Source organism: Lactuca virosa, chromosome 3 (assembly GCF_052849685.1).
Source record: "Lactuca virosa cultivar CGN04683 chromosome 3, Lactuca_virosa_CGN04683_v6, whole genome shotgun sequence".
Classification (NCBI taxonomy): Eukaryota; Viridiplantae; Streptophyta; class Magnoliopsida; order Asterales; family Asteraceae; genus Lactuca; species Lactuca virosa.
The window spans coordinates 85,137,026-85,209,114 of NC_136428.1; the positions used below are offsets into that span (position 1 = coordinate 85,137,026).

At 35.8% G+C, this 72,089-nt stretch overlaps 1 protein-coding gene across 1 annotated transcript; it reads right to left on the minus strand.

Annotated features, from left to right (window-relative positions):
- Nucleotides 1-41,916: 41,916 nt before the first annotated feature.
- On the minus strand, nt 41,917-43,685 carry LOC145162442 (transcription factor MYB41-like). The gene is made up of 3 exons (XM_079081587.1): nt 43,415-43,685; nt 43,162-43,291; nt 41,917-42,820 (listed from the first exon to the last, which is right to left on the minus strand). The coding sequence occupies exons 1-3, from the start codon at nt 43,545-43,547 to the stop codon at nt 42,076-42,078; spliced, it is 1,008 nt and encodes a 335-aa protein (XP_078937713.1). The 5' UTR covers nt 43,548-43,685; the 3' UTR covers nt 41,917-42,075.
- Nucleotides 43,686-72,089: the final 28,404 nt, after the last annotated feature.

Sequence of the window (72,089 nt, forward strand, 5' to 3'; positions counted from 1 at the left end):
TGTAAAAAAAATTAATTATATATTTTTATTCATAAGTGAATAACGAATGTACTGTAACAAAAATCTGATGCATTTTTATTCACTTATGAATAACGATAGCTGAATATATAAAAAAAATAATTTTTTTATTTTATCTAAAAAGCATATCAATATCGATGTCTATTTGTAGAGAATAAAAAATCATGAATTTTGGTAAAGTTAGAATCATTTTTCGATAAAAATAGTTTCTTAAAAATTAAAAAAAAAACTATGTTTTTGTATATATTAAGGTAATGATTAACATAGTTTAAGGAAACATGTTTTGTTGGAAACACATGTGTATTCCTTATCCATTTATGCTGGTACAACGGAGACTTTTGCGGCAAAAATAAATGAGTGGCTGAGAATGATTCCCCCATTCTCAACCTTTTTTATTTTCTTAATTGAACTTACCTCCATATATATATATATATATATATATATATATATATATATATATATATATATATATATATACTCCCTCCGTCCCAAAATTATAGTACATCTTTCGTTTTTGGTTTGTCCCAAAATAATAGTATTCTTTTAAAAATAAATAACATTTTTACCAAAATACCCCTCATTATTACTTAACCAATTAAACATTTAATAGAACATTAAATATAAAGTAAGGACAAAACTGTCATTTTATTGTATAAAGTTATTGGTAATTAATGTTTCCTTAATCTGTGTGTTTTTTTTGTCTGTAGACAATAATTTTGGGACGGAGGGAGTATATATATATATATATATATATATATATATATATATATATATATATATATATATATATATATATATATATATATATATATATATATATATATATATAAAGCGTTCAATCGAGAACATTTTTATTACGAAAACACTTGAGAACAAATTTGGACTACACAATTCTTAAATTAAAATAATCAAATAATATTAATATAAATATAAAAAAATTAAAAAACTCATTAACCAACATGATTCACCACTCAAACAAAACCACCCACCTCTACCACCCATCACTACCACCCCCACCCACCACCCAACACCATCATCACCGCCAACCACCACCAACTACGACCACCACCTATCACCACCGACCACCCCCCCCCCTCGCCCACCACCCACCAAAGCCACCATGCGCCGCCACCACCAACCATCACCACCCACCTCCACCACCCATCACTACCACCCACCCACCACCTACCATTATGACCACCAATCAGCACTACCACCAACCACCACCCGCCACCATAACCCTTCACTACTACCAGCCTCCACCACCCACCACCACCACCCCACCCACCCACCACTACTACCACCACCCTCCTCCCGCCCACAACCCATTAAAGCCACCACCCGCCACCACCACCCCCACCCCCACCACCCACCACCCATTACTCACCCATCACCACCACCCGCTTCCACCACCCATCACAACCACCACCCCCGCCCGCCCACCACTACTACCCGCCTCCACCACCTATCACCACCACCTTCCACAACCACCCCCACCCACTACCTACCAAGACCACCAGCACCATCACTACCGACCATCACCACCACCAACCATCACCCATGACCACCACCACCACCACCACCCACCTCCATTATCACCACCACCCACTACCACCACCACCAATCACCACCCATCACCCACCTACCACCACTCATCACCATCACCCGCCTCCACCACCCGCCACCACCACCCCTACCACCACCCATCATCACCACCACCGAGTACCACAAACACCCACCTACCACCACCATCCCTACCACGACCCACTAACATCATCACCACCTACCACCATCACCACCAACATTACCACATGCAACCACCATCCATCACCACCATCCTATATCACACACCCATCAACACTACCACCAACAACCCACCCACCACTTGTGAAACGTCCCAAAAATACAACCCAAAAATTTTTGTTCGAAAACATTACTAAAACCATAATATCAATTATCATATAATGAAATCATGAGTCGTGTATCTCAAATGTCATAATAAATGTATCAAATCAAAACCGATGTCAATATCATGTCAAAAATATCAGAGTCTACCTCCCAGGCTAAAACTGTGGTGTGTGCCATGCTATCATCCCGAGCCCTTCCCTTTGCTAGCTGAAGTACCTGAAACCAAAACTGAAACTGTAAGCACGAAGCTTAGTGAGCTCCCCCAAACTACCACATACCATACAATAACATATAAAGCAACTACTGGGCCTTGCCCACTGCATCGGACCGAAGTCCAAAAACTGCATCGGAACGAAGTCCGGAACTAACCAGGGCCTTGCCCACTGCATCGAACCGAAGTCCGGAACTAACCAGGGCCTTGCCCACTGCATCGGACCGAAGTCTTGAAACTGCATCGGACCGAAGTCCGGAACTAACTGAACATAGCATGGCATAATCATAACTACTAGCATAAACACGTATACTGCATACTGCATCGGACCGAAGTCCGGAACACATAACACATAGACAGGCTTGAATCACAAAGACATCAAGCACACTGAACTATTGCATCGGACCGAAGTCTGGAACTACTGCTAACTAAACGGGCCGGCATTGTGGCCGTAGACCCGTTCCTACTGGAAGGAAACTCACCTCGAAACGCTGGCTGCTGAGATGCTAAATCTGAAACTGTCTACTGCTGCTCCGAAACTCCCCGGCTACAAATCCCATAAACACTAAATCAAATACTGATAGCTACTCTCAGGGTAAAATGACCATTTTACCCTTCTGATAAGAGTCAACGCTAAGGTCAAAGTCAACTCTCAGTCAACCCAACTCGCCGAGTCCCTCTACCGACTCGTCGAGTTCAAACGGTCATAACATCGGGACATCTCGATTCTACTCGTCGAGTCTCACCTTGGACTCGTCGAGCTCTTTTGTTTCTGAGTCTCACTCCTGTCCAACTCGCTGAGTCATCTCCTTAACTCAGTGGTATCACTCATAATCGAAGAAGGGTTTGGGGACATCGATCCGACTCGTCGAGTCCCAAGAACAACTCGGCGAGTCCATTGCATGTTCAGACTATACAGTTGTTCCTAGGTGATTCCACTGCCTCCAATTCATAGATATGGACTCCTTAGGCTAGAATAACACGTAAAGTTGCTAACTTTACGTGCATGCATGATGCAATGAAGCTAAATCACCCAAAACAAGCTAGAAATGAGAGTCTAGGGCATAGAACGGGATCTTGGCTGAATAAAGGTGGTAACTTTGAGCTTCTGGAACTCAAGAGTGCCTAGATCTAAAGTCCTTATAGTCCCAAAAGCTCTCTACACGAAATTATCTTGGAAGGGACCCCAAAAGTGGCAACAACAAGCTTTCAAGAAGATCTAAGTGAAAATAAGTCAAGGTACAAACTTTATACCTTCAAGAGCTCTGAAATGCAACTAAAAATCTGGATCTTCTGCCTCTTCTTGAAACACCAATGGATCTCTTCCTTCTCCTAACTTCAAATCACACAAAAATGGCAAGAAAGGCTTTAAGACACTCAATGGTTGCTAGGGTTTCGAGAATGGACTGTGGATGTGATGGAGGCTGGGGTGAGGACTCATAATGATGCTTAAATAGGGTGCAAACCCTAAGGATTAGGGTTTCCTCCTGATGGACCTACTCGCCGAGTCCATTTCCGACTCGTCGAGTAGTCCACTTAAACCGCGGTCCAGCTCGCACCTACTCGACGAGTTAGGGCTACCAACTCGTCGAGTAACTCTTATAAAATGAACATTTAGAGAATTACTTTCGTACCAGGAATGGGGCGTTATAATTCTCCCCCACTTGTCTTAGACTTCGTCCTCGAAGTCTGCTGAATCTGAAAACAACTCCGGGTAGTGCTCCCTCATCTCCTCCTCGGGCTCCCATGTCCACTATGAACCCTTCCGGTGCTGCCACTGCACCTTCACTAACTGAACCACCTTGTTCCTCAAGGTCTTCGTCTTCCGATCTAAGATCGCAACTGGTCTCTTGATATAATTCAGGCTGTTATCAACCTGAATATCCTCCAATGGTACCATTGCTGACTCATCCACCAAACACTTCCGTAACTGAGAAACATGGAAAGTATTGTGGATCTGGCTAAGCTCTGCTGGAAGATCCAAACGGTAAGCAACCCGACCCACCCGGGCCAAAACCCTAAAGGGACCAATGAACATGGGGCCCAACTTGCCCCTCTTCTGGAACCTGATGACACCCTTCCAAGGTGACACTTTTAGGAGGACCATGTCGCCCACCTGAAACTCCAAGTCTGAACGCCTCCTGTCGGCGTAATTCTTCTGCCGACTCTGCGCAGTCTGCAGTCTGCTACGGACCTGCTGGATCAACTCTATGGTCTTGAGCACCACCTCAGTGCTCCCGATGACCCTCTGACCGACCTCTCCCCAACAAATCGGGGTCCTACACTTCCTCCCGTAAGGCATCTCGAACGGAGGGCGGTCAATACTGGCGTGGTAACTGTTGTTATACGAAAATTCTGCTAATGGAAGATACGTATCCCAACTACCACCAAAATCTAGAACACATGCCCGCAGCATGTCCTCGAGGGTCTGAATCGTCCTCTCGCTTTGCCCGTCCGTCTGAGGGTGGAAAGCGGTGCTGAAGTGAAGACCAGTCCCCATCTCGTCATGAAACCGCTTCCAAAACCTGGAAGTGAACCGGACGTCTCGATCGGATACTACTGATACATGCACTCCATGCCGTGCCATTACCTCGCGCACATAAATATCGGCTAGCTTTTTGTCCGATATGCTCTCCTGAATCGGTATGAAATGCGCGCTTTTGGTCAGCCGATCCACTATGACCCAAATCGAATCAACTCCACGTGCGGTCCTGGGAAGCTTAGTGATGAAATCCATAGTGATATCCTCCCATTTCCATACGGGAATGTCTAATGGCTGCATCTTGCCGTGGGGTCTCTGGTGTTCCGCCTTGACCTTCCTGCAGGTCAGGCATCTCTCCACATACCAAGCTACGTCCCGCTTCATGCATGGCCACCAATAATCGGGTCAAAGATCTCTATACATCTTCGTCGCCCCTGGGTGGATGGAGAACCGAGACTTGTGGGCCTCATCCATCAGCACCTTCCGTACTCCTCCCCAGTACGGTACCTAAACTCTCCCATGAAGGGTCAACAATCCTCGACTGTCATAGTCAAAGGAAGCTACTCGGCCAACAATCCTCTCACACTTCTGCCTCTCCTCTTTCATGCCCTCAACCCGTGCCTCTCTAATCTGCTCCAACAATGGAGTAATCACTATCATTCTCAGACATATATCCCTGATCGGGGCTGCTACCGCCTTGCGGCTCAGGGCATCGGCCACTACGTTGGCTTTGCCCGGATGATAAAGGATCTCACAGTCATAATCCTTTACCACGTCTAACCATCGGCGCTGCCTCATGTTCAGATTCGGCTGATCCATGAGGTACCTCAAACTCTTGTGATCCGTGTAAATGGTACAACGGACCCCATAGAGGTAATGTCGCCAAATCTTGAGGGCAAACACTACTGCCCCCAACTCCAAGTCGTGTGTAGGATAGTTAGCCTCGTGAGGCTTCAACTGTCTAGAGGCGTAAGCTATCACATGGCCTCGCTGCATCAAAACCGCTCCCATACCTGTGATCGAAGCGTCACAGTAGACTACAAAATCCTCTACTCCCTCTGGCAGGGTAAGAATCGGCGCCTCGCACAATCTCTGTCTGAGGGTCTCAAATGCCGCCTGCTGCTCAGGCCCCCAGCGAAACACCACCGACTTCTTGGTCAGTCGGGTGAGCGGAACTGCTATCTTGGAGAAATCCTGGATGAATCTCCTGTAGTACCCTGCCAGTCCTAGGAAGCTCTGAATCTCAGTTGGACACCTCGGGACCTCCCACTGCATCACGGCCTCTATCTTGGCAGGATCTACTAGTATACCCTTCTGGTTGATGAGGTGTCCAAGGAACTGCACCTCGCGCAACCAGAACTCGCACTTGGAGAACTTCGTGAAAAGTCTCTCCCTCCTCAGCGTCTCTAGCACCTCTCTCAGGTGCTCCTCGTGCTGCTCCTGAGTCTTGGAATAAACCAAGATGTCATCAATGAACACTATCACAGACCGATCCAGCATCGGTCTGCATACGCGGTTCATGAGATCCATGAACGCGGCTGGAGCGTTGGTGAGCCCGAACGGCATCACCACAAACTCATAATGACCATAGTGGGTCCTAAAAGCGGTCTTCTGCACATCCTCATCCCTGACCCGCATCTGGTGATATCCTGACCGTAGATCAATCTTGGAGAACCAAGATGCTCCCTGAAGCTGGTCAAACAAGTCGTCTATCCTCGGGAGTGGGTAACGGTTCTTCACCGTTACCTTGTTCAGCTCCCGGTAATCTATGCACATACGGTGCGACCCATCCTTCTTCCTCACGAACAGGACCGGGGATCCCCATGGTGAACTACTCGGCCTGATGAAACCCTTGTCTAGCAGCTCTTGCAGCTGCGTAGACAACTCCTGCATCTCTGGAGGAGCCAACCGATACGGTGCTTTGGCTATCGGAGCCGCACCCGGAACCAGGTCAATCCGAAACTCAACCTGTCTTTCCGGAGGTATCCCAGGTAAGTCCTCTGGGAATACGTCCAGATACTCTCGCATTACTGGTACATCGTCAACTGTCGCCTTACCCTTCTCCCGGGCATCTATAACATAGGCGATGTACCCCGCACAACCCTGCTGAACGTAGCGCCTCGCTCTCGCTGCTGAACAAAGAACTGGTCCGTGTTGTGGCCTCTCGCCCTGAATCACTAACTCTCCCCCACTGGGAGTGCGAACCCTCACTAACTATAGCTCACAATCAATCACTGCCCCATTGGGGCTCAGCCAATCCATACCCACTATAACCTTATTCCCTCTCAGGGGAATAGGAACCAAGTCCACTGAAAACTGCTCATCAAATAACTGCAGCGAACACCCCCTATGCACTCTCGCGACCCTGACGGTCCTGTCATCAGCTATCTCAACCTCGAGTGGACAATCCAGCTTCCCCTGAGCTCCACTAAACCTCTTGCTAAGCGCAAGTGAAACAAATGATCGGGTGGCCCCCGAATCAAACAATATTGTAGCTGAAATGCCGTTCACTAAGAACGACCCTATACGAAACATATAACTATGAGAAACAAATAATATCAAATAAGAAACAAGAGGAAAATACGTACTCGTCACCACATCAGGAGTCACTCGCACCTCCTCTGCTGTCATCTGGAAAGCTCTACTCTTCGCCACTGGCGCCTCACCCCGACCCTGACGGCCATCTGTAATCCTCAATGTAGCAGGGGCAGGTGCTGCCACCTTCCCTGCTGCTGCTAAAATCGGACACTGGGACTTTTTATGTCCCCTCTGATTGCAATGGAAGCAAATCATATCAGCTGCTGTGGTGGTGGTGGTGGCTGTACAATCTCTACTCATATGCCCGGTCCGACCGCACTTATAGCAGCCGGAGATCCCTGCCTTGCATGCCCCATCGTGCAATCTCCCACACTTGCCACACCTACTGTGGCCCTGCTGTCCTCTGGATCTGTGATCCGATACCTTGGGCTTTTTGCTCGAACTCCCTGTGCCAGATGCCGCCTCTGCCTTCCTCTTCTTCTCCATCTCCAAATCTATCTCTCTCTCTCTCGAGCCCTGGCAATCATATCATCCAGCGTTTTACAGCTGGAACGGCTCACAAACTGGCGGATATCACTCCGCAACATCTCATGATAACGGGCCTTCTTCATTTCCTCATCAGCTGCGTACTGAGAAACGAGAAGAGCCCTCTCCCTGAACTTGGCGGTAATCTCCGCCACTGTCTCTGTAGTCTGGGTGAGATCCTGAAATTCCCTAGCTAACTACTGCACCTCAATAACCGGTGCAAACTCGGCTCTGAACCTGGTAGTAAAATCAGCCCAGGTCATCGCATCAAGAGCTGCGTCATCTCCGATAACATGCCCGATCTCCTCCCACCAATCTCGTGCCCGGTCCTTCAGAAGACAGGATGCCAGTCTGACCTTGTCCCCCTCGGGACATCTGCTGGTACGGAACGCATTGGCGACATCCGCCAACCACCTGGTACTCGCTATGGGATCCCGTGCCCCATGGTATTCTGGACCTCCACAAGCTCGGAACTCCCTGAAGGTGAGTGTGCGTGACCCCATCATGGCCGCCACCTCAGCACGGAATGTGCTCAACCTCTCGTCCATCAGCTCTAAAATACCCTCCTTAATCGAACCGAAGATCACAGGAGTCTTCTCAAGTATGGTGCGAGTAACCTCTGAAGAGAGGAACTCCCTGGTCTGCTCATCTAGATGCTCGACCCCTGAGCCTAATCCTGATCCCTCACCGGCTCCTGAACTGCCGACTGCTGGCCTAGGGCGTAAAACCACCATTCTGAAATCACATCATGATAAACGTCAGAAACACTGATATATCTCGAGGGATCGCTACTACTTACAAGTTCCCTGGTCTCATCTCAGCCTTCCTTGGTTCAAGTACGGATCCTCTGCTTTCAGTAGTACGGGCCCATACTACCTTCCACATCTATCCGTACTTTCCTCAAGGACTGCCTTGACTCCACCAAGTCACTTCTACTGCTACTGATCTCTGCTACTCTCATCCTAGGCTTGCCCTAGGGAAATCTCTGACTCCACCCCACCCAGTCCTCAGCTGCTGAAGGCCTCCTTGTAATTCCACTTAGCCATCACCTGAATACCATCACATGTGACGAGGCTCAGATAATCCTTCGAGTAAAAGACTCGTCCCTACAACGGTTAGACTCAGACAAGAGCTGCGCAATAGGGCCAAATCCAGCACTCTGAGATTATTCAACCCTGATCACATGTGATGTGATGTATTCACCTAATGGCTAACTCCCATCACTCAGAGTCCCACAAAGCACAAAGCAAGCAGCATTCAGACACAGGAAACTACTCAAGCAAATCTATCCTCATAACAAGAAACTGTACTAGCATACAATGCTAAGCTCATACTATCAGGCATAACCCTAACAGGCTATCCTACTATTGTCTACTCAATACTAGCATGCAATTCTCATAAAGCTGAAGCACATATAGCAGGCACATAAGGCATCCTCCTAGATCCTTAGTCCTATTCTAGCATGCTGTTCTACTGAAACTGAAACTGATAATCATAACATAAACTTGTATGGGTAATTTGGGAGTACTTACTTGAGCTCGGCTGATTGCATGCACCACATCCTTTTTCTTTTTTAAAGTTCTTTTCTTTCTAAAAATTCTTTCCGATTTTTCTAAAACTCTTTTCTTTTCTCAAAACTCCTTTTTACAAAAATTGATTTTCCTTTTGAAAATTTCTATACCAATTCCTTAGTTTGAGTTCAGACACACCCGAAACTGCGTCCGAATCCCTCAAACCAAGGCTCTGATACCAACTTGAAACGTCCCAAAAATACAACCCAAAAATTTTTGTTCGAAAACATTACTAAAACCATAATATCAATTATCATATAATGAAATCATGAGTCGTGTATCTCAAATGTCATAATAAATGTATCAAATCAAAACCGATCTCAATATCATGTCAAAAATATCAGAGTCTAACTCCCAGGCTAAAACTGTGGTGTATGCCATGCCATCATCCCGAGCCCTTCCCTTTGCTAGCTGAAGTACCTGAAACCAAAACTGAAACTGTAAGCACGAAGCTTAGTGAGCTCCCCCAAACTACCACATACCATACAATAACATATAAAGCAACTACTGGGCCTTGCCCACTGCATCGGACCGAAGTCCGGAAACTGCATTGGACCGAAGTCCGGAACTAACCAGGGCCTTGCTCACTGCATCGGACCGAAGTCCGGAACTAACCAGGGCCTTGCCCACTGCATCGGACCGAAGTTCGGAAACTGCATTGGACCGAAGTCCGGAACTAACCAGGGCCTTGCCCTCTGCATCGGACCGAAGTCCGGAACTAACTGAACATAGCATGGCATAATCATAACTACTAGCATAAACACGTATACTGCATACTGCATCGGACCGAAGTCCGGAACACATAACACAGAGACAGGCTTGAATCACAAAGACATCAAGCACACTGAACTACTACATCAGACCGAAGTCCGAAACTACTGCTAACTAAATGGGACGGCATTGTGGTCGTAGACCCGTTCCTACTGGAAGGAAACTCACCTCGAAACGCTGGCTGCTGAGATGCTAAATCTGAAACTGTCTGACTGTTGCTCCGAAACTCCCCGGCTACAAATCCCATAAACACTAAATCAAATACTGATAACTACTCTCAGGGTAAAATGACCATTTTACCCTTCTGACCAGAGTCAATGCTAAGGTCAAAGTCAACTCTCAGTCAACCCAACTCGCCGAGTCCCTCTACCGACTCGTCGAGTTCAAACGGTCATAACATCGGGACATCTCGATTCTACTCGTCGAGTCGCACCTTGGACTCGTCGAGCTCTTTTGTTTCCGAGTCTCACTCCTGTCCAACTCGTTGAGTCATCTCCTTAACTCAGTGGTATCACTCATAATCGAAGAAGGGTTTGGGGACATCGATCCGACTTGTCGAGTCCCAAGAACAACTCGGCGAGTCCATTGCATGTTCAGACTATACAGTTGTTCCTAGGTGATTCCACTGCCTCCAATTCATAGATCTGGACTCCTTAGGCTAGAATAACACGTAAAGTTGCTAACTTTACGTGCATGCATGATGCAATGAAGCTAAATCACCCAAAACAAGCTAGAAATGAGAGTCTAGGGCATAGAACGGGATCTTGGCTGAATAAAGGTGGTAATTTTGAGCTTCTGGAGCTCAAGAGTGCCTAGATCTAAAGTTCTTATAGTCCCAAAAGCTCTCTACACGAAATTATCTTGGAAGGGACCCCAAAAGTGGCAACAACAAGCTTTCAAGAAGATCTAAGTGAAAATAAGTCAAGGTACAAACTTTATACCTTCAAGAGCTCTGAAATGCAACTAAAACTCTGGATCTTCTGCCTCTTCTTGAATCACCAATGGATCTCTTCCTTCTCCTAACTTCAAATCACACAAAAATGGCAAGAAAGGATTTAAGACACTCAATGGTTGCTAGGGTTTCGAGAATAGACTGTGGAGGTGATGGAGGCTGGGGTGAGGACTCATAATGATGCTTAAATAGGGTGCAAACCCTAAGGATTAGGGTTTCCTCCTGATGGACCTACTCGCCGAGTCCATTTCCGACTCGTCGAGTAGTCCACTTAAACCGCGGTCCAGCTCGCACCTACTCGACGAGTTAGGGCTACCAACTCGTCGAGTAGCTCTTATAAAATGAACATTTAGAGAATTACTTTCGTACCAGGAATGGGGCGTAACAACTTGTCACCATCACCAACCTTCACTACCACCACCACCCACCATCCATAATGACCATAAACCAACTATCAGCCATGACCCTCATCACCCACCACCCACGACCACTACCTACTACCACCACCCCCACCATCCTGCCCCACCTTTACTGCCACCCACTAGTACCCATCTCCACCATACCACCACCACATACTATCTGCAACTAAATGTGATTGAATGCATATAATCACATAAATCATGTTTGATTATATGTATTTAGTCACATAAATTACATGTGATTAAATACATATAATCATATATGATTATATGTATCTAATCACATATAATTTATATAGACAAGATTCAATTTCATGTTTTCCATTCAATAATTTTTCTCATGTTTTTAATCAAATATGATTATATAATATTTAATCACATATGATTATTGTGGAAAAAGATTTATTTTTGCGTTTTTGATTGAATAGTTGTTCTCGTGTATATAATTACATGTGATTATATATATCTAATCACATATGATTTATATTGGCAAGATTCTTTTTTGTCCATGAAAATCATATGTGATTAGATACATATAATCACATGTGATTAGATGTATTTAATAACATATGATTAAAGTTGACAAAGAAAATTTATTATATCGACAACGTTATAATGAATCTTGTCCCACATAAATCATATGTGACTGGATAAATCTGGTGGCCTTCAACTTCAAATCCAGATCCGAGGAAACTAGATATGACAGGTAGTTCAGATGAGACGAGAAGGTGAAGCAGATTCGTAGAGAGCGAAGAAATGGCGTTTTCGGCAGTTGTCCGACAGTTAGACGGCCGACGACGGCAATATGGCGGTTTCGGCGGCTATCCGGTGCTTTTAATGGTGGTCCGGTGAAATGAAAGGGACATACTAACATGTATACTTTTGGAGTGGGTGGGGGTGGAGTTGGGGGTAGGTAGGCTAGGTAGCTTTTATTTGTTTATTAATAAATTATAAAATCATAATAAATAATTAACAAAAAACAAATAACAAATTTTTTATAATAATACTCAAATTAGTGGTTCAAAATTGTTCTCACAATAAAAAAAATGTTATCGATTAAACAAATTTTTTATAATATATATATATATATATATATATATATATATATATATATATATATATATATATATAGAGAGAGAGAGAGAGAGAGAGAGTCAAGATCAAATAAGAATGAAATTTTTGGTAGGAAGGTAAGAGAGAGAGAGAGAGAGAGTCAAGATCAAGATCAAAATTGTTCTCACAATAAAAAATATGTCCCTTCCAATTGTTTTCCCTATACCATATAAATAGTTGTCAATTTGGTTACGTAAAGCACAAGTGACTCACATATGAATTACATGTGATTCACATGTAAATTGTTAACTTGAATTCTTTTTGTTCACAACATAACAACTTTTGAGCATTTGAATTACATGTAAATCATGTAAAATCAGTGAATCACATATGAATTACATGTGATTCACATGTAAATCACATATGAATTACATGTGATTCACATGTAAATCAAAAGTGAATCACATATGAACTCAATGTGATTCACATGTAAATCACATATGAATTACATGTGATTCACATGTAAATCACATGTGAATCACATATAAATTACATGTAAATCACATATTAATTACATGTGATTCACATGTATATCACAAGTGAATCACATATGAATTACATTTGATTCACAAGTGAATCACATATGAATTACATGTGATTCGCATGTAAAGCACAAGTGAATCACATATGAATTACATGTGATTCACATGTAAATCACAAGTGAATCACATATGAATTACATGTGATTCAAATGTAAATCACATATGAATTACATGTGATTCACATGTAAATCACATATGAATTACATGTGATTCACATGTAAATCACAAGTGAATCACATAAGAATTACATGTGATTCACATGTAAATCGCATATTAATTACATGCGATTCACATGTAAATGACAAGTGAATCACATGTAATTCACATGTAAATCACAAGTGAATCACATGTGATTTACATGTAAAGCACAAGTAAATCACATATGAATCACATGTAAATCACAAGTGAATTACATATAAATCACATGTCATTCATATGTAAATCACAAGTGAATATCACATTATATAATCACAAGTGAATCACATATGAATTACATGTGATTCACATGTAAATCACAAGTGAATCTTACATGATATATACATATGCATTTTTGTGAGTGTTCTTGTATTAATCTTTTTTTTTTAATTTTGTTGTAGATTTGAAAGAATTAAAGAAAATATGGAAATCTTGATATGAAGAAATGATAATACTGTGAATCTTTGTAGCTTTTTTTATTTCTAATATTTTATTTGTATCGAATAAAATACTTGTACTATTATGTTTATAGATTGATTAATAAAAATAAGATTTTTTATGATTTACTTACGAATATTATAGTATAAGAAATATGCATATACACATTTGAAAAATATGCATATATGCACCTAAAACGTTGATTTTTTTGTTAAAAAAACATAGGGTTTTTTTTCTTAAATATTCTAGGTTTTTTTTTTCTATAAAAATGCTGTTTTTTTTTATAAAAACTGCAGTTTTTTTTTTTTTTGAAAAAAACGTAGTTTATTTTTACAAAATTGCAGTTTTTTGAAAAAAAAATACAGTTTTACTGAAAAAAAAATGTAGTTTTTTTTGAAAAAAAAATTACAGTTTTTCTAATAAAATTACAGTTTTTTGAAAAAAATGCAGTTTTTTAAAAAAACAGTATTTTTAAAAGAATTGTAGTTTTTTTTTTGAAAAAATTGTAGTTTTTTTTAAAAAAATTTAATTTTTATTTCTATTTTTTTTAAAAAAATTTCAAGTTTTCTGAAAAAAATAAAAAAATCTCCATTTTAAAAAAAAAAATCAAAATTTATTTTTAGAAAAAAAATCCGAAATTTGATTTATTATGTTAATTTTGTCCAATAACACAAAAAAACATTACATGAGATCGGTAAGATTACGATCATGCCCTTGATGAGTTAATTTTGATATATAACGTTCCACCTTTAGTTCTCAGGTTCTCGGGAAACTATGAGTTCTCAATCGATCTCACCCTATATATATATATATATATATATATATATATATATATATATATATATATATATATATATATATATATATATATATATATATATTTGTATCTTATGTTTAATGAATTTATGTTTTATTTTAATTAATATTAATGGTTTTTATTAAATGTTAGTATATATATATATATATATATATATATATATATATATATATATATATATATATATATATACATACAGAGAGAGAGAGAGAGAGCTAGGTTCAAGTATTCTAACTAACTATTGTGTGGAAGTAGAAATCAATGTGAGTCAATCATTTCAAAACCTAAATAAGGTAAGATTTTAATGTTATCGATTAATTAATTTTACTAATTAAATAAATATTTAATTAATCCCTCTAATTTAGGTAAGATAGTTTTTAAATTAATTAAATAAAGTAATTTTTAATGTTATCTATTAATTAGTTTTACTAATCAAATATATTTGTTCAATAATTGTATATTTAAGGATGTTATTTAGACTATTATTCTGTAAGAATATGTATGAATCTATATTTGCATTACAATATTTGAATATATAAGGATCATGTTATATTTCAATTGAAGGTTCAAAAATGTTGTTTTTTACAAGAAGTTATTTCAATTAATCAAAATATGTACTCTATCAGAATATATTCTGGCATTTTCATAGAATATCGTTTTAACATGATTGCATTATAAAAGAATAAAATCGAGTAAAATTAAAAATTATGTTAGAATTAAAAATAAGTTAATTAAAAAAAATCAGAATTCAAAATTAAAAGAATCAATATCTCTTAAAATCTGAAATTTTCATTAATTAAACATGTGTTCGAATTTAAATATGTGTCTCCTAATTTGAAGATAGGTAAATCATTACTTAAAATAACTAAAACCATTGGTCTACATTCATCCCTATATCCACACAATAATTAATTAGAATGCAATAACCTAAGCCTGCCTATATATATATATATGTATATATATATATATATATATATATATATATATATATATATATATATATATATATATATATATATATATATATATATATAGAGAGAGAGAGAGAGAGAGAGCTAGGTTCAGGTATTTAAAGTAATTATTGTGTTATTGTATGCTTAAATGTGGACCAATCAAAATTAAATAAAAAATTAAATAATTAAATAAATAAATAAGGGTAATTTAGTAATTTGCTTAGTAACTTCCAAAAATAATCCCTATAATCATGAAATTGACTTTTATCCTAATTTCTGCAGGTTTATAAAACCTAGAAGTCACTCCATCGACCAACGCCCACAGAAGATCACCACCACCATCGTTTGCTGTTGCCGCCACAACCATTGTTTGTTGTTGCCGCCGATCTCCAGCTGGCATTCGCTGTTATGGCCACCGGTAAAACATCTCCACCCTCAATCGGCGTCTGATTCACCGAATTCGTCCCAACCACCGATGAAGGTGAGTCTTCCAACCACCGTTTTTTGCAACCAGTACTAGCACTCCACAGGTATGCCAATTTCCTTCTACCCTAATTTCACTATCACAGTTTTTTGCAGTCCATTGTTAGTACTATACTCCTCGGTGGGATCGTTAAAATTATTGTAAAACGATGAAGCAGAAGAACTACCACCGTTTACCACAGCAGCGTAAGAAGTCGGACGAGGACTACCACGGTGATGATGATGATTGGGGAAAGACCCAGATAAAGACCAAGGCGAACTCGGCGAAGATGGGTTCATGTGATGAAACCCATTGTTGGGAATGATGATTTGAGGGGAATTTCAGTGTATAAACAGCGAAGGAGTCGAAGGTGCAGAAGAAGCATTCGGCGAAATGTCTAAGAAATTTCCCCCTTTTTCTCTTTCTCGATTTCTTGTTGGCGTGCACAATATCCACCATCATGACCAGATTGTATTCCTACTCTTCTTTTTTGTTTCCTGTTAGATAAACTATATATATATATATATATATATATATATATATATATATATAATTTAACATATAAATTGACTTTCTTGATTCTCTTTTGATTTTAGGAATGATATGGATAAAACCATCATGACCAGATTCAAATGTGGTTCTTTTAGTTTCTGGGTTTGCTGGATCTATTCTCAATGCTAATGATGTTGAAACAGGGAAAGAAGAGATGGTTTGGGTTTCAAACTTTGTTGACAATTCTTACTGATCGAATATGGTATTGACTTTAAACTGGAAGAGCATTTACAAATGTAGTTATGAAACTATGAATTTTATGAATTTTATGAATATTGTGTTGGAAAAATATTTGGGTTTCAAAACAATGGCTATGTTACAGGCTTAGAACAATGGCTATGTTTCAAAACAATGGCGAATTCTATGAATTTTATGAATATTGTGTTGTAGGGATATTTTCGTCATTAGTATAAAAAACAAACAACACCTTAAATTGGGATTTTACTTCTACAGGTGGTTGAGAGCCGAAATCAACTAATTTCTGAACTTGGAGAGTTAGATATTGCTGATGAAAATGAACGAGTTTCTATCTTGGAATGTCTAACAGTATCATTCTCATTAAATTGTTTTTTACTTTGGATATTTTTCCAACAGAATGCATACCGTAACTGAATCTTGAATTTCAATTCTATCATAATGGAATCACGAATTCCAATTCTGTTGGAATGGAATATGAATATTTTCTCACTGATTTGTGCATTGGATTTGTTTCCACAGAAGCAGCTGATGCTTGAAGAATGGACCATGAAATTGAAAGTGATTCTTATCAACATTATTCTTTTAGAATGTATTAGTGTCTAGGTTAGATTTTGATTTTTTTCCCGATTTGAAAGTTTTTGTAGTTTTATTCTTTAACAATAAATACAATTCTTAGCAATTGTTACCCGTATTCTATAAGAATTAATGTAATGTTTGTTTTTATTCTTCAATTGATGGTTCAAGAATTTTTTATTCTCCAAGAAGTTTTTAAAGTTATGATCAAGAAATAGGTTCAAAAATATTTTTATTATTTTATGGTTTAAGAATATTTTTATTTTTGATAAATATATTATGGCAGAATATCCGAGAATCATCATCACTACAATCAGATTTTTAAAATTAATAGAATCTATTATCCCTTAAAATATGCAATTTTCTTTTTTTTAATTTATGTTAATTGACTAAAATATCCTTAAAATGAAATTAGATGGTATTTTTTAATTATCTTTAATTTGATAATATATATTATTCACTTTCTTAAAATAAGTAAAATTGATTGGCCCAAATTTATGCATACAATAACACAATAATTACTTTGAATAGAATAACCTAAACCTATATATATATATATATATATATATATATATATATATATATATATATATATATATATATATATATATATATATATATATATATATATATATATATATATAGGGTGAGGTTCAATAGAAAACCATAATTAACCAAGGAACCAAGGAACCAATTTTTTTTTCAACTTTTAGAATTTATTTTTTATCAAAAAAAAAACTAAAAATACAGAAATTCATAACTTTTTATCCTTTTTCCAATAATATCAAATTTGAATTTTTTTTTTACGTCAAATTCACAATGTGAATCTTTGAAAATTCACAATGTGAATCCGGATTCACACGGTGAATCCGAAAAATATTTTTCACATTCACAATGTTAATATATAAATTTAGATATTTTTAGATTTTTTTTTTCGATAAAGAATAAGATCTAGAAATTGAAAAAAAAAATTTGGTTTCTTGAAGAACCAATAATTATGGTTCTCTATTGAACTTTATATATATATATATATATATATATATATATATATATATATATATATATATATATATATATATATATATATATATATATATATATATCACCACATTCTATTCATAGGCAAATATTGGTAAATGTGACATTCTTACGTGGCCTCTGTGTGACACACAATTTTGGTAGACAAAACATCACTGCACCTAACTCATAAACAATATTGACAAAATTATCAAATGCTTGTGTGATGCGGATATATAACTAACTTACTAGCTGGTCTTAAAAAATTTAGATCGTAAATCTTAAGTAACTAGTAAATTCACGCATCAAAAGGTTTCACTCGCATTTGTTTTTGTTGAGAGTTTTGGGTTCACTAAGAAAAAAGAAATTATGTTCAATCGTTGAATGGCGTATTATCTTAGGTGAATACAATACCTAAAGTTTATGTGTATATTCTTGTGAATAGTTTTATTTGGTATGTGTGTCGCATTTATTTATTATTATTGAAAAACGACATTCCGTTTCACAATTTGTATTTCTTTTTATTTTGAATGTCAAAAAAATATATAAAAAATTAAAATAGCCAGTGGAAAGCTGGACAACATATAAAGCTGGACTACATACAAAATAATAGAAAAACAACTCAAAAACATATTAAGATCTAGTTAAGCAACATCATTATATTTTAATCCCTAGTTTAACACTGATCTTGATATCGTGTCCCCTTGTTTGCCGTTACTAAGACAACTAAGTTACAATAAAATATATTAGGGTTTTAAATTAGGTAACTAATTAAAATTGCAATGCTAACATAAACACACATGGGAACGGAATGGAACTTGAATTTGGTAAACAATATAAGCTCATAAAATATTGACTTTATTACTAAATATCAACTAATTTCGTCATAAAATTTCATGCTTATCCATTTCTTATCCTAATTTTCTTTTTGTTTTTCCCAATAACGAGGATAAACTTCATGACAGGTGAATCATTATTATATAGAAAACAAAATCTAACAAAGTACTATCAAAAAAATTATAAAACGCTAAAAGAGTTTTGAAGCAAACTAACTCATTTGACATTAGTCTTAATACTCTTATTTGTGTATCACATAAAAGAATAATCAAGTATCGATACAAAAATAAACTCCCCTTTATGAAGATTATTGTAAAACACCATGAGATTTGTGAATTGTCAAAAAACCTAATAGGTCGGTTCCGAGATTTAAATATCTTCAAATGTTTTGGACGAACGATAAAAAAGACCTTTATCGTTATTATTATTATTATTATTATTATTATTATATATATATATATATATATATATATATATATAAGTGGGCCCCCGAAAAAATTATGTATGGTTCTTTTTGGGTTATAGCCTTGGAATTGAAACAAGAGTACGACCGTTTATCCTATTTTAGGGTCGTGTGCGACCATGATTTCATCGGGTTTTGCATTGATAGCAGCTTGTTCTGTGGAAGGAATTCTGCATGGTAAAAGAATATGGCATTGTTGCGCTCGTTTAGCATTGAGAGGGACGTTGGTTAGGTCCCTGCAAGGCGATGGAATGAGTTGAGTATCTTAAGTCTCCCGGGGTGCTGGCCATGAGTTTCCAGGCGAATGATGTAATGTCGCTAGGATCGGTGTAATATCGGGAGCATTCCATACATGGGATGAGGGTCGGGTACGGCATTCCAGACTCATTCGTGGGCTTTGAGGCAATCCAAACCTATGTTGCGGGCCTTGTAGGGGTATTCCAGTCATAGGCTGTGGGCTCAATGATCATGATTGTTGATTTTTTCTGATTGTAGTACTTTTGGTGTTGGCGCATTGATGGAATTCAGGAGACCCACGAACCAGCTGATATGAATACAGTGAATAGTTAAGGGTTGTTGGGAGTATTAGTCGTGCTTCAAAAAGTCTCTTGCGGAGTGTTTGCATTATAAATCCCTTTTGCTCGTGAGCTGTTATTATGGGTTTGGTTACCAAAGTTGGGTATCGGTCGTGGAGTCTCGAATCATGAAGGTCATTGTGAATGTCTCGAGTGATTTTCCAGGTAGGGGTTCACCTGAGTAGATAATGGTTGGATGCAATGTAAAAATTCTTGGATTTCTCATCCTTGAATTGTAAGATTTGTGGTTGTGAGGGGCTAATGCTGCCATTTTTGGAAGTGTGGGACGGAGCCACGTATGTTGGGCGTACGTTTGCGTATGCAGGGCATACGGAGTGAAGTTCTAAACCCTAATATTTAGGGATTGGACCCTGTTTATTCTTCGTTAACTCTCAAACCTAGTCCCTTTCATTACCTCCATTCTCTCAAAACATTTTTACAATCCTAATCTACATTGAGAGCAATTTTGAGCTTGTATATGTGTGTTTTGTGCCTTTGAAGAAGGAGGAAGGAAGTAGAGACCATCTTGGAGGTGTGTAGCACCTTAGATCCAGAAACACACCATCATTTGGCATCTCATGGAGGTATAAAGTTCTGAACTTGGTGAAGTTATACCTAGATCTTGTTTTGGGCTTGATTTATGTTATTTTGGTCCCCTAAGCTTGGTTTAGCGAGTAGGGGTTACTCTAAGCCAATTGAGTTGTCCTTTCAGAGGTTTTGGAGCTTCTTGGGTCAAAAAAATGTAATCTTGAACACTAGTTTCTTCTTATGCATGGTTTTAATGGATTAAGAGGTTATGATCTTTGGTGTTGAACACTTATTGGACATGCAAGGTCATAAAGTTGGAAACTTTATGACTCTTGGTGATATTTTAGCCATGGATCTACAATTGGACGCATTAAGTCAAAGTATTAAGAACTTAATATGAAAAGAGAAAGTCATGTGAGTGCGTCGTGCGTACCTATGTGTACGCCGAGCGTACTTAGTAAGCCACCCCGTTTCCAGTCAACGCGAGTACACCCCGCGTACGCACACTGTGTCGACTCGGCTGAGTTGACTCGGCTGGGTTGACTCGGTTGATTTGCTGATTTTGACCAATGTTGACCTAGGGGTATTTTGGGCTATGTTGAGAATTTGGTCTTTTGGGTGGATAGGTGGCGGTTAGAGCTGAGGTTCAGTGTCGGGACCTCATCAACTATGGATCATATTGAGAGGTGAGTTTTGCTTATTGTACTTACGAGTCGAAGGCACCAAGGCCGACCCGGTGGATTGATATCATGCTATACATTGATATACTAAATATGGGATAGATCTGTATGATTATATGCTAGTTGCTGATATGCGTAGACTGGTAGATCTATAGGACTACCTGTGATTTATGTCTGCACGATTAACTGTCTTTTTCTTATGTTTGTTATCTGTTATATGTCAATATATTGTGTTGGGTTGAGGTTGTACTTCTTTGTGATGTAGCCAACAAACTTGGGAGCATTCCAGATATGAGCTGAGGGCCGGTTGGCATGCCAGACTCATACTGAGGGCTCGGGAGCATTCCAAATACGATTTGAGGGCCGGTTGGCATGTCAGATTCATACTGAGGGCTTGAGGATATTCCAACCTGATGGTTGACTAGACCCATCTTATATTGGTATTCCAACCTGGGGTATTCCATCTTGAGGATGATTGGACCCGTAGGTTGATTGGGCCTGGGGTATTCCAACCCGATGGTTGATTGGACTCGACATGTTTGATTATATATGTTATATATTTGTGTGGTGGTACTTTGGGGGAACTCACTAAGCTTCGTTCTTACAGTTTTACTTTATTATTTCAGGTGCTTCAGATGATTGTGGCAAGGCGAAGGAGTTACCGTGCACATCCTTGGTAATCCGACTGAATGGATCTTGGGAGACTTTGATTTTAAATAATGTTTGGAAACAATGGTTTTGTATACACTTCTTTTAGTAAATGGGTTGTTTTGAAAAACTTTAAATTTGTTGAAATTTTTGGGATGTTACACGTACACTTAGCAATCACTTCAACCAATATAGATTCTAAATCTAGCATATCATCAAATTCTCCTAGGCTACAAGGCATCACATATCAGGCCTATCTACCATGCAATTCCTGAAAGTATCCGTAGCCTTATCCTAGCATTTGAATATTTATATCATATATCATATCAACATATATGGGTATTCTGGGAATCACTTACTTGAGCTCGGTTGATTGCACGCATCACACCCCTTTTTTCTTTATAAAAATCTTTTCAAAAACTTGTTTTCTTTAGAAAGATCTTTTTAGAAACTTATTTTCATTCAAAATATTACCAATTCCTCAGTTTGAGTTCATACATACCTGAGAGTGTGCCCGAATCCCTCAAACCAAGGCTATGATACCAACTTGTAACGTCCCGAAAATCCAAGGTAAAATTTTCAATTTTAAAACAGTAAATCATACAAACGAGTTGTTCCAAAACCAATCAAAGTAAATATATTATTTAAACATCATAGTAATATCATTAATTGCTAATGTGGAAAACTTTGGGGATGTTGCGCAGTCACATCGGTCCCTTCCCTTTCGAACCGAAAGTACGTGAAACCCTAAACACAAACTGTAAGCACAAAGCTTAGCGAGTTCCCCAAAATACCACATACCACACATATAGGAGAAACAAATGATATGGGCCAAATCATAGTCATATAACAATTTCCTGCCATGGGCCAAACCATGGTTTTTCCATTCATTGTCGAGGGTCAAATCCTGGTCTTGCATACAGATGCTAGGGACCAGATCCTAGTCTTGCATACAGATGCCAGGGGCCAGATCCTGGTCTTCCATATAACTGCCAGGGGCCAGATCCTGGTCTTTCATGCAAATGTCAGGGGTTGGATCATGGTCTTCCATATAAATATCACAAGACATCTACCACTCTACAACACACGCAATGGGCCGACATTGGTGCCTTCGACCCATGGATCTAGTGTGGAAACTCACCTCAACTACTGAAAATCGAATAAATGCTCGGGCTGCTGATCCGGGGAGTCTCAGCACTATACATCATCAGATAATACTCAATTAATAATTGGGCCACAACTATAACTAAAATTCCTAGATCAGTTGTCCAATAACTATGGTAGAAGACCATTTTAACCTTCCCTCTCTTGGCCCAATATCCGAGGCCCAATTCATTGACACCAAAAAGCCCAATACGGACCAAACTCCCAAATGATACCCAAAGGTCACTATGGCCCAAATCCAAAAGGGCCCAAAGTCCAAAAAACTATTGACCCAACAAGGCCCACATCCCAAAAGTCCACAATCCAACATGGGCCCAAAACCAAAATTGACCTAATACCATGAAAGTCTTAGGTCCAACCCAATAATCAAAGCCTAAAGATTCAAGGCCCAAAAACAACCCTTTGCTGGACTGAGTCGTACGCCCCGCGTACAAGCTTGTACATCCAACGTACTTGCCCGAAACGAGATTCATGGGGGTTGGGTGTTGTACGCGCATCGTACTGGGATTTATGCCCAACGTACGCACCCAAAGGCAAAACCCTCCATAAGGTATTAATGCCTTAAGAGATTACGTCTAAATTTCAGATTTGAGCTTGCTAAGACCTCTAAGGCCATAAAGTTGCAAACTTTATGGCTTTGCGTGGCTACAAAGAGCCCAACACCAAAAAACCTAACTTGTTCAATTCATTCCATACTTATAACTCTTGCATGGGGACAAACCAAGGTCCAAGCTTGCATTTTTATGACTTAAGTTGCCATGAAATGCCTAAAAGTACACCTTAAAGGCTTTACAGTACCTTCTGAAGGGTTTTGAGCATTATAACACTCCTAAGGTGTACATGCAACCCTAAATACCTTGGATATATATTTTCTCTATTATACATGCAAATATCAATTTTCCAAGGTATTGTTCTAACTAGCATAATATGAAGTACATATAATATAAATTCTAGTAGAATTACATACCTCTTTGTCGTAGCTTGATTCCATGGAGCTGAAGAGCCTAGTGCCTCAAGTGTGACACCTCAAATGGTTCACACAACATCACCAACAACTTGGAATAACTTGAGAGAAAAGGTTCTTATGCTCAAATTGGCTAGCCCTCATGTGTACACACACTAGTGCCAATTTCTTGAGCCATGGGGTCCTTATATATTGTGGCTATTAGGGTTACACCATGTAACTCATGTCTTTCCATATTCTTCATGCTCCATGGGTTAAAACCTCCATGGCGTATCCATGGGTTACTCCATGGGTTTAGCCCAACATGAAGAACTATGGATCATAAGCCCATATATATAAGAATGAATGATTTACACAATCAATCCCCATATATTTAATTAGTCTCCTTTTGATCACAAAATTAATTCCAAATTAATCCTTGATCAATACTAATTAAATAATATGATTTCATATTAATATATTAGAACTTATAATATATTAACAAATCATAAATATCCTTTTCTCACAAAAGTCTATCCAAATTGTTCCGATGCCATGCAACCCAAATGGACCATGCCAATCGGGTCAAGTACATACCAATTATAGTTATCGACTTAGACACTAATCCAACAGTCTCCCACTTGGATAAGTCTAAAACTACTATTGCGTATGACTTCAAAACCCGACTAGCAATCGTAGCTCTTAAAAGCTGTTGTCGAACTCTGAACAAATCAATGACGCGTCCATTAGATAAGGGATCATATATTCCTCCATTCTAGATATCATATGAACTGAGACATAGATTATAATCATTCTCTGTATCCATTTGTTGTTTCCCGATTTCCGATTTATGACGACCGACTAATTGAACAAATCAAATCAGTCCAGGCTTGGCCAAGCACTTCGGGGTGTCATCACTAAATCATCGAGGGGCCCACAAATATCGCTTTTCCCTTTAAGGGTAAAAGGAATGGATAAACTTCGACTCATATGCTTGTTCTACTACTTGTTGAATCATACACAAAGGCACGTTTTATAACATCGAGTTACCAATGCGTTTTCGTACAATCAATGTATAACCAACTCATAGGCAACAACTCATATCTCTAGGTTTGAAGAATATAAGATATTATCGTCTCATGATCACTCGTGATAAAATCCATGAAGTGAGTCAAATGAGCGTGGGTTTAATCCAATACTCAGAACTTATGAGCACTCATGAATGTTGCAACAACTCTTGCTATGTCCACTACCTTGGACATCTACAAACCAGCTTCATGACAGTCTTGAATCATATCTACTTCCAATATATGACCGACTGTGGATGGTTTGAATAACTTAGTCATTCAGGAAGAACGACCTAGTTATACTAGAAGTCAAAACATGCAAAGTGAAACGCAAGAATAATCGAATCCAATATGGTCTCAGAACTTATGAATATAAATAGAACACCTTTTATTTATCACCATATTGATTACCCATCATTCATTGCATACTGTTTCAAACTATCAACTTTATACTTGAATTAAAAACAATAGTTGTCCCATGCTCCAAGCATGTACACTATGTTTTCTAAACACTAGTCATGCCATACACCAAGTATGCACACTATGTTTGTCTAAACATTAGTTATACCATACACCAAGTATGCACACTAAGTTTCTCTATGGTCTTTACTCTGTGAAATAGATCGATTGAACATAATTCCAATGATTCTCATTTCACAATCCCAAATCCTTACTGCAAATTCAAGAATTCCAAACTCCTGCCATTTACCGAAATCTTGTTAGATTTTAAACTTATATGCACTGATCCTCTTGTAATGATTATGCACAAAGTCACAAAGACTTGTCAACAGACATTACAAAGTATTCCAATGGAGATAAACTCCATGGAAACGAAGTCTCATATTAAAAAAACATTGCTTTGAACATCCTTTTTGCATTAAGTTTTCTAATCTTACACATATTTAATGAATAACTTCCACCTATGGGAACATTTCCATATTCTCATTTTAACTATTACCTCTGAACAAGAGTTGCCTCTTTTCAGAATATGTCAATATGCTCCTTCCAAAATTAACACTATACTTCCAACTGTTCTTGAGCAACCAATCTTTAGTAAACCTTAGATTGTTCTCGATAATTGCTTAATCAAATTAGTCATATCTAGTTCTAGTACTTTTTTCCTCTTAATGCTCTAGGCATTTGGAAAAATTTAGAACAAATGAATATTATAGCACATGCAATCGACCCTATATCCGAAGCATATGGGACGCGATTCATGATGTCTCACATAAAGACATGATACTAGACCAGTCTTTTGCTATAATGTTTCTATTTCTATTTGCCAAGTTTTCATAATTCAGATTATGAAAAGGGATGCCGTAATCATAATCGAATTTTAGAATGCAAATAGTGTTCCCATATATAGAATTTCCTTATGTTGAACCATTCCAACATAACATTCATATATATACTTGACTAAATTTGATTAAAATCTCACGATCTAAGCTTTTAGATTTGAAAAGAAGTATATTTTCCTCTCCCTTAATTATAGCAAAACAACTTTTCCCAATTGAAACTTTTTGTTTTCTATAATTAACATTACTAACTTGCAACACTTATCATAATTATCATGCTCCCACTAACATGAGAAATATCAGCATAACACTTATGCTCCCACTAGCTTTGACATGTACTCAGAAATCAGTTGGACTTCTAGAAATCAATACTTTATTGACTTCCTTACCAAAGTTCAGACTTCTGATACGAGATGCTTTGATAAAACTTTATCAAAATCATACACCTTTCCTTAGATAGCACACATGTGTGTCTAAACAATTTCAGAACTATGAAAAGGGATGCAGTAATCATAGTCTAAATTTTTTAGGCCTTTGCCATTTCTCACAAGTCCATGTTAGTGTGCCGGTTAACAACACACGCTCCACTAACGACGTTGAGAATGCAAATATTACACTTGCTATCTACTTAAAATCTACTTAGTGAAAGCGTTTCCTCACCATCATTTTCATGAATCGGAGAGAAACCTTATGACACTTAGATTTTATGGTGTATGTGTCCCTATCCATGTGAATTTGTCAAAACCATAATCACAAGACAAGGTTAGTGACAAATCCAAACTCATATGGATTGAACTTGTGGAATCTTAAATTCTTGCCACCTGGCAGCACAAGGGCCTGTCATGGCTTCCGAGTTGTTATGCAACCAATTGAGAACTCTCAGAACTCATATGCAAAGCCAACTTCAACTAGAATGGGCACAGAAATAAGAATATGTCAACACGATAGGTTATAAACCTCAAGTCGTGTGCTAGTGATAAACTACAGGTTTTATTCTTGATTAGATCCTTTCAAGATCTTTTAGACTCCCACTGTCCTCTTGACATATAAGACTCTCTTGCCAAGACCCATTCCTTGACAAACAAATATTCAATAGATAGTGCGGATTATTATCAAGAAAAACACTTCATACAATTGGCCTAAGTTGGTCTCTGTTTTATCCAAAACATCACAACTTACCAATTTCAAATGTATAAGAGTAGAACACATTTTACTCTTACATTTGACAAGTGTTATAAACCTTCTTAAGATTATGTCACTCAAGTTACAATCTTGGAGTATTACTCTAAGAATCAATTTTTTGGAACGAAGTATGATTCATCTTTTGATTTAACCATTTCAACAATTCATGATTCCTCTGCTTAGCCATAGAAATGCACTAAGATGTCTTTAGAGGACTAATTGTGATATGATTTCTTAATCATTAAGATGATTACAAATCATGATACTAAAGTATTCTCCCATCTTTTTAGATTTGAGAAACTTTTATCTTTCTGCCTAATTTGATTCTTCTCATTCGTTCTGCCATACATTGAAACTTTTCCAATGCTTCAGAATTATACTTAAACTTGTAAGTATAACCATATTTACTAAACTTAAGTAAATCATGACGAATAGTCTTATCGATCTTTTGTGGTGGACTTGACCAGTGCACAAGAATGTGTACTCGATCCCTTAGTCCTTCACTTGACTCACATATACATGTGAACAAGGAACTAGTCTTAATTTTCCAAAGATGAAAATTTTCATTCATCATACTATACAACTTGCATGATTCCAAGTTTCTATCCAACTGAAACTTGGGTGATGAGAATCTTTCCTTATTTGGTAAATTATGACACTACCACAAATGAAAGAATCAAATCTATTTTCCAATATTGCTATCAATGGAAACATATAAACAACAATTTTCCACAAATGCCATTGTAAGGATACTGAAAATAAATAAAATCAAAAATTTTCTTTTATTTTAAAACTTGCAGAAAAACTTATCCTTACAATACAAATGCATATGAAAACTATGTTGTTATCTATTCCTAAACAATCTATCACAACTCTTAAGCAGCAGCTTAAAAATTCTGATCACCGAACCATGCGATCGAAATCCATCTTCGCGATCAGAATCAGCTTACTCTTCTTTAAGTTTCCTTCCCTTTGCTTGATCCTACCATACATCAAAATGTATTAAGAATCTTCAAATAGGAACTTAAGAGAGTTAGATAGTGGACTTACCTGAAGCAGAGTCAAACTTTTTGACTTTACCTTCTCTCAGATCTTTCAGGTAGTTAGGGCAGCTTCGCAACCAATGCCCCTTCCTTGGGCAATAGAAACATATGGACCCTTTGGGAATGGTACACGAGACTATCTCAGACTTAGCCTTTCTCTTTACCATTTGGTCAACCGAGTTGACTATGGTCGATCCCTTTCCATTGGGAAGAAAAAGCTTTTCTAGATATCCAATGTTACCAATTGTTAATGTCCATGGGAAGTTGATCTACTAATCAAATTTGCTTTCCCAGAGCTCCAAATCATTGTTGATTCAGCAGCACCAAGCAAATAGATAAGATCATTAAGGGTCATGTCATAGTCTTTTACATAGTAGTCCCAAAGGACACACACTATGAGACTTGGAAAGTGATTGAACAACCAACTTTCTCAAGACTTTGACACCCAACTCTCCCGGCTTGTCAATATGTGACTTCATCTCCAAGATGTGACCACACATATCCCTTGCTTGCCAATAGGGCTTGAGTGACCTTGAACTTGTAGGTTAGGGAGAATAATTGGAGGAGGTGGAGGGAGTGAAGAATGATTTCCGGGACATCATCTTCATTAGGAAAGCTTGTTCCAAGAGTTTTGGGAAGATCATAATCGTCTGAACCAGACATCTTTTGGGAGATATTCAAGATAGTTGATTTAAAGTCCTTAATATAACACCCAATATGAAATATTAAGGCTAGGACCCAACACAATATTTTATAACTTGGAAGAGGGATGCCGTAATCCAAGCTATAGAATATTTGAAGGTAGGCGAATGACGATTCACCAATTTCCACCATAAAAAATGAAATAATTTATTAGGTTTTAATTGGATTTGAAACTCCTAGATCTTTTGAGATTCATTGAACTTTTCAATGGCATGTTTCAATCTCGATTGTGCCCTCTCAAATTTTGTGACTGGGATGCCGAGGATCACAAAACAAGGTGTGAATAACCGTGCAAATATACTTGATACCCTTAATATTTACCACTCAATCAATGTGTCGGTTAACCACACGCGCTCCACCGATACTATGATAAACATTAAGTTACCCTTTGCCTACCTTGTTAAATCCAGGGTAGTGTGCCGGTTAACCACACGCGCTCCACTAACGACTTAAGCAAAGTGCAAAGTGTAATTTCATGGGTTAGCACCAAATTCACATTTTCCTAAGTAACTAAGATTGGGAATAAGGTTTAGTTACTTAGTATTTATCATCAATACTTTTAATGAAGGGAGAATTATAGTCCTTGTCCTACCCGTTCGGCTAACGATCATCCACCAATCAAGGAAGCGGTGGATGAGAGTGGACACCCATTAAGTTGTCATTTTATAGGCAACAACCTTATACCCCCCTTATAGACCGGCTTCGTGAATGAGGCCTACTAACGGTAAGACTGACTTGCTCTTATATATATATATATATATATATATATATATATATATATATATATATATATATATATATATATATATATATATATATATATATATATATATAGAGTAAATTACACGAATGGTCCCTATGGTTTAGGGTAATTTACGCATTCGGTCCCTAACTAATTTTTTTAACTCGGAAGGTCCCTACTGTTTGTTTTTGTTCCGAGTTTGGTCCCTGTCTTACCTAAAGACACTATTTTCCCCTTGATTTTTTATTTAATTTAAATAAACACACCCCCAACCCCACCCCCATCACCTTACCTTACCTACCACACCATTTTTCTCTATTTAAATAATAGTCTTTTTAGGTAAGACAAGGACCAAACGCGTAACAAAAATAAACAGTAGGGACCAAGTGCGTAACAAAAACAAACAGTAGGGACATTCCGAGTTAAAAAAATAAGTTAGGGACCAATCGCGTAAATTACCCTAAACCATAGGGACCATTCGTGTAATTTATTCATATATATATATATATATATATATATATATATATTATTAACTTATAATACTATAAAGTATAAGGGTTGAATTTTAACTTTTAAAACTCTAAGGGCTTTACTTGGAACGAAAGTATTCTTGGGGAAACTTTACAAATTCCAAAACTTGAGGGCAAGTTTTTGAACACTACAAAACTTTTTCAATTCCATAACTTATGTGTTTAAAGTAGTTTTAATGAAAAAACTCTTCAAGTTCCATAACTTGAGGATAAGTTATGGAAGACTTTAAAGCATTTAAAAATGAGACTCTTCACTTTCATAACTTATGGAAATCTTATGAGTGTTTAAAAAAAATCATAAATGTGACTTTTCATATAACTTGAGGACAAGTTACAAAAAACACATTTTATGACTAACTTTTAGATCAATATTGTCACACCCCCAAACCAAGGATGGCGGAAACGTCCGGGGGTGGAGGACTTCATGTATAGTATCACAACAACGAATATAATAGTGCTCAAAGTAAATACAACCATCATAAATATAATTGAAAAGGGTTCACCATAGAATAAGTTTACATGTTTCAAAATCAATTACATTATGATGACAAAATGAACTGTTTGACGATTTATCGTCCTATCCTCAAAATGCTGTTGGTTTTCCTGTTTCACTGATTTCCTGAGAATACAAGTAGTTTTGAAAAAGTGTCAACAATTAAGTTGGTGAGTTCATAAGAGTTTTGTTTGAGAAAGAAACCGCTTTCCTTCTAAAAGCGACAGAGTATGTTTCCAGAAAAATCAAATATTTTCCTTATTAAGTGTGAAATGAATGCTCCTATGTTATGCGATAATGTACCCTAGAAGGACCCATAGATTCCTTCTATAGTCGCCCAACGTATATAAGTTATATAAAATTTAAGTTAAATAAACCGTTGAATATAATGGGTCTGCCCTAGGTCCACAACCAAACAAGGAACATGAGATAAGACGGGCCCACCAATTCTAAGTCGATTGTGACTAGATTCTTATAAAACTCTAGCATATACACTTAGCAATTATAGCTGAAGTCTAACAATTCTAGACGAAATGTAGTTTTAATAGAAATATGTTTCCAAAGAAAATCCAATATTTTCCTTATAAAAGTGATGTGTTGTCTTAAATCCCAAGACCGAAAGTGTATAGTACATATTTTCCTTATAAAAGTGATGTGTTGTCTTAAATCCCAAGACCGAAAGTGTACAGTACATATTTTCCTTATAAAAGTGATGTGTTGTCTTAAATCCCAAGACCGAAAGTGTACAGTACTATCCATACTTATTGATATAAAAATTGATTTTAAATCGACATAAAACCCTTTTTGATTTGAGAAAAATCCCCGTAAACTTTATGTGTTGTTAACTCCCTATGTGAGTCGTTATAACCATACTATGACTAATGAACCTGCCACGACGTTTCTCAGGCGTCGAAAAAGATAATGACACTTGTCACCTCAGACCTGCCCGTCTAGCTGTTGCATGCAGCTCACGTGTGGTTTGTCAAACCAATATAGATCTATACACAACTATCACGTTCTCCCTACAAGAGACTCTGGTTATAACTACCAGGAATTTTAACCTGTACTCTAGGAGTACTAAGAGGAATGTCTCACAATTTACGTTAACAAGTTTACGTGTGGTGTGTGTGAGTGTAAAACCTTTTTCTGTGGGAATAAAACCTTCCGAACTATGTTTGTTGTGTTAATGGAATCATAAACTATACCTATTATAGTTTATCATGTAATATATGAAAAACCCATTTGTTTTGAGAGTAAAACCTTTTTCTGTGGGAATAAAATCCATAAACTATGCTTATTATAGCTTATTATATGTGTTCGAAATGAATGAAGAATCATTATCATGAATGACTAAATTTCAGTTTATGATGATAAAAGAACAAGAAAATACATTCAATATTTAGAACTTATTGTTATACACTTTGGTCAACATAATACAAAGTGTTATGAAAGTTATAAGCTGTTGACTAGTTTTTAACCGTTCTGCACTGTTTTAGAAAAATCATACGAAGTCGAAAAATAAATCCGTAAATTCTGAGAGTTCCCAAAATGTGTCTAGTTTATTAATAATTTTTATTATGATTTTTAGAAGTCTTTAACTTGTGTTAAAATGTTCATATTCATAGACTGGTCCGAATTCGTTTCTGAAATGATAGACAGTTTTGTAAAAATCACCATAAATCGTAGAAAAATCGTATGGAGATGTGCAAGTAGTCATTTTAAAGGTATGGACCTGAACTATTTTCATATTAAACAGTTTTGAAAGATATTAAGTTTAAGATAGTCAAAATAGTCCGTGAATAAGACTCAACTTTTCTGATGAAAGCTGTTGTTTGAGTTTAGTTAAGTTTTTGGTGTTTTAACTTGTATTCCCCCCCTAAAACTTGAAGAAAACATGAAAATGTAGGGGTATGAACTCACCTTAAGTGATTTCAGTAGATGGATGATGGAGAAAAGAATTGTTCAACTCAAGAACACTTGGGAGATGCTTGAAGATTTGAAGCTCTAACAACAAATATGACGATATTTGTGTAAGCAACCTATGATTTGAATAGAAAGAGGTGGAATAATCATATGAAGGATGATAATACTTACCAAAAGTAGAAGAAAAGCTTGGAGAATAGCCTTGAATCTCGAAATTTATAGAGAGAAAGTGAGAGAGAATGAAGTTTGTTCTTTGGTGGAAAATGAGAGAAATGTGAGGAGAGAGGGGGGTTTTCCAGCCTTGGATCAAGGATGTGGCTGGAAAATGATGGAAAAAGTACAATGAAAGGGCTAGGTATGGTGAAAGGACAAGGGCTCGTCATTGAGTGTGCATGGGTGGTTGCTTGTGTCATACACTAAAGTAAAGTCAACACTCCACCAATAATATCCCACCCACTCTTCTTGGATAATGATTATACCCCAAAAACGTGATTAATTATGAAGTATGGGGTTCTATATGTTAAAATATGATTTTGGGTGAAAATCTCGCGTTAAAATCACAAAAAACGGGCTTAAAACGCTAAAAATATTGAAAACCGGGTAGAAATTGCTGAAATCCGAAATTCAGGGCCGAAGGTGCGAAGGTTCGGCTCCTTAGGAGCATAGAACCGAAGGTAGGGTTCGGCTGTGTGCTGGAACCGAGAGTAGAGGGAACCGAAAGTGGAGTAGGAGCCGAAAGTAGCAATCTCGGACCGAAGGTCAAGATCTCGGACCAAAGGTCAAGATCTCGGACCGAAGGTGGCCTCTCGGTCCCTTAGCAGGTTCGGTTCTCAGGAGGTGGTTTCGGTTCTTTAAGGGGGGTTCGGCTCCTTAGAAGGGTTCGACTCCTTGAGAGGGTTTCGGCTCCTTAAGGCTGTTTTTCGCGTAGACTTCCGTTTTCGAGCGGTTTTCGACTAAATCGAGGGTCGGGATGCCCCAAGTGATTATAAGAAGTTGAGAGAGATTTCGAGAGAGATTTGGGAGAGAATTGACATACTTGGAGAGATTTGACATACTTGGAGAGATTTGGGAGAGATTTCACATACTTGGAGAGATTTCTCGTACAGAGAGAGATTTGGGAGAGATTTCACATTCTTGGAGAGATTTCTCATACAGAGAGAGATTTGAGAGAGATTTCACATACTTGGAGAGATTTCTCATTCAGAGAGAGATTTGTGAGAGATTTCACATTCTTGGAGAGATTTCTCATACTGAGAGAGATTTGGGAGAGATTTCACATTCTTGGAGAGATTTCTCATACAGAGAGAGATTTGGGAGAGATTTCACATACTTGGAGAGATTTCTCATTCAGAGAGAGATTTGGGAGAGATTTCATATACTTGGAGAGATTTCTCATTCAGATAGAGATTTGGGAGAGATTTCACATACTTGGAGAGATTTTTCCTACTTAGAGAGTTTTGGGAGAGTTAAAGTGAAAGAGATTGGGAGAGACTTCTTTTGTGACCTTTTTGAGTGTTTGGCTTCGCAACGCAAGGTTCTTACACTCTGTTAAGCCTTGTTATGAATGTTATACGCTCTCGAGGGGTATGGAATAATGTTTTATCGAGTAGATTTATCACTTACCCTGATTAGGGTTTAGAATTTCCGAACACGTGAAAACTCTAAGTGATACTTTATATTAAGATTGCGAGTAGTACAATAAGAATCATAATGGAATCCCTAATATACAAGGGTTAGATGAGTTGACCGGTTTGACTTGTTGACTTTAGTTGACTTTGACTTGGCAAAAAATTGACGGTTGTCACAAATATGGATTGAAAACACATTATCTCATAACTTTTCTATTAATCTAAGCTAACTCATAAGAACAAGATAATTCAAATCATCAATCTTCAAGAAATTAGCATGAACATAAAACTAATACAAATCTTGAAATTATGACAATTATCTTTGAAATTGGATTAGCATGAACATTACCACATCAAAAACACGTTTATAAGTTCAAAAAAAGCTTAGGGTAATGTTCCTAGTCCAATTCCAGCCTTAAAAGTCGAAAATATGCTGTCAGGGGCTTCTACTCGTCGAGTGTATGAACCTACCCGACGAGTAGGATGAATTTATTCATGGACTCGGCGAGTCCATAAGTGGACTCGGCGAGTCCAGTGCCCAGATAGCCAGAAAATCGATTTTTTCAGCTTTTTCAGCAATTTGCATAATGTATAATTGAAAACAAGCCTAGTCTCTGATACCACTGAAGGGTTTTGAGCATTCTAACACTCCTAAGGTGTACATGCAACCCTAAATACCTTGGATCTATGTTTTCTCTATTATACATGCAAATATCAATTTTCCAAGGTATTGTTCTAACTAGCATAATATGAAGTACATATAATATAAATTCTAGTAGAATTACATACCTCTTTGTTTTAGCTTGATTCCATGGAGTTTAAGAGCCTAGTGTCTCAAGTATGACACCTCAAATGGTTCACACAACATCACCAACAACTTGGAATAACTTGAGAGAAAAGGTTCTTATGCTCAAATTGGCTAGCCCTCATGTGGACACACACTAGTGCCAATTTCTTGAGCCATGGGGTCCTTATATATTGTGGCTATTAGGGTTACACCATGTAACTCATGTCTTTCCATATTCTTCATGCTCCATGGGTTAAAACCTCCATGGAGTATCCATGGGTTTAGCCCAACATGAAGAACTATGGATCATAAGCCCACATATATAAGAATGAATGATTTACACAATCAATCCCCATATATTTAATTAGTCTCCTTTTGATCACAAAATTAATTCCAAATTAATCCTTGATCAATACTAATTAAATAATATGATTTCATATTAATATATTAGAACTTATAATATATTAACAAATTATAAATATCCTTTTCTCACAAAAGTCTATCCAAATTGTTCTGATGCCATGCAACCCAAATGGACCATGCCAATCGGGTCAAGTACATACCAAGTATAGTTATGGACTTAGACACTAATCCAACACCTTCTACTCACCAATGTAACAACCCAATTTTCAAAATAAATTTTTCATTTTTAATTATCCAAAATGCATGTTTATCATCCACATAACCAGTTACAATTGTTTTCAAAACCATATCAATTACAACTTTATGTCCAAAATATCAGAATGTCCTATAAAATATCCGAGTGAGAGTGCACGTCGCGCCATCACGCCTTGCCCTTGCCCTTGGGCTCAGATGTACCTGAAACAAATCCACAAACCGTAAGCTAATGCTTAGTGAGTTCCCCAGAGCATACCACACACAAACCACATACAACATATCAGACTAGCTATAACAGCTATACATATCACATAAGTCATGCATACAACCGATAAGGATGCCGTGGGATCGTCCCCAGGGTCTTACTCCAGGATGCCATGGGCTCTCCGCATGGTCTTACACCTAAGTGCCATGGGCTCTCCCATGGTCTTTGATAGGAAAGCCATGGGCTCTCTACATGGTCTTACATCCAAGTGTCATGGGCTCTGCCATGGTCTTCCATACAACATACCACATATATCAAAAGCATACTTCCTAGCTCATACCAAATAACATGTCACATAATACAATCTCATCTAGGATACTACACATCATAAAATGGGGTCGGCCTTGGTGCCTTAGACCCATTGGTATGGTGAGGAGTCTCACCTCTGTCTGCTGAATACAAAAGCTGCTCTCCTAACAGTCCGTAACCTCCCGTGCTGAATAATAATATTAATCAATGTTAAGACTTTAATTAATCAAAGGAAACCCAAACTCCAAACCCTTTCATAAGGCCCATATATCCTTCCCTTGCTAATGGCCCAAAGTCCATGTCCAAAATCATTAATGGGCCTTTTGGCCCAATAAGGCCCAATCAATATGTCCATGGCCCATAACAGATGAAATGACTCATAATTCCCAGAATACAACTATATCTAATACCTAAATGAGGCCCAATATCTCAAAGGCCCAAAACAGATTTGGGCCCAACTGCGATGCGTAAGCTTGGTGTACCATCCGGGTACGCGCAGCGTACTGGAAATCTTGGGACTACGCGCAGCGTACACTGGGTTACGCCCAACGTACTACCGGGTTAAGAACTTTCTCCATTAAGTGCTTAATACTCGATTCCTTTACGTCCAAAAGCCAGATCTAAGTTTGTTCAGACGTCCTAAGGCATAAAGTTGGCAACTTTATGCGTTTGCATGCCTCATATACACCCAACACCTCCATTAAGACCTTTCCAAGGTCTTTAACCCATGCATGATGCCAAAAATCCCATCAAGACTCCATTTTTATGATGCTAAAGGACCAAGGGACCTCAGATCTGTCATTCCCACCTTCTGGAGTTGCTTAACTCACAAGTGGAGGTCCAAAATCGACCAAAGGGACAAAACTAGAAAATCCTAGCTAGATCTAGAGATTTAAGTGGAAAGGTGCAAGCTTTTTACCTCCACAAGCTTTGCAAGATGACCAAGATGCAGATTCTTGAAGCACCAAACCATCCCAAGCTTGCTTGACGACTTCCTCTTCTTGAAAGAACTCTAAAATGGCCACAAAAACCCACTCCTTAAGCTCAAAACCCTCTCACACAATATCTCAGCTGAAGGTAAACGGAATGTGTGACAACCCGAAATTTCTATCTTGTACAGTTATTCAAATCAATCAAGGTCAGACTCGTTTTTGCTATCTTCTAGCATTGTTTAGAGTCAATTAGAGTGTTTTAAGCCTAGTACCTTCAAAGTTAGGGTTTAGAATTGGGTTCCACAAGTTCACCACTTCCCAAAATGGCCAAACACTCCAACATGAGGAGTGTACGGCCGTACACTTGGGTGTGCGGCCGTACACACCCCCTTCTGGCCGTACACTCTCATGTATAAATGAGAGACTTAGCCTTCATTCAACTCTTTTCACACTTCTAAGCCAAGAACTCGTTTCTCTCTCAACTACTATCCGATTTTTCATCTAGATCTTCAAGATTGTAAGTGTTTCTTCCCTTGAATTGTTGATTCCTTTCACTATCTTGTAAGGATCATTGATTTCATCCATGAAATCACTTCATTTTGGTAGATCTTCAAGTGTTCTTCAGTTTCACTAAGAACACCAAGAACACCTACTAAGCTCTTGGACCTCAAACACCCCTAAAGGCTTCTATATCGTAAGTACTCCTTCCTATGCTTGTTACTTACTAGATATGCTCCTTAGAAATCGTCCAAACCATGATCATCAAGGAGTGTACGGCCGTACACACCTCATGTGGCCGTACACCCCTTTGTTTAGGGCATATTGGCCTCAAACTCATATTCTATGCTAGCACAAAGTCATGGACACCTAGGGGATGCAAGATAGAACCTTGGAATACACTTTTTGACCATTTCTTCAAGGAGTGTACGGCCGTACACTCCATGGCCGTACACACCAGGCCGTACACCCAAGTGGTTGTACACCTGGTGGTCGTACACACACTTGTGTGGCCGTACACCCATTATATGCAACCCTTTGTACTTCTAACACTTCAATCTAAGTGTTTACTAAGTCCTAGGGTGTTTTCCTTACATGATTAGTTGTATAAACACTAATTATATACATATATGTGTCATTATATGTTTATTAGGATCCGTTGTGCTCAAGTCTTCACTTGACACTTAACATCCTACAAACCGATCTTTCATTCGTATCACTGCAGGTGAGTTCATACCCCTTAACTTATCTTTTAAATGATTTTAAATGCTTTTAATGGGGGAGAATACAAGTAGAAACATTATAGTTATTATATCAATCACATGTGATTAATAACTATCAAACAGATAGATTTCTTATACTTTAAACTGTGTTTTCAAAAAAATTGTTTAAATCGTTTTACAAACTCTTTTATATGCAAAACCCCTTTATCAAACTCTTTTAAACTTATACTTTGTCAAATCATGTCTATATGGATATAGTTATATAAGTAGGATTAAAAGGACTTATGACTGATAACTCGTTTTATTTCCTGTTCCTTGTTTGGTTGTGGACTTAGGGTATCGGTTGTTTGTCCGAAGGTCGTTTGAATCTTAGTTATATATTATGTATATGCATATAGATATAATAGTTCTTCGTTCAGTTCAATACCTTTGGGTAGCAAAGGTGTACAAACATTTTCATTCATACAAATAACATTGCTAGTAAACTATAATAGGTATAGTTTAGGAAGTCACTACTTACTATTTCTAGCACAATGAAACATACAAAGAGTCAGTTCATACATGAGTCAGTACAAACATACTATAACGAGAGACAACACTCACTATAAAGAGAAACAATACATACTACACACTATACACTAGAGAACATACTATATACTAGACAGAGAGAACATACTATACAGTAGACAGAGAGAACATACTATACAAATACAAGAATATTATAACATTAATGTGAGATACTACTTCATGGCTCGGAAAAATACTGCTGCATCACATTTTGTACCCAGAGTCTCCTGGAGGGAGAGCGTGAATTTGTGTACAGATCTATACGGGACTGACCATCCTACACCTTGCTGCTAGCTACAGTGGGACCTACAGGTCTACGGGTGACGAATGTCATATCATTTCGACGTCTCGAACGTCGTGTTATACTAGTTGATCAAGTATGGTTACAATCTTATCACATTTTACCTTAATTAAATCAAACAAGTTTAAGGTAGTTAGTACATTGGTAGTTACTTAGATAAAACTACAGTACAACTTTATTTTTCCCATTTCATTCACATTGTGATCTTCTCACATAAACGGTAATGATAACTATATTTTGGTAATGATAGTCATACTTTGGGAAAATACTCACTTTTACAAAAGAACAAACACAAAGAACAGTTGGGTCTTGGTAGAAGACTACTTTAGTAGAAAATATAGGATTTTCTAGGAAGTTTACAAACATTTACATTAAACACTTACAAACTTTTACATCAAACATTTACAAACACTTTCTTCAAACTTATACAAACAATGACACTAAAATACTTATGAACTCACCAGCTTTAATGCTGATCTATGCTTTCAAAATAACTTGTATTCTCAGGTCGCCAGTAGACAGGTATAGATGACCAGGTTTTGAGAAGACGGAGCTTTCAAGACTCGTCTTTATATTTGATTATTCATTTTTGGTGTCTTATAAACTACAGAACACACTTGTATTAAAATTATATTATTAATGCAATGGATGATGCTGTTGCTTGTTTACTATTATGCATTGTTGTGATACTGTACATGACGTCCTCCGCCCCTGAACGTTTCCGCCGTTCCGGTTTGGGGGTGTGACAGAATGAGGCTAAAGAGACTGATAGGGTTGGTCCAAGAGGCTAAAAGATGTTTAAATAGGGGACAAGTCCGAGATTTAGGGTTTTGGTCCTCTGTTGCGTACGCCCAACGTACGTAAGGCTCCTCCGCGATCCTTCATGCAGAGTACGCTAAGCGTACTCATAAGTACGCCCAGCGTACTCAAGGGACCAATTATGTCAAAATAGGAATTCTTCGAGGGTCTCAAGCCATACCTGATTTAGGGCATTACAACCAAGCTCTTGGCTTTGGGACAAAAAGATGAAAATCAAGACTTAACTAAGATGTAGTAAAACATAAACCAAGTTTGGAGCTTTATACCTCCAAATGGTGCATAAAGAAAGGGAGATGATGGATCCAAACTCTTGAGAGCAAAGCTTACTTCTTGAGGGTTCTTCTTCACAAACAAGGAAGCACACAACTCACTCCAAAGGCTCAAAATGCTCAAAATGAACTAGTGTTTGCAAGGAGGGTCGATCTTAGGATGGGGGTTGATAAAAGGAAAGGTCTTGAGGCTATAATGGGGTTTAAATAATGCAAAAACCCTAAATATTAGGGTTTTTGGTCTGAACCACGTACGCCCGGCGTATCGGAGTACACACGGCGTACTGGCACGGGATATGGTATGCTCAGCGTACTAAAACGTGTGCCCCGTGTACTCGAGCAACACTAAAAAGTCACGGATTTTGACATCGAGGACCCTTCTTGGAACAAATCAAAACTTAAGGGTCCAAAAACAAATCTGGAAAAATAGATGTTACAAGAATACAAGCTGAACTTATACAAAAGGAAATAACAGAAAGGACAGGAAACAAGGAAGTAAACAAAAGACTTTCTCAATATGTAGAGCTGTGATAGTCAGAGCATTGATCGAATCATTTCAAAAACTAATGGTCCTTACTTTATGCTTATTAAGTATCATAAAAGTGATTTGAATCATAATTAAATCATTTCCAAACTAAATATAGTCTTTTAATTAATTACTATAGATTTTGGTTCATAATATTTTAGAAAATAACATTTTGAATCGTATACTTTTTATCTTAATATCTTGGATCATATAACATTATCTAGATCATATCAAATTAAGGATAAAAACATGCTAAATCATAACATTATCTCTTTACAAACTTAATAATATAAAAAATTTATTTTATTTTTTGGAGACAATATTTCTTTTTGGTTTCTATAAAAATAATTCTTTTTTTTTTATTTTCATGACTATGCTTATTTTGTTGAAATTAAATTTTAATAACTTTGATTTTTCATATTTTTTTTCTTATACAAAGAAAAAAAAAATTAAGACTTAAAAAATGAAATTAGTGGTTAATTTAGCGAGCCCTCATAAATTATTAGTTCGCAGAATAAATGACAAGTCTACAAAAGCCGTCATTTTTTGTAGGATCTTTTTGCTTATTTTTTACACATGGGTTTTTATTTGATTATTTTTGAAAATTTCTCAATTACAAACATTTTCAATACAAGTTAACTATATCAAGTTGCTTTATTCCGTAAAAAAAAATTATAAAATAACATTAAAAAAATAAAAAATAAAAAAAAAACCCAGCATATACAGCATGCAGCTTTAAAGAATCCAGCAAATAACATCACATATGAGAAGACCACAATAAGATCCTCATCGTTCCATTAAGACGTCTATTTTACAATAATATCTACATAAAATCTTCCAACTCCAAACTCTCTGGAATCTCGAACTTGAAAATATTGTTGCAGTAACTTTCTATCTCATCCTCAGTACTGCTGCCATTGATGAACATGGATGATGAATCTAATGGTGTTGGGCTTGAGATGGGTGTTGGAAAAATAGAATCGATGTTAAAATTGTTGTTTTCAGTATTTGATGGCTGGAAACTTGAGCTTTCTGATGCTTGTGAGGTAAATTGATCGCTATAGTTTTGAAGGGCAATAGAATTATCAGTTATGCATGGAGGCATCAACTTTTCTTGACTACTTTGGGAATTCAAGCTGACCAAGTTCCCTGAAAAGTATTGGCCATTATTTACTTGCATGTGGTTTTCTTGATGCCAAAGTTGATTGCTTGGAAGGTTTGAAGGAGTGGAAGTGACATTTGCGATTGGCTCATTTGGCTTTTGATTCACGGGGGCTATGTAGTTATTAAGAAACAACTCTTTGTTTTCTTGATTCGATGATGTTGATGCTAAGAGATTGGCAAGCCTTAAGACTTGGGGATTTACAAGGCTTTGGATTTTAAAAAGGTTTGAGAGATTAAAGGAAGCTGAGCTTAGTATGGATGAAAGGTCCAAGAGATCTAGACGAGGACGATGAGTCACTGGATCAATTCCGTTCTTGATTAGCCTTTTCCGGATGTGGGTGTTCCAGTAGTTCTTGATTTCATTGTCAGTTCTTCCAGGCAAACGAGCTGCAATTGCGGACCACCTATTGGAATAACCAAGTTGATATTCAATTAATTAGAATTTATTGGACCTTAACATAAGTAATTTCTAATTTTCTATGCCTAGCTAACGCTAATAGATCATTTTAGTTGGTCTTGAGATATGAATACTTGTAATAGACTAATTCAAATTGCACCTTCTTATTAAATATTTTTTTTCAAAAAATTCATAAACATTTCTTTAGATTGCAAATTGCACAGATAAATAGCAACTAGCCAATCTTGTTACAATATCCATCATTTTTTTAAAGATGTTGTGAAGACTTTCACATGGTCTGCCGATTACTGAAAAGATGATTATAAAAATCTTGATCTATGAACTTACTTATTCCCAAGAACACTGTGTAGTTGAATGATGCTCTCTTCTTCTTCAAACGAGAATCTTCCTCTCTTGATATCAGGCCTCAAGTAGTTTGTCCATCGAAGACGACAACTTTTCCCACATCGTTCAAGTCCTATTACATATAACCAAAACTATAATTAAAAAAAATCTATATATGACTTAATTAACACAAAGCAAATAAGGGGTTGCACCCCACACACACACACACCAAAAAAAAAAAAAAAAAAAACCTCACCAGAGTTCTTTGGCAGGGTTCGCCAATTGCCAGGTCCATGTATTTGAATGTATTGTGTGAGTTTGAGGTCTTCTTCTTGTGTCCATGGCCCTTTCTTGAGTCCACTTTTGTCACAACATGGTGATCTACCCATCTTCTTGCTGTCTTTTAGTTGGGTCCTTGCGATCTTAAAGAAAGATTGATGTGAAGGCGAAAAGATGAATGGTTAAGCTTCGGTTTTTGAAAGAAAAAAGTGGAAGTTGTAGCTATATATTCTGAAGGGGAAGATGACTAGTCCTTCATATATTGATAGGAATTAAATATGCCACAATTGTTGTGAGGTCATAGGGATTTGACTGTCAAAAGGATTTGGTGCTAGCCTAATTCTACAATCAACCTCGATCTCTCTCTCTCTCTCCCTCCCTCTTTTGTTATATAGAAAACACTGAAAAGTTGAAATGTGTATAGAAGTAACAGATAATGAATTACTAGGAATGCATATAAAAAAGACGAATGACATAAGATTTGTTTGGCTTGCTACCTTTCTTTCATGCGGGTCTTGAAAAATGATAAGTCCGGTAATAATTTTAGGAATGTGGACTTTAACGTTTGACCTTTTTTTAAAGTGAAGGTTAATGGTGGGTAAGGTTGTTGGATGTTCTACCGGTTGTGAGGAAATGTATGTATCGTTTCTTGTTCTTCTATCCTACGCACTTTTTATGAATCCATTTCTCTACAAGTGTTTCTATATTTGGTATAAGAAATTCCTTTTCATTATTATGGCTTTCATTATGACTATGGCTTTCATTAATGTCTCACTTTATCATATCGTTAATTATGCCACAAAGTATGAAAACTATAAGAATCAAGATTAAATTAACAACATGCCTTTGTTTTAATGGTACAAATTAAATAAGACTTATCTTTAAACATACATACATAAGTTGCTTTAAGAAAACGAATTGACATTAAAAAAAAGGATGGGAAGACATAGCATGAGCGACGAGTTGGAGGCTGAAAAGTCGTACACAATTGCAAAATCAAATTGCACTTTTGGAGCAGTTAAAGAAAACCACTAAAAACTTGGTATATTATGAAAACTTTTTGGTTTTTTTATATCTTTTATAATACAAGTGTCAGCGTTTTTGGTATATAACAAGGTGATAATATGTTTTGGCAAGACCTAATATTTTGACAATTTTTTTTGGTTTGAACTGGTTAGTATTATATGATATTATATGATGATTTGATAACGAGGTTATGGTGATTATGATTATCATGATACTTTGATGATGAGCTTATAGTGACTATTATTATTATTAGAATATTTTGCATTTAGAGATGGTAAAATTTTATTTTGTAAACTTTCATGCCAAATGATGTTAAAGATGTTAAGTTAATCATACATTTGTTGCATCTTATGTATAACATTGGTTCATAGGTGAGATGGTTTTTATGCATTGCAAGAGAACCAGACGGTTACCGACGGTCAAATCCATTAGTACTTTGTCGGTATATGGTCAACAATGACAAATTTCCAGCAAAATGATTTTCATCGTAAGAAAACCGTGGGTAAATACCGATGGAATTGTAACGAAATGTTTTTGCTGGCTTTTTTGTGACAAAACTAAGACGAACAACGATTGTGATAGAACTCTAATAGACATGGATTGTGACGGGATTACGACAAAATTGCACAGGAAGTTGTTGACCATTTTTTTTGACGAATTTTCAATGAAAATATGTTGTAACAGATTTTTGACAGACTGCATGCCTATAGTGATAAGTATTTGTACCTAAGCTAGTGACAAATTCACATGCATTTCATTTGCATTCCAATTGTATTTGAAGTATGGATTGGGATTGTTGCAAGTTTTATCATAGCGGACCCATAAAAAAATGTTAAAGGTAGCACGCTCGAAAAATTGTAATACACCGGAAAATTTCTAAAGAAATTTACACTACTTCGTAAATTTGAATAGTAACACGACTCACTCCATGCAACCAATTAGGTCCTCCCCTAAATCTTGTTCCTACATTACAATTAAAGCCATATATATATATATATATATATATATATATATATATATATATATATATATATATATATATATATATATATATATATATATATATTCAGGTTCATTTGAGACCATGTTAATTTTGTGAGACCGTGAGACCAATTATAAAAATAATTTTAAAATGCAAAATAAAAGGAAAAATCCAAAAATTCTTTTTTTTTAATTATTATTTTCGGAACTTTAATTACCTAAAAATATAAAAAAAAATTACCGTTTTTTTTTAAAATACATAAAATATTCTAATAGAATATTACACTGTAAATATTCTAATGTATATTGTATTAGATTTGTCAGATATGTAGAATATTCTAATATTCTACTAGAATATATAAAAAATGTATTTTTTTTAATTTTTTTTGGTATTCTTTTATTTTTTTTTGGAAAATATAAACTCCGTAAATAATATTTGAAAAAAAAATTTCAAAAATTTTCAATTATTTGCATTTTAAAAATGTTTTTTTTATCTACTAAATGAGTGGCTAGGATTGCGTCTCACGATCTCAAAAAATTAGGCCGTCTCACATGAACCTAACATATATATATATATATATATATATATATATATATATATATATATATATATATAAGGAATGTACTTCATAAATAAAATAGCAAGAAATTTTTTATTTTTATCCATTATAGTAACATACTTATTTTGATCCATAATAGCAAAGTACGTTTATACAAATATAAAGAATTTACTTACAATTTTTACCGATAATATATATATATATATATATATATATATATATATATATATATATATATATATATATATATATATATATATATATATATATATATATATATATATATATATATATATACACGCGCACGCACGCAACAAAAAGATTAAAACAAACAACATAAAAGCATTGCACTTCATAAACAAAATAGCACAAATTTTTTTATTTTTATCCATTATAATAACATACTTATTTTAATCCATAATAGCAAAGTACTATACTTACTTTTATACAGATATAAAGAATGTACTTACATTTTTTACCGATAAAAAAAACATATTTATATTTTTTTAAACTAGCAAAATATTTTATTTTTATCTATAATAACAGCGTATTATACTCTTTTTTTATCAACATAGGAAATGTGCTTATATTTTTATTCATAGTAGCAAAGTAGTTTATTTTTTCATACATATTAGCACTGTAATTTACTTTTTTCATCTACAATAGTACACATTTTATGTTTTATACATAATAGCACATACTTTGCTTTTTAATCCATATAGCAAGTACTATATTTTTTCAATATACCCAAAGTACTTATATATTTTTATCCATAACAGCAACATAACTTATTTTACCTACAAAATTTCAATGTACTTCACATTTTATTCATATTAGCAGTTCGCTTTATTTTTATACATATTAGCAACATACATCATTTTTATCCATATAGCAACGTATTATATTTGGTTTTACCAATATAGGCAATGTACTTGCATTTCTATCCATAACAGGAACATTCTTTATATTTCTAAAACTTAATAGCAATATATTTTACTTTTTTTTTATCCAAAGCAGCAACATACTTTAGTTTTTATGTATATTAGCAATATATTTTACTTTTTTTTATCCAAAGCAGCAACATACTTTAGTTTTTATGTATATTAGCAACATATTTTACTTTCTATCCACATAGCAACGTACTATACTCTTTCACTAATATATATAATGTACTTCAATATTTTTCTGTAATAGTTCCATACTTTATTTTTATTTATAAAAACATAATGCATTTAAATAACTATACACACGGTTGAGATTTTGCATAATCATGACGGGACGGGCCACACCCGAACTCGAATTTTATTCTCACCGAAACTATACACGAGTTGTAGATATGAGCATCCTATACTCAGATACCTTACCTCTTTTTTCTACCATATTATTCGTGCATCCACAACTCAACATGATCATTCCCCTGATGTTGAGTGTTGTCGTCTCCATATTTCTCACTCATGACGTTCACGTATGCTTCTTATAATTTACCAACATAACATAAATGTTATCGTACTAAGAGTTAATAAAACAAATAAATACATAAAACAAGTATCTAAATGATAACAATAACTTACACATTTCACATGAGACCACTCAGTAACCCACATCCAATCCAAATCGTCAACCTAAACATTTCCTTCAAAGTGGTTTTAAGGTGTTGACATATAGAGTTTTGTAAATGTAACATCACACCCTAACATATTTTTATACAAAGACCACACATTATAATTAATGTAATTTATGTCAATGTAAATACATCTACTAAAATTTATAAATATGATCAGCTTACAAGTATAATTAGATTCTCTTTATTGGTAATAGATCCTCCATTTATCGTTAGAATTGAAACAAGAACTATCATTGTTGTTGTGGTTGATCCTCTCACTCCGGGGCCTCTTCCTCCAAACATTTGTGTCTTATTCACGTATAATGAAAAAATATGTATATATTGAAATAAAATGTAACAAAATAATTAATATTATAGTAACTTGTTTACAGTATCACATAATTTCGCCACATGTTTTTATAGATCGAATGTGGATTGTAATCACACATGATTGTGAAGTTAGTTCTTTTTTTCAGGATAAAATTCTCCACCTTTCTTTACAAGTTCATGGATGCATTTCTAACATCCCCACACTAATATCGAAATTGAGTTTTCAAAATGTTATCAAAGCCATTGAAGATGAGGGCCCTCATCCAACTCATGTAAATGATAAAAGGTATGCATAAAAGTAAACCATAAAGTGAAAAATGCAACCTCAAAACAAAGAAAGATATGATATAGCAATTATTAATTAATACATTACCTAAAAATTCTCAAACATATACATGCTTGAGTGTATCCTCTGTGACCTTTTTAAACAATATATTGAAGGTCCATCATAAAATCATTAAGGATATATCTATTTACCAATGAATATCATGTCTTCCAGACCTACAAAATATATATATATATATATATATATATATATATATATATATATATATATATATATATATAGTATCCTTCGTGACCTTTTTAAACAATATATTGAAGGTCCATCATAAAATCATTAAGGATATATCTATTTACCAATGAATATCATGTCTTCCAGACCTACAATATATATAGAGGGTTATTTTATAGGTTAATCGGAATTCGAAACATGTGTCAATGGCTTCAAGTTCAATATTTTAGTTTTAGAATTATTTTTTACATTTTGTTCCGAATGGTAAATGATATAATCAGAATTCTATAATGCAAACACATATGTCAATGTTTTCGAGTTCATTTTTTTATTTTTAGAAATTTTGTTCATTTTCGAGTTATATAGTTTCCAATTAGCCATCATATAACTTGAAATCCATTTTTGAATTTCGGTTAACTTATCTATTAATCCTAATAAAAAAAATTTATACCTAATCTACGTTAATAATATCTACATTTAAAGAACTTTTTTACATTTTTTACAAACAATATTTTAAAAAATATAAACAAGCAAAACGTCAAAAAAATTTAAAATGTATTCAAATAACACGTCAAAAACCTAAAAATAATTATTCAAAAAAACATTAAAAAAATATAAACGAACAAAATGTAAAAAAATTAAACAATATATTCGAAAAAACGTCAAATAAAATCTAAATAATAAAAAATATAAATAAATAAAATAAAATATAAGCAAAAAAATAAAAAAAAAATTATACACTAATATATATATATATATATATATATATATATATATATAAGAAAAAGCAAAAATAAAAAAGTAAGGGTAAAATGGTCTTTTCAAATTTTTAAAGGTTGGACTGAAAATATGAATCTGACCAAACCACAATAAACAAAACTGTAATTTACTATATATATATATATATATATATATATATATATATATATATATATATATATATATTAAAGCTCAATAATTGAAATAATTTTTGAAAAATTAAATAAAAATAAACAAGTCACAAGGTTTGTTTCAAGCCAAGCAACATAAGTCAACTGGGATTTGACAATATCATGTTTCCACTTTATGCATCCTGTTTTCATCCATATGAATTAATTATTCAGAATAATTTTTTTTGGAAGCGCGAAATATGCCAGGTGTCACTTTAACACTGGTACAGGCGAACTAAATTTTCCTCTTTTGCCTAACGACAGATCTACTAATCTATATAATATCGAACACCGTTAACAGCTAAAAATAAAATAAAGAAATCTATTGAATTTTTCTCTTTTTATATGAATATAGTAATATGACGTGTTATTGTTACTAAATCAAGAAAGCAAAATACAATGATGCGTTTTTCTATTATAAAAGAAGATTATGATTATTAGGAATTAATGATAATATTTGTAATCTATTTTTTGATTCTGAGTTGGGGAATTATAGCTAACTGACACAGCTACCATGTACACATGCCGTATTATTGGCCATACGTATTTTCTCCACATTTACAAATCTAATTGTATTATTATGAAACGCATCCTAATATGAGGATATGTGGACATAATATCACTTGATACCATTTGAAGTGATGCTTATGTGTCTTTCTGGATTGTTTACCCTCATCGCTTGATGCCTTGAATAAATGAATGGATAAAGAAAAAACTAAAACAAAAACAAAAACATTCGATTTGAGGAGGACCACAAAACTTGAAAAATATTATAGTTATTGTGTTTTTGTTTTTACAATTTTACTTCTATTCACTAATTTTTGTAACGTCTCAAATTTCAATCCAAAATTTTCATTTAAAATTTAAAAGAAAACTGGACTAATTTAATTCTCAATCGAGTAATCAACCATAAGTTTCAAATATTATTAAATTAGAGTTATAAAATCAAAAGTGTGAAAGATCTTTAAAACATAAAAGCAAATGTTGTGCAATCATGTCGCGCCTTTCCTTTTGCTACTAGAAGCACCTTAAACAATTTAAACTTAAAACCGTAAGCACGAAACTTAGTAAGTTCCCTAAAATATCACACATTATACAATAACGGCCGTAGCCCAGCAGTTATATTTCAATAAGGCGAGCTAGCCTTATATACATACATTCGGGGCCAGCCTATTAAACATATAAATGGGCCTAGCCCAATGGGCCCAACCCAACAAGCATATAAACAAACTTGCAAGAGTCACAAAGACAGCAAGCATCACATGACACCCAGTATCCTATGGTATAGTGAGAAGACTCACCTAAAACAAGAGTTGAATCCACTACTCGAAGTCCTAAAGAATCAGCTATACGAACTGCCTAAACCTATAGAGACTCATCCCTCAATCTATAACTCATAACTTCCAAGTTTGACCAAAAGTCAAAAAGTCAAAAAGTCAACACATGGCCAACCAGGCGCATCGCAAACTCTCCTAGATGCGTTGCGTTCACTACAGGAACAAAATAGTCGCATTTTCAGACAATCAAACGTTCATATTGTAAAACTCAGAAGTCGTACCACGCCAAGCCAGATGCGCTGCACCCTCAACCTTTTCATAAGGGTTTTTCGACTTAATCCATTAAGTCATGGCTCAACTTTCCAGATCTGAATCTTACTGATGTATTAATGGATAAAGTTTCCAACTTTATCCATTAAGACATCCCCATCATACAAGATCTAAACTTTAACACTCCAAAATGACCTAAAGGGTCAAATAACTTACATGGATTAAAGAACATGCACAAAGTGCCAACTTTTCAACTTCAAAAGGTCCATAGAACATTCCTAGTTGCTCAAAAGGTGGTGGAGTCATCTCAACTCCAAGGTCATAAACAAAATGGACCAACACATGACAAATATGCCCAATAACAAAATCAAATGAACCAACGAGCAAGTTAGGAACATTATACTCACAAAGACTCGGGAATGAGGTAGCTTGGTTGAATCCAAACTTGAACCTTCTTTCAATGACATTAGGAGAATTTATTGATCTTCAAGCTTCACTAAAAAACGGAGAAATAAGCTCACAAATCAACCAAATGCTCAAGGATATGAGAGAGAGAGAGAGAGAGATAGAGAGAGAGAAAGAGAGAGAGAGAGAGAGAAAGAGAGAAAGAGGGAGAAAGAGAGAGAAAGAGAGAGGGGGAGAGGGAGATAGAGAGAGAGAGAGAGAGAGTTAGGGTTTCTAAAAATCGCTCAAAGGGTCATGGAGGCAGATAATGATCAAAACCCTAGGGTTAATGTCCTTTAAATACTCCCAAAACCCTAATAACACGATCAACCCATTAGGCCAGAGCTGTGTTGTGTGCCCTGAAAAGGTGTGCCGCAACATCTGATAAATCAGCCATATTCCAATTTTTCAGCAAATACGATTAATACCTTCCTCTTTCACCCCATCCTTCTACTTTCTTTTGGACTATAAAACCCCAATTAAAGAATAGAAAAACATAGTCGGAACTCGAATGTTACAGATTTTTGTTGTTTTTGTTGATATGCAATGCTTCATATATACAAACGTTCAAGAATTTGTAAATATTCAAAAGAATTTTAGACAGATCAAAATCAGCACTTGTTAGTTACTTGAAGTGGCCACCATTTGAGCTTTATAATCATACAAAAATAGCTGCTTGGTCCCGACTTAAAGTGGCAAATTTTTACTAAAATAGGCACCAAATGTAACCATCTACCACTGTGGGTTTTCTTTAAATGCCGAATTTTATGTCATTTTAGGCTAATCTGTCCTCCATTCTTTCTAGCGATTTCTTTGAAGACAAAGGTTTTGTTTCTTCATTTTGGTCACTTGTAAGTTATTTGTAACTCCCGTTTGACAATTGATTAACTGTGGCGTCCCATTTTTAAACACAATTTTTCTTTTTAAAAGTCTAAATAGAACTATAACATCCATAAAATTCAAGCCAATTTAAAACTTTTTAAAACATTTAAAACCATTAAGTTATTACAGTTTGTTTTCAAAATAGATTAAACATCAGAGTATCCCCAGAATCAAATCATAAAATCATGAATTATGAGGAGCTGTACGATCACACCTTCGCCTTCCCGCGATCATCAGAAGTACCTGAAACAATAATCGATAAATGTAAGCTCAAAGGCTTAGTGAGTTACCCCCAAAATATCAACGCCATACAGATATAACCATATCATATAAACAAACACAGCATGTATAATGAGCCATCAGTCTGACTGGACCGCCTCGCAGGCCATCAATCTATCTGGACCGCTCTCCGAGCCATCGGCACGTCTGGACCGCCCTCTCGGGGCCTTCAGCTTATCCGGACCGCTCGCCGGGCCTTCGGCCTGACTAGTATGCCCTAACTGGGTCTGCAGTATATCCGGTCCGCCCTGGGTGTCTTGGCCTACAGCACAAAGCAGGACCTGCCTCAACCCAATCCCAATCCCAACAAACATGTGCACATAATTGTTGGGTTATGAGCATTCTAACACTCCTAAGTGTACATGCAACCCTAAATACCTTGGATCTATGTTTTCTCTATTATACATACAATTATAAAATCCAAGGTATTATCCTAATCTAGCATACAAAATAATAAATATAACAAGATAGAATACATACCTCTTTGATGTAGAATGTCTTCATGAAGCTTGAGTACCTAGTGCCCCAAGTGTGACACCTCAAATGGTTCACACAACACCAAATACACTTGGAATAACTTGAGAGAAACTTGAACACTCCTTGAAATCGTCTAGCCCTCACACTCACACATTAGTGCACGATTTTTTGAGCCATGGGATTCTTTTATATGGTGGCTATTAGGGTTACACCATGTAACTCATAACTTTACCCATTCCTTATGCTCCATGGATTTTAACCTCCATGGAGTATCCATGGGTCACCCCATGGACTTAGTCCAACATAAGGAATCTTGGATCACAAGCCCACATATATAAGAATGAATGATTTACACAATCAACCCATATATTTAATTAGTCTCCTTTTGATCACTTAATTAATTCCAAATTAATTCTTGATCAATACTAATTAAATAACCTTATTAATATATTAGAACTTATAATATATTAACCAACCTTAAGTGTTATTTCTCTCATTATAGTCTATCCAAATGCATGATGCCATGCAACCCAAATGGACCATGCCGGGTCGGGTCAAGTCTTACCAATTATAGTTATGGACTTAGACATTAATCCAACAGTCTCCTACTTGGATAAGTCTAAAACTATTATTGCGTATGACTTCAGGAACCGATCAGCAATCGTAGCTCTCAAAAGCTTCTGTCGAACTCTGACCTTGTCGATGAACTCTGACCTTTGTCAATGACTTGTCCATTAGATAAGGGATCATATATTCCTCCATTCTAGATATCATATGGACTGAGACATGGATTATCAATCATTCTCTCTGTCCATTTGTTGTTTCCCGATTTCCGATTCATGATGACTGACTGATTGAACAAATCAAATCAGTCCTGGCTTGGCCAAGCACTCACATGTATCATCTTTAAATCATCGAGGGGCCCACAGATATCGCTTTTATCCCGAAGGTAAAAGGAATGGATAAACTTCGACTCATATGGCTTGTTCTACTACTTGTTGAATCATACACAAAGGCACGTTTTATAACATCGAGTTACCAATGCGTTTTCGTGCAATCAATGTATAACCAACTCATAGTAACAACTCATATCTCTAGGTTTGAAGAATATAAGATATTATCGTCTCATGATCACTCGTGATAAAATCCATGAAGTGATTCAAATGAGCGCGAGTTGAATCCAATACTCAGAACTTATGAGCACTCATGAGTGTTGTAGCACCACTTTGTCCACCAACTTGGACCTCTACAAACCAACCCATGACAGTCTTGATTCATATCTACTTCCAACATATGACCGACTGTGGATGGTTTGAATAACTTAATCATTCAGGAAGAGCGACTTAGTTATTCTGGAAGTCAAAACATGCAAAGTGAAACACAAGAATAAATGAATCAAATATGGTATCAAACCCTATGAATATAAATAAACACTTTTATTTATCACCATACTAATTACTCATTATTCATTGTTTCGGTTTTATCAACTTTATACTTGAATTTAAAACAATAGTTGTCCCATGCTCCAAGCATGTACACTATGTTTTCTAAACACTAGTCATGCCATACAGCAAGTATGCATACTATGTTTGTCTATGATCTTTACTTTGTAAAATAGATCAATTGAACATCACTCCAATGATCCTCTTTTCACAGTCCCAAATCCTTACTGCAAATGCAAGAATTCCAAATTCATGCCATTTACTGAAATCTGTTAGATTCTAAACTTATATGCATTGATCCTCTTAATGATTATGCACAAAGTCAAAAAGACTTGACAACAATCATTACAGAGCATTCCAAAGGAGATCAGCTCCTTGGAAACACCCTTCTTTCATTAAGTTTCCTAATCTTACACAGATTGAATAATTTCTAACTTTGAAACATTTCCATATTCCATTTTGACTATCACTTCTGAACAAGAGTTGCCTCCTTACAGATTATGTCAATATGGTCCTTCCAGAATTAACATTATACTTCCAACTGTCCTTGAGCAACCAATCTTTGGTAAACCTTAGATTGTCCTCGACAATTGCTTAATCATTTTAGTCATATCCAATTCTAGACCTTTTCCCTTCATAATGCCCCAGGCATTTGGAAAATTTTAGAAATGATGAATATAGCACATGTAATCGATCCTATATCCGAAGCATATGGGACACGATTCATGATGTCTCACATAAAGACTAAACCAGTCTTTTGCTATAATATTTCCATTTCAATTTGCCAAGTTCTCAAAATTCAGATTATGAAAAGGGATGCCGTAATCATAATCGAATTTTAGAACGCAAATAATGGACCCATATATAGAATTTCCTTATGTTGAGCCATTCCAACATGAAATTCATATATATATCCTTGATTAAATACGATTAAAATCTCAATCTAAGCTTTTTAGAATTGAAATGAAGTATAATTTCCTCTCCCTAAATTATAGCAAAACAACTTTTTCAACCCCTGCAACCTCACGAATTGAAACTTTTGTTTTCTATAATTAACATTGCTAACTTGCAACCTTTGTCATAATTATCATGCTCCCACTAACATGATGATTATTAGCATAACACTTATGCTCCCACTAGCTTTGACATGTACTCAGAAATCAGCTGACTTTCTTACCAAAGTTCAGATTTCTGATACTAGATTGTTTTGATAAAACTTTATCAAAATCATACACCTCTCTTAGATAGCTCACATGTGTGTCTAAACAATTTTAGAACTATGAAAAGGGATGCCATAATCATAGTCTCAATTGTTTAGACCTTTGCCACTTCTCACAAGTCCATGTTAGTGTGCCGGTAAACCACACACGCTCCACTAATGACTTTGAGAATGCAAATATCACAATTGCTATCTAGCTAAAATCTACTTAGTGACAGTGTTTCCTCACCATCATTTTCATGAATCGGAGAGAAACCTTATGACACTTAGATTTAATAGTGTATGTGTTCTTATCCATGTGAATTTGTCAAAACCATAATCACAAGACAAGGTTAGTGACAAATCCAAACTCATATTGATTAAACTTGTGCAATCTTAAATTCTTGCCATTTGGCAGCTCAGGTGCCTGCCATTGCTTCCAAGTAGTTGTGCAACCAATTGAGAACTCTCAGAACTCCTACGCAAAGCCAACTTGAATAGGCACAAAAATTTCAACACGATAGGTTATAAACCTCAAGTCGTGTGCTAGTGAAGGACTTTAGGTTTTATTCTTGATTAAGTCTTGAAACTTTCAAGAGCTTTAAGACTCCCACTGTCCTCTTGACATATAAGACTCCCTTGTCAAATATTCAAGAGATAGTGCGGATTCTTTATCAAGACTAACACTTTACACAATTGGCCTAAGTTGGTCTCTGTTTTATCCAAAACATCACAACTTACCAATTTCAAATGTACAAGAGTAGATAACCTTTTACTCTTACATTTGACTAGTGTTAACAAACCCTCTTTAAGATATGTCACTCAAGTTACAACCTTGGAGTATGACTCTAAGAATTGTTTTGGAACGAAGTATGACTCATCTTTTTGATTTAACCATTTCAATAATTCATGACTCCTCTTCTTGACTTTAGAGGACCAATTGTGATATGGTATCTTAATCATTAAGATGATCATAAACATGATACTAAAGTACTCTCCCATCTTTTCAGATTTGAGCATAAGGAATGGGGCCCACAGATATCGCTTTTATCCCGAAGGTAAAAGGAATGGATAAACTTCGACTCATATGGCTTGTTCTACTACTTGTTGAATCATACACAAAGGCATGTTTTATAACATCGAGTTACCAATGCGTTTTCGTGCAATCAATGTATAACCAACTCATAGTAACAACTCATATCTCTAGGTTTGAAGAATATAAGATATTATCGTCTCATGATCACTCGTGATAAAATCCATGAAGTGATTCAAATGAGCGCGGGTTGAATCCAATACTCAGAACTTATGAGCACTCATGAGTGTTGTAGCACCACTTTGTCCACCAACTTGGACCTCTACAAACCAACCCATGACAGTCTTGATTCATATCTACTTCCAACATATGACCGACTGTGGATGGTTTGAATAACTTAATAATTCAGGAAGAGCGATTTAGTTATTCTGGAAGTGAAAACATGCAAAGTGAAACACAAGAATAAATGAATCAAATATGGTATCAAACCCTATGAATATAAATAAACACTTTTATTTATCACCATACTGATTACTCATTATTCATTGTTTCGGTTTTATCAACTTTATACTTGAATTAAAAACACTAGTTGTCCCATGCTCCAAGCATGTACACTATGTTTTTCTTAAACAATAGCTTTTCCATACACCAAGTATGCACTCTATGTTTGTCTATGATCCTTACTTTGTGAAATAAACCAATTGAACATAATTTCAATGATTCTAATTTCACACTCCCAAATCCTTATCGAAAAATGTGAGAATTTCAAATTCCTATCATTTATCGAAATCTGTTTAGATGTTAAACTTATATGCACTGACCCTCCTGTAATGAATATGTACAAAGTCACAAAGACTTGTCAACAGTCATTATAAGGTATTCCAATGGAGATCAACTCAATGGAAACTAAGTCTCATATTCAAAGTACATTGCTTTGGACATGCTTCTTGCATTATGTTTTCTAATCTTACACAAATAACTTCCACCTATGGAGACAACTCCATATTCTCATTTTGACTATCACTTCTGAATAAGAGATGCCTCTTTTCAGAATATGTCAATATGGTCCTTCCAAAATTAGCACTATACGTCCAACTGTCCCTGAGCAACCAATCTTTGGTAAACCTCAGATTGTCCTCGACAATTGCTTAATCATTTTAGTCATATCCAATTCTAGACCTTTTCCCTTCTTAATGCCTCTGGGCATTTGGAAAAATTTAGAAATGACAAATATTATAGCACATGCAATCGATCCTGTACCCAAAGCAAATGGTACACGATTCATGATGTCTCACATAAAGACATGATTCTAGACCAGTCTTTTGCTACAATATTTTTATTTGCCATGTTTTCAAAATTTGACTATGAAGAGGGATGCCGTAATCATAATCGAATTTTGAGAACGCAATATATAGAATTTCCTTAAGTTGAACCAATCTAACATGAAATTCATATATATATATATATATATATATATATATATATATATATATATATATATATATATATATATATATATATATATTCTTGACTAAAGATGATTAAGGTCTCAATCTAAGCCTTTAGGACTGAAATGAAGTATATCCTCTCCCTTAATTATAGCAAAACAACTTTTTCAATCCCTACAGCCTCACGAATTGAAACTTTTGTTTTCTATAATTAACATTGCTAACTTGCAACACTAACAATAATTATCATGCTCCCACTAACATGATGATTATTAGCATAACACTTATGCTCCCACTAGCTTTGACATGTACTCAGAAATCAACTGGACTTCTAGAAATCAATACTTTATTGACTTTCTTACCAAAGTTCAGATTTCTGATACGAGATGCTTTGATAAAACTTTATCAAAATCATACACCTTTCCTTAGATAGCATACATGTGTGTCTAAACAATTTTAGAACTATGAAAAGGGATGTCGTAATCATAGTCTCAATTGTTTAGACCTTTGCCACTTCTCACAAGTCCATGTTAGTGTGTCGGTAAACCACATACGCTCCACTAACGACTTTGAGAATGCAAATATCACAATTGCTATCTAGCTAAAATCTACTTAGTGAAAGTGTTTCCTCACCATCATTGTCATGAATCGGAGAGAAACCTTATGACACTTAGATTTAATAGTGTATGTGTTCTTATCCATGTGAATTTGTCAAAACCATAATCACAAGACAAGGTTAGTGACAAATCCAAACTCATATTGATTAAACTTGTGCAATCTTAAATTCTTGCAATTGCCTGCCATTGCTTGCAAGTAGTTGTGCAACCAATTGAGAACTCTCAGAACTCCTATGCAAAGCCAACTTGAATAGGCACAAAAATTTCAACACGATAGGTTATAAACCTCAAGTCGTGTGCTAGTGAAGGACTTTAGGTTTTATTCTTGATTAAGTCTTGAAACTTTCAAGAGCTTTAAGACTCCCACTGTCCTCTTGACATATAAGACTCCCTTGTCAAATATTCAAGAGATAGTGCGGATTCTTTATCAAGACTAACACTTTACACAATTGGCCTAAGTTGGTCTCTGTTTTATCCAAAACATCACAACTTACCAATTTCAAATGTACAAGAGTAGATAACCTTTTACTCTTACATTTGACTAGTGTTAACAAACCCTCTTTAAGATATGTCACTCAAGTTACAATCTTGGAGTATGACTCTAAGAATTGTTTTGGAACGAAGTATGACTCATCTTTTTGATTTAACCATTTCAACAATTCATGACTCCTCTTCTTAGTCATAAGAATGCACTAAGATGACTTTAGAGGACCAATTGTGATATGGTATCTTAATCATTAAGACGATCATAAACATGATACTAAACTACTCTCCTATCTTTTCAGATTTGAGAAACTTTTATCTTTCTGCCATACTTTGATTCTTCTTATTCGTTCTGTCTCACATTGAAACTTCTCCAATGCTATAGACTTATACTTAAATTTATAAGTATAACCATATTTACTGAACTTAAGTAAATCATGACGAATAGTCTTCTTGATCTTTTGTGGTGGACTTGACCAGTGCACAAGAATGTGTACTCGATCCCTTAGTCCTTTCCTTATTCACATAAGGAATTAGTCTTAATTTTCGAAGCTGAAAGTTCTCATTCATCATACTATACAACTTGCATGATTCCAAGTTTCGGTCCAATTGAACCTTGGGTGATGAGAATCTTTCCTTATTTGGTAATATTAGACACTACCACAACCGAAAGAATCAAATCAATTTTTCCAATATTGCTATCAATGGAATCTTATAAGCAACAACTTTTCACAAATTCCATTGTAAGGATACTTAAAATAAATAAAATCAAAACCTTTTTCTTTTATTTTAAAACTTTGCGGAAAAACTTATCCTTACAATCCATATGAAAACCTTGTTGTTATCTATTCCTAAGCAATATAAATATCATAACTCTTAAGTAATAGCCCAAAATTCTGATCACCAAACCATGCGATTGAAATCCATCTTCGTGATCACAATCAGCATGTACTTAATAGAGTTAGACAATGGACTTTACCTGAAGTAGAGCCAAACTTATTGACTTTAACATCCTTAGGTAAATTTGGCAGCTTCGTAACCAATGCCCCTTCCTTTGGCAATAGTTACCTATGGATCCTTGATAATGGGACTATCTCAGACTTCGCCTCTCTCTTTACCATTGGGTCAACAGAGTTGACTATGGCCGATCCCTTTCCATTGGGAAGAGAGAGCTTTACTGGATATCTAATGTCATCATTGTCAATGTCCATAGCGTTTTAGGAAGTTGATCTTAGCAAATAGATAAGATCATTAAGGGTCTTGTCTTAGTCTGTTTCATAGGATTCCCAAAAGAACTCACTATGTGACTTAGAAAGTAGTTGAGCCACCAACTTTCTCAAGACTTTGACACCCAACTCTCCCGGCTTGTCAATATGTGACTACATCTCCAAGATGTGATCACACCTAGACCTTGCCTTGCCAATAGGGCTTGAGTGACCTTAAACTTTTTAGGAACTTGTGGGTTAGGGAGAATAATTGGAGGAGGTGAAAGAAGTATGATATCCATGGGACATCATCTTCATTTAGGAAAGCTTGTTTCAAGAGATTTGGGAAGATCATAAATGTCTAGACCAGACATCTTTTTGGGAGATATTCAAGATAGTTGATTTAAAGTCCTTAATATGACACCCAATATGAAATATTAAGGCTAGGACCCAACAAACTATTTTATAACTTAGAAGAGGGATGCCGTAATCCAAGCTATAAAATATTTGAAGGTAGGTGAATGACGATTCACCAATTTCCACCATGAAAAACGAAATAATTTATTAGGTTTTAATTGGATTTAAAAGTCCTAGATCTTTGAGATTCATTGAACTGTTCAAAGGCATGTTTCAATCTCGAGTGTGCCCTTCAGGTTTTGTGACTGGGATGCCGAGGATCACAAAACAAGGTGTGAATAACCATGAAAATATACTTGGTACCCTTAATATTTACCCCTTAATCAGTGTGCCGGTTAACCACACACGCTCCACCGATACTATGATAAAATTCTAAGGGCTAACTTGGAATTAAAGTATTCATAAGTGAAAACTTTTCAAATTTCAAAACTTGAGGGCAAGTTTTGAAACTATTCAAAACTAATTAATTCCATAACTTATGAGTTTAAAGTAGTTTTAATTAAAAAAGAAAAAAAAACTCTTCAAGTTCCATAACTTGAGGACAAGTTATGGAAGACTTTAAACTAATTAATAAAAAAAAACTTTTTTTTTATTGTAACTTATGGAAATAATTAAGGTTACACTTTTTTTTTAATTTAATGAAGAGACTCTTGAACCTCCATAACTTGAGGACAAGTTATGGAGTCATAAAACCATTTAATTAGAACTAGACTCTTTATTTTGTAACCTTTGCCAACTTTTATAAGTTTTATGATTCTTAAATGTGACTTTTCATATAACTTGAGGACAAGTTACAAAAACACACTTTGGAATCAACTCTTAGATTAAAATGGATTGAAAACAACTATTTCACACAACTTTTCTATTAATCTAAGAACCTCATAAGAACAAGATAATTCAAATCACCAATCTTCAAGAAATTAGCATGAACATACAAACTAATACAAATCTTGAAATTATGACAATTATCTTAGAAATTGGATTAGCATGAACATTACCACATCAAAAACAAGTTTATAACTCCAAAAACATCTTAGGGTAATGTTCCTAGTCCAATTCCAGCCAAAACAATCGAATATATGCATCCAAATCGATTTTTCAGCTACTTTTGCAAGTATAACAAGAAAACAAGCCTAGTCTCTGATACCACTGTTGGGTTATGAGCATTCTAACACTCCTAAGTGTACATGCAACCCTAAATACCTTGGATCTATGTTTTCTCTATTATACATACAATTATGAACATCCAAGGTATTATCCTAATCTACCATACAAAATAATAAATATAACAAGATAGAATACATACCTCTTTGATGTAGAATGTCTTCATGAAGCTTGAGTGCCTAGTGCCCCAAGTGTGACACCTCAAATGGTTCACATAACACCAAATGCACATGGAATGACTTGAGAGAAATGGAACACTCCTTGAAATCGTCTAGCCCGAATATTCACACATTAGTGCACGATTTCTTGAGCCATGGGATTCTTTTATATGGTGGCTATTAGGGTTACACCATGTAACTCATAACTTTACCCATTCCTTATGCTCCATGGATTTTAACCTCCATGGAGTATCCATGGGTCACCCCATGGACTTAGTCCAACATAAGGAATCTTGGATCACAAGCCCACATATATAAGAATGAATGATTTACACAATCAAACCATATATTTAATTAGTCTCCTTTTGATCACTTAATTAATTCCAAATTAATTATTGATCAATACTAATTAAATAACCTTATTAATATATTAGAACTTATAACATATTCACCAACCTTAAGTGTTATTTCTCTCATTATAGTCTATCCAAATGCATGATGCCATGCAACCCAAATGAACCATGCCGGGTCGAGTCAGGTCTTACCAATTATAGTTATGGACTTAGACATTAATCCAACAGTCTCCCACTTGGATAAGTCTAAAACTATTATTGCGTATGACTTCAGGAACCGATCAGCAATCGTAGCTCTCAAAAGCTTCTGTCGAACTCTGACCTTGTCGATGAACTCTGACCTTTGTCAATGACTTGTCCATTAGATAAGGGATCATATATTCCTCCATTCTAGATATCATATGGACTGAGACATGGATTATCAATCATTCTCTCTGTCCATTTGTTGTTTCCCTATTTCCGATTCATGATGACTGACTGATTGAACAAATCAAATCAGTCCTGGCTTGGCCAAGCAAACACTTTACACAATTGGCCTAAGTTGGTCTCTGTTTTATCCAAAACATCACAACTTACGAATTTCAAATGTAGAAGAGTAGATAACCTTTTACTCTTACATTTGACTAGTGTTAACAAACCCTCTTTAAGATATGTCACTCAAGTTACAACCTTGGAGTATGACTCTAAGAATTGTTTTGGAACGAAGTATGACTCATCTTTTTGATTTAACCATTTCAACAATTCATGACTCCTCTTCTTGACTTTAGAGGACCAATTGTGATATGGTATCTTAATCATTAAGATGATCATAAACATGATACTAAAGTACTCTCCCATCTTTTCAGATTTGAGAAACTTTTATCTTTCTGCCATACTTTGATTCTTCTTTTTCGTTCTGTCTCACATTGAAACTTCTCCAATGCTACAGACTTATACTTAAACTTATAAGTATAACCATATTTACTGAACTTAAGTAAATCATGACGAATAGTCTTCTTGATCTTTTGTGGTGGACTTGACCAGTACACAAGAATGTGTACTCGATCCCTTAGTCCTTTCCTTATTCACATAAGGAATTAGTCTTAATTTTCCAAGCTGAAAGTTCTCATTCATCATACTATACAACTTGCATGATTCCAAGTTTCGGTCCAATTGAACCTTGGGTGATGAGAATCTTTCCTTATTTGGTAATATTAGACACTACCACAACCGAAAGAATCAAATCCATTTTTCCAATATTGCTATCAATGGAATCTTATAAGCAACAACTTTTCACAAATGCCATTGTAAGGATACTTAAAATAAATAAAATCAAAACCTTTTTCTTTTATTTTAAAACTTTGCGGAAAAACTTATCCTTACAATCCATATGAAAACCTTGTTGTTATCTATTCCTAAGCAATATAAATGTCATAACTCTTAAGTAATAGCCCAAAATTCTGATCACCGAACCATGCGATTGAAATCCATCTTCGCGATCAGAATCAACATGTACTTAATAGAGTTAGACAATGGACTTTACCTGAAGTAGAGCCAAACTTATTGACTTTAACATCCTTAGGTAAATTTGGCAGCTTCGTAACCAATGCCCCTTCCTTTGGCAATAGTTACCTATGGATCCTTGATAATGGGACTATCTCAGACTTCGCCTCTCTCTTTACCATTGGGTCAACAGAGTTGACTATGGCCGATCCCTTTCCATTGGGAAGAGAGAGCTTTACTGGATATCTAATGTCATCATTGTCAATGTCCATAGCGTTTTAGGAAGTTGATCTTAGCAAATAGATAAGATCATTAAGGGTCTTGTCTTAGTCTGTTTCATAGGATTCCCAAAAGAACTCACTATGTGACTTAGAAAGTAGTTGAGCCACCAACTTTCTCAAGACTTTGACACCCAACTCTCCCGGCTTGTCAATATGTGACTACATCTCCAAGATGTGATCACACCTAGACCTTGCCTTGCCAATAGGGCTTGAGTGACCTTAAACTTTTTAGGAACTTGTGGGTTAGGGAGAATAATTGGAGGAGGTGAAAGAAGTATGATATCCATGGGACATCATCTTCATTTAGGAAAGCTTGTTTCAAGAGATTTGGGAAGATCATAAATGTCTAGACCAGACATCTTTTTGGGAGATATTTAAGATAGTTGATTTAAAGTCCTTAATATGACACCCAATATGAAATATTAAGGCTAGGACCCAACAAACTATTTTATAACTTAGAAGAGGGATGCCGTAATCCAAGCTATAAAATATTTGAAGGTAGGTGAATGACGATTCACCAATTTCCACCATGAAAAACGAAATAATTTATTAGGTTTTAATTGGATTTAAAAGTCCTAAATCTTTGAGATTCATTGAACTGTTCAAAGGCATGTTTCAATCTCGAGTGTGCCCTTCAGGTTTTGTGACTGGGATGCCGAGGATCACAAAACAAGGTGTGAATAACCATGAAAATATACTTGGTACCCTTAATATTTACCCCTTAATCAGTGTGCCGGTTAACCACACACGCTCCACCGATACTATGATAAAATTCTAAGGGCTAACTTGGAATTAAAGTATTCATAAGTGAAAACTTTTCAAATTTCAAAACTTGAGGGCAAGTTTTGAAACTATTCAAAACTAATTAATTCCATAACTTATGAGTTTAAAGTAGTTTTAATTAAAAAAGAAAAAAAAACTCTTCAAGTTCCATAACTTGAGGACAAGTTATGGAAGACTTTAAACTAATTAATAAAAAAAAACTTTTTTTTTTATTGTAACTTATGGAAATAATTAAGGTTACACTTTTTTTTTAATTTAATGAAGAGACTCTTGAACCTCCATAACTTGAGGACAAGTTATGGAGTCATAAAACCATTTAATTAGAACTAGACTCTTTATTTTGTAACCTTTGCCAACTTTTATAAGTTTTATGATTCTTAAATGTGACTTTTCATATAACTTGAGGACAAGTTACAAAAACACACTTTGGAATCAACTCTTAGATTAAAATGGATTGAAAACAACTATTTCACACAACTTTTCTATTAATCTAAGAACCTCATAAGAACAAGATAATTCAAATCACCAATCTTCAAGAAATTAGCATGAACATACAAACTAATACAAATCTTGAAATTATGACAATTATCTTAGAAATTGGATTAGCATGAACATTACCACATCAAAAACAAGTTTATAACTCCAAAAACATCTTAGGGTAATGTTCCTAGTCCAATTCCAGCCAAAACAATCGAATATATGCATCCAAATCGATTTTTCAGCTACTTTTGCAAGTATAACAAGAAAACAAGCCTAGTCTCTGATACCACTGTTGGGTTATGAGCATTCTAACACTCCTAAGTGTACATGCAACCCTAAATACCTTGGATCTATGTTTTCTCTATTATACATACAATTATGAACATCCAAGGTATTATCCTAATCTACCATACAAAATAATAAATATAACAAGATAGAATACATACCTCTTTGATGTAGAATGTCTTCATGAAGCTTGAGTGCCTAGTGCCCCAAGTGTGACACCTCAAATGGTTCACATAACACCAAATGCACATGGAATGACTTGAGAGAAATGGAACACTCCTTGAAATCGTCTAGCCCGAATATTCACACATTAGTGCACGATTTCTTGAGCCATGGGATTCTTTTATATGGTGGCTATTAGGGTTACACCATGTAACTCATAACTTTACCCATTCCTTATGCTCCATGGATTTTAACCTCCATGGAGTATCCATGGGTCACCCCATGGACTTAGTCCAACATAAGGAATCTTGGATCACAAGCCCACATATATAAGAATGAATGATTTACACAATCAAACCATATATTTAATTAGTCTCCTTTTGATCACTTAATTAATTCCAAATTAATTATTGATCAATACTAATTAAATAACCTTATTAATATATTAGAACTTATAACATATTCACCAACCTTAAGTGTTATTTCTCTCATTATAGTCTATCCAAATGCATGATGCCATGCAACCCAAATGAACCATGCCGGGTCGAGTCAAGTCTTACCAATTATAGTTATGGACTTAGACATTAATCCAACAGTCTCCCACTTGGATAAGTCTAAAACTATTATTGCGTATGACTTCAGGAACCGATCAGCAATCGTAGCTCTCAAAAGCTTCTGTCGAACTCTGACCTTGTCGATGAACTCTGACCTTTGTCAATGACTTGTCCATTAGATAAGGGATCATATATTCCTCCATTCTAGATATCATATGGACTGAGACATGGATTATCAATCATTCTCTCTGTCCATTTGTTGTTTCCCTATTTCCGATTCATGATGACTGACTGATTGAACAAATCAAATCAGTCCTGGCTTGGCCAAGCAAACACTTTACACAATTGGCCTAAGTTGGTCTCTGTTTTATCCAAAACATCACAACTTACGAATTTCAAATGTAGAAGAGTAGATAACCTTTTACTCTTACATTTGACTAGTGTTAACAAACCCTCTTTAAGATATGTCACTCAAGTTACAACCTTGGAGTATGACTCTAAGAATTGTTTTGGAACGAAGTATGACTCATCTTTTTGATTTAACCATTTCAACAATTCATGACTCCTCTTCTTGACTTTAGAGGACCAATTGTGATATGGTATCTTAATCATTAAGATGATCATAAACATGATACTAAAGTACTCTCCCATCTTTTCAGATTTGAGAAATTTTTATCTTTCTGCCATACTTTGATTCTTCTTTTTCGTTCTGTCTCACATTGAAACTTCTCCAATGCTACAGACTTATACTTAAACTTATAAGTATAACCATATTTACTGAACTTAAGTAAATCATGACGAATAGTCTTCTTGATCTTTTGTGGTGGACTTGACCAGTGCACAAGAATGTGTACTCGATCCCTTAGTCCTTTCCTTATTCACATAAGGAATTAGTCTTAATTTTCCAAGCTGAAAGTTCTCATTCATCATACTATACAACTTGCATGATTCCAAGTTTCGGTCCAATTGAACCTTGGGTGATGAGAATCTTTCCTTATTTGGTAATATTAGACACTACCACAACCGAAAGAATCAAATCCATTTTTCCAATATTGCTATCAATGGAATCTTATAAGCAACAACTTTTCACAAATGCCATTGTAAGGATACTTAAAATAAATAAAATCAAAACCTTTTTCTTTTATTTTAAAACTTTGCGGAAAAACTTATCCTTACAATCCATATGAAAACCTTGTTGTTATCTATTCCTAAGCAATATAAATATCATAACTCTTAAGTAATAGCCCAAAATTCTGATCACCGAACCATGCGATTGAAATCCATCTTCGCGATCAGAATCAGCATGTACTTAATAGAGTTAGACAATGGACTTTACCTGAAGTAGAGCCAAACTTATTGACTTTAACATCCTTAGGTAAATTTGGCAGCTTCGTAACCAATGCCCCTTCCTTTGGCAATAGTTACCTATGGATCCTTGATAATGGGACTATCTAAGACTTCGCCTCTCTCTTTACCATTGGGTCAACAGAGTTGACTATGGCCGATCCCTTTCCATTGGGAAGAGAGAGCTTTACTGGATATCCAATGTCATCATTGTCAATGTCCATTGCGTTTTAGGAAGTTGATCTTAGCAAATAGATAAGATCATTAAGGGTCTTGTCTTAGTCTGTTTCATAGGATTCCCAAAAGAACTCACTATATGACTTAGAAAGTAGTTGAGCCACCAACTTTCTCAAGACTTTGACACCCAACTCTCCCGGCTTGTCAATATGTGACTACATCTCCAAGATGTGATCACACCTAGACCTTGCCCTGCCAATAGGGCTTGAGTGACCTTAAACTTTTTAGGAACTTGTGGGTTAGGGAGAATAATTGGAGGAGGTGAAAGAAGTATGATATCCATGGGACATCATCTTCATTTAGGAAAGCTTGTTTCAAGAGATTTGGGAAGATCATAAATGTCTAGACCAGACATCTTTTTGGGAGATATTCAAGATAGTTGATTTAAAGTCCTTAATATGACACCCAATATGAAATATTAAGGCTAGGACCCAACAAACTATTTTATAACTTAGAAGAGGGATGCCGTAATCCAAGCTATAAAATATTTGAAGGTAGGTGAATGACGATTCACCAATTTCCACCATGAAAAACGAAATAATTTATTAGGTTTTAATTGGATTTAAAAGTCCTAGATCTTTGAGATTCATTGAACTGTTCAAATGCATGTTTCAATCTCGAGTGTGCCCTTCAGGTTTTGTGACTGGGATGCCGAGGATCACAAAACAAGGTGTGAATAACCATGAAAATATACTTGGTACCCTTAATATTTACCCCTTAATCAGTGTGCCGGTTAACCACACACGCTCCACCGATACTATGATAAATATTAAGTTACCCTTTGCCTACCTTGTTAAGTCCAGGTTAGTGTGCCGGTTAACCACACACGCTCCACTAATGACTTAAACAAAGTGCAAAGTGTAATTTCATGGGTTAGCACCAAATTCACATTTTCCTAAGTAACTAAGATTGGGTATTAATAAGAGTTTAGTTACTTAGTATTTATCATTAATACTTTTAATGAAAGGAGAATTATAGTCCTTGTCCTACCCGTTCGGCTAACGACCCTCCACCAGTCAAGGAAGCGGTGGGTGAGAGTGGACACCCATTAAACTGCCATTTTATAGGCAGTAACCTTATACCCCCCCTTATAGACCGGCTTCGTGAATGAGGCCTACTAACGGTAAGACTGACTTTACTCTTATACATATATATAAATATTATTAACTTATAATATTATAAAGTATAAGGGTTGAATTTTAACTTTTAAAATTCTAAGGGCTAACTTGGAATTAAAGTATTCATAAGTGAAAACTTTTCAAATTCCAAAACTTGAGGGCAAGTTTTGAAACTATTCAAAACTAATTAATTCCATAACTTATGAGTTTAAAGTAGTTTTAATTAAAAAAGAAAAAAAAAACTCTTCAAGTTCCATAACTTGAGGACAAGTTATGGAAGACTTTAAAATAATTAATAAAAAAAAAACTTTTTTTTATTGTAACTTATGGAACTAATTAAGGTTACATTTTTTTTTTAATTTAATGAAGAGACTCTTGAACCTCCATAACTTGAGGACAAGTTATGGAGTCATAAAACCATTTAATTAGAACTAGACTCTTCATTTTGTAACCTTTGCCAACTTTTATAAGTTTTATGATTTTTAAATGTGACTTTTCATATAACTTGAGGACAAGTTACAAAAACACACTTTGGAATCAACTCTTAGATTAAAATGGATTGAAAACAACTATTTCACACAACTTTTCTATTAATCTAAGAACCTCATAAGAACAAGATAATTCAAATCATCAATCTTCAAGAAATTAGCATGAACATACAAACTAATACAAATCTTGAAATTATGACAATTATCTTAGAAATTGGATTAGCATGAACATTACCACATTAAAAACAAGTTTATAAGTCCAAAAACATCTTTGGGTAATGTCCCTAGTCCAATTCCAGCCAAAACAATCGAATATATGCATCCAACTCGATTTTTCAGCTACTTTTGCAAGTATAACAAGAAAACAAAACCTGGGCTCTGATACCACTGTTGGGTTATGAGCATTCTAACACTCCTAAGTGTACATGCAACCCTAAATACCTTGGATCTATGTTTTCTCTATTATACATACAATTATGAACATCCAAGGTATTATCCTAATCTAGCATACAAAATAATAAATATAACAAGATAGAATACATACCTCTTTGATGTAGAATGTCTTCATGAAGCTTGAGTGCCTAGTGCCCCAAGTGTGACACCTCAAATGGTTCACACAACACCAACTACACTTGGAATAACTTGAGAGAAACTTGAACACTCCTTGAAATCGTCTAGCCCTCATATTCACACATTAGTGCATGATTTCTTGAGCCATGAGATTCTTTTATATGGTGGCTATTAGGGTTACACAATGTAACTCATAACTTTACCCATTCCTTATGCTCCATGGATTTTAACCTCCATGGAGTATCCATGGGTCACCCCATGGACTTAGTCCAACATAAGGAATCTTGGATCACAAGCCCACATATATAAGAATGAATGATTTACACAATCAACCCATATATTTAATTAGTCTCCTTTTGATCACTTAATTAATTCCAAATTAATTCTTGATCAATACTAATTAAATAACCTTATTAATATATTAGAACTTATAATATATTAACCAACCTTAAGTGTTATTTCTCTCATTATAGTCTATCCAAATGCATGATGCCATGCAACCCAAATGGACCATGCCGGGTCGGGTCAAGTCTTACCAATTATAGTTATGGACTTAGACATTAATCCAACAATAATATCATACGCTAACATGCAATAACAGATAGTCATCCAGATCTAACCGATCTCTAACATAGCAACCATCCTAAAATCAGGATGAAACCTAACAGATCATCAACATAGCAACCATCCTAAAACCAGGATGCCGATTTAACCGATCTCTAACATAGCAACCATCCTATAACCAGGATATCAATCTAACAGATTACTAGCATAGCAACCACCCTAAAACCAGGATGAAATCTAACATATCAATCACATAGAAACCATCCTAAAACCAGGATGAAAATCATAAAGGGTCGGCCTTGGTGCCGTAGACCCTGTTGATATAGTGAGGAGAACTCACTTGGCACTGCTGAAGGCAACCATCCAATATATGGCCCAATTTTCCAAATTGGTCACATACCTCTACATGGTCTTTCCTTAATGCCCATCCAATTATTCTAGTCCAGACTCTTGGTATTCCCATGGCCCAATATCACATAATCATCAAGGCCCAGTTATGGCCCACCTATGGCCCACTTTTCCAAATTAGGCCCAAGTCCTTCACATGGGCCTTATCCTAAAGCCCATCTAAATATTCTAATCCATATACTTGTTTTTGGATGGCCCATTAATAACCCAATCACCAAGGTCCAATAGAAAGGCCCAACTCAAGGCCCAAGTGAAATTAGGATTTTCACATGAAATGACGATTAGGGTTAAGTGTTCCTACTTAACCCATTAAGGACTTAATCCATTAAGTCCAATATTGCCTTAGGTTAATTTGCCAATGATTATTAATTAATATTTTAAGTTTATTAAATAATTACAGTGCAGGTCCCAATCAATCCCCAAATTAGGGTTTCATGACATTAGGGTTTTCCAACCCAATACTAGCCCATTAGTAAAATGGTTGGGCTTTTAGGTCAGTTAGGGCTTCATTGGGCCCATTTTATTAGGCCCATTTTGTCCAAGCATCCCAAACGAGTCAAAACGTAAACAAGGCACACCGTCACCCAACACGGCGGCTGGTGGCGGCAGCCACCACCTCACGGTGGTGGTTATGAGTTTTCCTTTTTTTATTCTTATACCAATTACAATTTACAACATGAAATCCTGAATAAACATACACACAAAGATAAACACACACACACAGCCACCCTTGTGGTGGCCGGCGGTGGCACATGGTGGCAGCCACCACCTCATGGTGGTGGTGGTGGCTTTTCCATGAATTCCGG

Coding starts and splice junctions, on each gene's coding strand:
- LOC145162442 (XM_079081587.1), bottom strand. CDS start 43,547: ATGGGTAGATCACCATGTTGTGACAAAAGTGGACTCAAGAAAGGGCCA. Junction 43,292..43,414: donor AACCCTGCCAAAGAACTCTG/GTGAGGTTTTTT, acceptor TATATGTAATAG/GACTTGAACGATGTGGGAAA. Junction 42,821..43,161: donor CACAGTGTTCTTGGGAATAA/GTAAGTTCATAG, acceptor TTATTCCAATAG/GTGGTCCGCAATTGCAGCTC.